The sequence below is a fragment of the Arachis ipaensis genome, chromosome B5 (assembly GCF_059453495.1).
Source record: "Arachis ipaensis isolate K30076 ecotype BB chromosome B5, ASM5945349v1, whole genome shotgun sequence".
Classification (NCBI taxonomy): Eukaryota; Viridiplantae; Streptophyta; class Magnoliopsida; order Fabales; family Fabaceae; genus Arachis; species Arachis ipaensis.
The window spans coordinates 49,475,188-49,547,276 of NC_142440.1; the positions used below are offsets into that span (position 1 = coordinate 49,475,188).

The window sequence follows — 72,089 nt, forward strand, 5'->3', positions numbered from 1 at the left end:
TGCATAAAACCAAATAAAAAATAAAGAAAAAGGCTAGTAAAACTAGGCTAAGATGACTTGTCATCAGTACACTTGCCGGTGAGTTTTAGGTATTGGAATTTCGGTTTCAACCCATCAAGTTTTTGGCGCCGTTGCCGGGAATTGATTTAGATCAACAATGATTAAGTGGGTGAGAAGTCTAGATCAAGCATTTTCTTTATTTTTGTTCTCTGTTTTAAGTTGATAGCAAGGTGTTTGAGCTATTGCCTCACTAAGAAATTCTTTCTCTGTGACATGAATTTCAATTTTCATTGATGTTGCGTTTTACAAAATACAAATGGAGTTCAACTCATCTTGTGGTCAAACAAAATTTTATGGGATATCACCCACCATCACCAATCTCTAATGATGGCTGGGAATATCACCAAGAAAATACAAATTCTGAGCACTACAATTCATGGAAATTTGCTTCAGAGACACAAGATGAGCAAGAAAACCATATGGGATACTTCCTTCCACCACAAAATGATGCAAGTCATGATTCTAATGGTGGCTGGGAAGGGAATTCTAATGCTCCATATGATATTCATCCAAAGATATCATCACTTGACCATGCTTCAACAAAAAGCCCCTTTCAAAACTCACCACCCACACAAACTTCCATGAACCACTCAAGGTTCTCAAAGCTTGAGTCCATGCTCAAAAGATATGAGGAGAAGACAACGAAAGTTTGAAAAGAACAAGAGAACTCCCTCAAAAACATGGAAGTGATGTTAGATCAATTGTTGAGTGCAATGAAGAAAGTGGAAAAACAAGATGAGGAAGACACTGTGTCAAGTAAAAGTTCAATGGAAAAGGAGGTTGTGGAGGTGTTTGAACCTGTGGCTTTATATTCACAAAAGCTACTTGAGGTGACCATGAAACATAAAGATTTCCTCCCAAAAGAATTAATGGAAAATCATGAAGAAGAAATGAAGGAAGATACTCAAGAGAATTCACACTCAAGTGAAGTAGAGAAGTGCACAGAGGAAGAGCTCATTGAACCACCATTGCAAGGAACTCTTGATGAAGACAAAACTCCAATAATCACACAGTAACCAAGTTTTGAATTCAAAGAAGTGAAGGCAACTAGCAAGAGCACCAATCCTGTCCCTGATCCAGCAAGCAAGATTAATCAAGCCATTTGCAAAAGGAAGCTTGCTGAGGAAAGGCCAAGACAAGGGACAGTAGCTGAATATTCTCCCCCCTTAAGGTCATTCCTCTTAACAAACTGGAAGAAGAGGAAGAAAGTGAACAACATGTCAACCGTAGGTATAATTTCTCTTCTCTGCTTTGTTTTCTCTCTTTGCTTTGTTTAAATTCAATAAATTGGCATATGGTTACATTCTAAGTTTGGTGTTGCCCTGCAACAATTTGTTTTCAATCCCTTTGAATGATTGCATCAATTCTACATGGAAGTGTCACACTAAGATTCTAAGTTTGGTGTGCCACTTATTTTTCTATGCAATTCATTCAGCAACACCACTTGTTTGGATAATCATAATGTTCTTTGCACTGTTATCTTTCTTTTAGTATGACAAATTCTTGGCTTGGTAATTGTATTTAACATATAACAGTTTTATTTGCTTAGTTTTTATTCAAATAAATTGACATAGGATTGCATTCTAAGTTTGGTGTTGCTATGCAACAAAAATTTGGTTCCCATATCTACTAAATACTTGCATCAATTCCAAGTGAAAGTGTCACACTAAGTTTGGTGTGCCACTTATCTTTTATGCAATGTATTGTGCTCACCTTCTTATGTTTGCAATCAAAATGTCTCTGTCTCTTGTGCCTTAATTGTTATCTTTAATTTTGCTTGCTTAAAACACATGTACTACTAACATTTCATTGTATAAGACATTCATGATTCATCTTAGCCCCATAGCCATTGTTCTAATTGTTTCTTGAGGATGAACAAGCATTCTGAGTTTGGCAAGAGAAAGGGAAGAATGGGAGGAAAATGACAACAATAGAGAAGATGAATTACAAGGTTGTAAAGTTCCTTTTCCTCTCCTTTGTTTCCGGCACTTTAAATTGCATGATTGTCTTTTCTCTGTATGCATGTGTGGTATGAATGAGCATAGCCTGAATTATGATCTGTAACATGTTGCCATGCCATTATGACTACCAACTTGAGTTTTGTAAAGTTCAAAGCAGTAAAGTATCATGATCATAAACAAACAAGGCATTAAAAAAGAGATTAGCATGTGCATATAAGTTTTGGAAATCTAGTATGATTAATTGTTACTCAATTGCATTAGATTTTATTTAATTGAAGTTTTCATCTAGGACATTTTATGAAATCTTTTGAAATCATGAAAACCTTGAAGGAAGTAAATGCAAATAAAGCAAGAAAGAAAAAGGGAAAGAATGAGAAAGCTGAAGGCTTTGAGTACCAATGACAATTAATTTTTTAAGTACTTGTGGTGTTTATGTATCAAGCCAAATGCTTGAAAACAAAACACTTAGAGTCAAGGTTAGGCTCAAAGTGCAAATGCACTCCCTCAAAGCTCAAGGCTCTGAGCATCAATGATTAGAGAGTCAAGAAAAGAAACAAATGAGCTTAATGAAGTCCTCTAATTAAATGCTTGTGGTGCTTATGTATCAAGTGGTAATACTTGAAAACAAAGCATTTAGAGTCGTAGATTTGTTATCAACTCATGGGGCAAAGCACCCAAAAGGAGAAGCTAATAAGAAAATAAAAAAAAAAGCTTGTTTCAAGGAAGAAATACAAGAAAAAGATTTCATAAAATGAGCTAGATAGAAGCATCAATCATTTACATTTCTTTTGTGATTGTAGCATGCATAGAAAACTAGCTGACCATGAACATTGAGTTGCTATTCTTCTTACCTTGGATTGTCAATCTTTATTGCATGATTCTTTTCTTGCTTGAGGACAAGCAAGGTTTAAGTTTGGTGTTGTGATGACATGTCACCATGTCATGTTTTTCTATGCTTTTTCATACAAGAAATTGATGATTTGTGCTTAAATATTGAATGCTTTTGTGCTTAAATGGTATATTTTCTTGATCTTTTAATTTTATAAATCTTGTAGGAAATAAGAAGAAAAAGAAGCAAAGAAGCACAAAATAAGCTAAAAAAGAGAAAAAAAGAGCTTTGGGACACACTTTGAAGTTGGAGCACACTTTGGAGGCTTAGACTGATGGGTTGGAAACAAATTCCAACACCTTAAAACTCACCGGCAAGTATACTGGGTCGCATCAAGTAGTAAAACTCACTTAGAGTGAGGTCGATCTCACAGGGATTGATGGATCAAGCAACTTTAGTGGGTGATTAGTTTAGTCAAGCTAACATTGGTGAGTGATAATTGATGCAGCAGAAAGTAAATGACAAGAAAATTTAAAGTGCAAAAAGTAAATTGGACAGAAACTTAAAGAGCAAGAAATATAAATTGCAGAAACTTAAATGACAAGAAATGTAAATTGCATCAAATCTAAAGGAGGGTTGGGTGCTGGAAATTAAAGAAAGCAATAGATCAAAGCTTAGAACTCTTGCAGAAAGCTTAAATTGTAGGAAAGTAAATTGAGAGCAATGTAAACAGAGAAGCAAAATTGCAGTGAATCAGGATTTTAGAGCAATTGCAGAGGAATTTAAAATTGTGCAGGAAATGTAAATGAGATTTGCAGCAAGCTTAATGTAAACTGAATTGAGGAACTAAATAGAAAGTAAAATGCAGCTTAATTGCAATAGTTAAAAGGAAGTTGAAGATCTCAGGGGTTGGATGAGACTAGAGAACAAGTCTAGATCTCAATTCCTTCCTTGATCCAACAAAGAATAATTGCAAAAGAAGCAGAAGAACAAATTGCAGAAGAAAATAGAGAAGAAAGCAGTAAAGAGAATTTGGATTCAAATCACAGTTTCTAGAATTATGCAGAAAAATAAACAAAGAGATCTCAAGGTGAGGTTGAGACAGAATTTCCTCAACTCTTCACTTTCAAGATCCAAGACAAGAAGTAAGAAATGCAAAAGCAAGAACAAGGAGAAGAGACTCAGCTCTCAATCCCAATTCCCCCTAGTGCTCTCTAGTAGAGCCAGCCTCTTAATACTCTCTATAAGAGCTGGTATGCGAAATTGTTATCCCTGGGGTTGTAAAATTTGTTGTTCGTTCTCTCCCTGGCAATGGCGCCAATAACTGGTGTACAATACCATGGTCCAAACATAACTTCACAACTTCGCACAACTAACTAGCAAGTGCACTGGGTCGTCCAAGTAATAAAACTTTACGTGAGTAAGGGTCGATCCCACGGAGATTGTTGGTAGGAAGCAAGCTATGGTCATCTTGTTAATCTCAGTCAGGCGGATATCAAATGGTTATGGAGTTTTCGAATAATAATAATAAATAAACAGAAAATAAAGATAAAAATACTTATGTAATTCATTGGTGATAATTTCAGACAAGCGTATAGAGATGCTTTTGTTCCTCTGAATCTCTGCTTTCCTGCTGTCTTCATCCAATTAGTCTTACTCCTTTCCAAGGCAAGCTTTCTGTAAGGGCATCACCATTGTCAATGGCTACATCCCATCCTCTCTGTGAAAATGGTCCAAATGCTCTGTCACGGCATGGATAATCATCTAGAGGTTCTCGATCATACTGGAATAGGATTTACTATCCTTTTGCGTCTATCACTACGCCTAGCACTCGCGAGTTTGAAGTTCGTCACAGCCATCCCTTCCCAGATCCTACTCGGAATACCACAGACAAGGTTTAGACTTTCTGGATCTCAGGAATGGCCATCCATGGGTTCTAACTTATACCACGAAGATACTGATAACTCGGACTCGGTCCCCTGTATTAGATATCTAAGAGATACTCATTCTAGCTTGGTTGCATGTAGAACGGAAGTGTTTGTCAGGCACGCGTTCATAAGTGAGAATGATGATGAGCGTCACATAATCATCACATTCATCATGTTCTTGGGTGCGAATGGATATCTTAGAAGCGGAATAAGTTGAATTGAATAGAAAATAGTAGTACTTTGCATTAAATCATTAGGAACACCAGAGCTCCACACCTTAATCTATGGAGTGCAAAAATTCTACCGTTGAAAATACATAAGTAATGAAGGTCCCGGCATGGCCGAATGGCCAGCCCCCAAACGTGATCAATAGATGAAACTAAAGATCATAAGATGATCCAAAGATGTCTAATACAATAGTAAAAAGTCCTATTTATACTAAACTAGTTACTAGGGTTTACAAAAGTAAGTAATTGATGCATAAATCCACTTCCGGGGCCCACTTGGTGTGTGCTTGGGATGAGCTTGAAGTTTACACGTGGAGAGGTCATTCTTGGAGTTGAACGGCAGTTTGTAACATGTTTCTGGCGTTCAATTCTGGTTCGTGACGTGTTTCTGGTGTTTAACTCCAGACTGCAGCGTAGAACTGGCGTTCAACGCCCTTTTGCGTCATCTAAACTCTGCCAAAGTATGAATCATTATATCTTGCTGAAAAGCCCTGGATGTCTACTTTCCAACGCAATTGGAAGCGCGCCATTTTGAGTTTTGTAGCTCCAGAAAATCCACTTTGAGTGCAGGGAGGTCAGAATCCAACAGCATCAGCAGTCCTTCTTCAACCTCTGAATATGATTTTTGCTCAAGTCCCTCAATTTCAGCCAGAAAATATCTGAAATCACAGAAAAACACACAAACTCATAGTAAAGTGCAGAAATGTGAATTTAACACAAAAACTAATAAAAACATCCTTAAAAGTAACTAGATCTTACTAAAAACATACTAAAAACAATGCCAAAAAGCGTATAAATTATCCGCTCATCACAACACCAAACTTAAATTGTTGCTTGTCCCCAAGCAACTGAAAATCAAATAGGATAAAAAGAAGAGAATATACTATAAATTCCAAACTATCAATGAAACATAGCTCCAATCAGATGAGCGGGACTTGTAGCTTTTTGCCTCTTGAATAGTTTTGGCATCTCACTTTATCCATTGAAGTTCAGAATGATTGGCATCTATAAGAACTCAGAGTTCAGATAGTGTTATTGATTCTCCTAGTTCAGTATGTTGATTCTTGAACACAGTTACTTTATGAGTCTTGGCCGTGGCCCTAAGCACTTTATTTTCCAGTATTACCACCGGATACATAAATGCCACAGACACATAATTGGGTGAACCTTTTCAGATTGTGACTCAGCTTTGCTAAAGTCCCCAATTAGAGGTGTCCAGGGTTCTTACGCACACTCTTCTTTTGCTTTGGACCTTGACTTTAACCGCTCAGCCTCAAGTTTTCACTTGACACCTTCACGCCACAAGCACATGGTTAGGGACAGCTTGGTTTAGCCGCTTAGGCCGGGATTTTATTCCTTTAGGCCCTCCTATCCACTGATTCTCAAAGCCTTGGGATCCTTTTTATTTACCCTTGCTTTTTGGTTTTAAGGGTTATTGGATTTTTGCTCTTGCCTTTTGGTTTTAAGAGCTTTTGGCTTTTTCTGCTTGCTTTTTCTTTTTCTATTTTTTTTTGCCATTTTTTTTCTTTCTTTTTTTTTCTGCAAGCTTTTGTATTTACTGCTTTTTCTTGCTTCAAGAATCATTTTTATGATTTTTCAGATTATCAAATAACATGTCTCCTATTCATCATATTTAACATTCTAAAACACCAACTTCAAAAGACATATGCATTGTTCAAGCATTCATTCAGAAAACAAAAAGTATTGTCTCCACATCAAAATAATTAAATTAAGTTCAAGGATAAATTCGAAACTCATGTACTTGTTCTTTTGTAATTAAAACATTTTTCCATTTAAGAGAGGAGATGGATTGATATTCACTACTTTAAGGCATAGACACTTAGACACAAATGATCATGTAATAAAGACACAAACATAGATAAACATTTAACATAAGAAAACGAAAAACAGAAAGTTTAAGAACAAGGAATGAGTCCACCTTAGTGATGGTGGCGTTTCCTTCTTGAGGAACCAATGATGTCCTTGAGCTCTTCTATGTCTCTTCCTTGTCTTTGTTGCTCCTCCCTTATTGCTCTTTGATCTTCTTTAATTTCATGAAGGATGATGGAGTGCTCTTGATGTTCCACCCTTAATTGTCCCATGTTGGAACTTAATTCTCCTAGGGAGGTGTTGATTTGCTCCCAAAAATTCTGTGGAGGAAAGTGCATCCCTTGAGGCATCTTAGGGATTTCTTGGTGATGAGCTTCTTCATGCGTCTCTTGAGATCCATGAATAGGCTCTCTTGTTTGCTCCATCCTTTTCTTAGTGATGGGCTTGTCCTCATCAATGAGGATGTCTCCCTCTATGTCAATCCCAGCCGAATTGCATAGATGGCAAATGAGGTGAGGAAAAGCTAACCTTGCCATAGTGGAGGACTTGTCAGCCACCTTGTAGAGTTCTTGAGATATAATCTCATGAACATCCACCTCTTCTCCAATCATGATGCTATGGATCATGATGGCCCGGTCTATAGTAACTTCAGACCGGTAGCTAGTGGGAATGATGGAGCGTTGGATGAACTCCAACCATCCTCTAGCCACAGGCTTGAGGTCCAGTCTTCTAAGTTGAACCGGTTTGCCTTTTGAGTCAATCTTTCATTGAGCTCCTTCCACACATACGTCCATGAGGACTTGGTCCAACCTTTGATCAAAGTTGACCCTTCTAGTGTAGGGGCGTGCATCTCCTTGCATCATAGGCAAGTTAAACGCCAACCTCACATTTTCCAGACTAAAATCTAAGTAATTCCCCCGAACCATGGTGAGATAATTCTTTGGGTTCGGGTTCTTACTTTGATCATGGTTCCTAGTGATCCATGCATTAGCATAGAACTCTTGAACCATTAGAATTCCGACTTGTTGGATGGGGTTTGTTAGAACTTCCCAACCTCTTTTATGGATCTCATGTCGGATCTCCGGATACTCATTTTTCTTGAGTTTGAAAGGGACCTCGGGGATCACCTTCTTCTTGGCCACAATATCATAGAAGTGGTCTTGATGGGCTTTGGAGATGAATCTTTCCATCTCCCATGACTCAGAGGTGGAAGCTTTTGTCTTTCCTTTTCCTTTTCTAGAGGATTCTCCGGTCTTAGGTGCCATCAATGGTAATGGAAAAACAAAAAGCTTATGCTTTTACCACACCAAACATAGAATATTGCTCGCCCTCGAGCAAGAGAAGAAAGAATAGATGATGAAGAAGAAGAAATAGAGGAGAGGGAGAGAGAGTTGTGTTTCGGCCAAGAAGGGGAAGAGAGGGTTGTGTTGTGTGAAAATAAAGAAGAATGGCGGATTTTATATAGTGGAGGGAGAGGGGTTAGGTTCGGCCATTTAGGGTGAGTTTGGGTGGGAAAGTGATTTTGAATTTTGAAGGTAGGTGGGGTTTATGAGGTAGGTTTATGGGGAAGAGTGGGTGGATGTGAGTGGTGAAGGGGTAGTAGGGAGGAGAGCTTGATGTGATTGGTGAAGGGTTTTGGGGAAAGGTGTTTATTGGGAAGAGAGGATGAACATTGAGAAGAGGGAAGAGTATGAGTGGAGGTAAGTGGGGATCCTGTGGGGTCCACAGATGCTGAGATGATCCTGTGGGGTTCACAGATCCTGAGGTGTCAAGGATTTACATCCTTGCACCAATTAGGCATGTAAAATGCCTTTGCATGCAATTCTGGCGTTTAAACGCCGAATCGATGCTTGTTCTGGGAGTTCAGCGCCCAGATGCAGCATGTTTCTGGCGTTGAACGCCAGCTCCATGCTTGTTTCTGGCGTTCAGCACCAGCTTTCCTCAGTGTGCATTCCTGGCGTCTGAACGCCAGGATGCTGCTTGTTTTGGGCGTTCAACGCCTGATCCATGCTCTGTTCTGGCGTTGAACGCTAGCCAGATGCTCCTTACTGGCGTTTAAACGCCAGTAAGCCCTTTCTCTAGGGTGTGATTTTTCTTCTGCTATTTTTGATTATGTTTTTGATTTTTCTATTTATTTTGTGACTCCACATGATCATGAACCTAATAAAACATGAAAGAACAACAAAAATAAAAATAAAATTAGATAAATAAAAATTGGGTTGCCTCCCAACAAGTGCTTCTTTAATGTCAATAGCTTGGCAGTGGGCTCTCATGGAGCCTCACAGATGTTCAGAGCATTGTTGAGACTCCCCAACACCAAACTTAGAGTTTCGATATGGGAGTTCAACACCAAACTTAGAGTTTGGTTGTGGCCTCCCAACACCAAACTTAGAGTTTGACTGTGGGGGCTCTGGTTGACTCTGTTTTGAGAGAAGCTTACTGTGCCTCTTTTCCATGTTTACAGAAGGATGTCCTTGAGTTTTAAACTCAAGGGAGTCCTCATTCAATTGAAAGACTAGTTCACCTCTATTAATATCAATCACAGCTCTTGCTGTGGCTAGGAAGGGTCTTCCAAGGATGATGGATTCATCCTCATCCTTCCCAGTATCTAGGATTATGAAATCAGCAGGGATGTAAAGGCCTTCAACCTTTACTAATATGTCCTCTACTTGTCTATAAGCCTCTTTTCTGGAATTATCTGCCATTTCTAACGAGATTCTGGCAGCTTGCACCTTAAAGATTCCCAGTTTCTCCATTACAGAGAGGGGCATGAGGTTTATTCCTGACCCAAGGTCACAGAGAGCCTTCTCAAAGGTCATGGTGCCTATGGTACAAGGTATTAGGAACTTTCCAGGATCCTGTTTCTTCTGAGGCAATCTCAGTTGATCCAATGCATTTAGTTCATTGGTGAACAGGGGAGGTTCATCTCCCCAAGTCTCATTACCAAATAAATTGGCATTCAGCTTCATGATTGCACCAAGGAACTTGACAACTTGCTCTTCAGTAACATCCTCATTCTCTTCAGAAGAGGAATACTCATCAGAGCTCATGAATGGCATAAGGAGGTTCAATGGAATCTCCATGGTCTCTAGATAAGTCTCAGATTCCTTTGGTTCCTCAGAGGGGAACTCCTTATTAATCACTAGACGTCCCAGGAGGTCTTCCTCCTTGGGATTCACGTCCTCCCCTTCCTTCTTGGATTCGGCCATGATGGTTATATCAATGGCCTTGCACTCTCCTTTTGGATTTTCTTCTGTGTTGCTTGGGAGAGCATTAGAAGGGGTTTCAGTGATCTTCTTACTCAGCTGGCCCACTTGTGCCTCCAAATTTCTAATGGAGGACCTTTTTTCATTCATGAAACTCAGAGTGGCCTTAGATAGATTAGAGACTAAGTTTGCTAAATTAGAGGTATTTTGTTCAGAGTTCTCTGTCTGTTGCTGAGTGGATGATGGAAAAGGCTTGCTATTGCTAAACCTGTTTCTTCCACCATTATTAAAGCCTTGTTGAGCCTTTTGTTGATCCTTCCATGAGAGATTTGGGTGATTTCTCCATGAGGGATTATAGGTGTTTCCATAGGGTTCACCCATGTAATTTACCTCTGCAATTGCAGGGTTCTCAGGATCATAAGCTTTTTCTTCAGAAGATGCCTCTTGAGTACTGTTGGATGCAGCTTGCATTCCATTCAGACTCTGAGAAATCATATTGACTTGCTGAGTCAATATTTTATTCTGAGCCAATATGGCATTCAGAGTATCAATTTCAAGAACTCCCTTCATCTGAGGTGTCCCATTACTCACATGATTCCTCTCAGAAGTGTACATGAACTGGTTATTAGCAACCATGTCAATGAGTTCTTGAGCTTCTGCAGGCGTTTTCTTTAGGTGAATGGATCTACCTGCAAAAGTATCCAATGACATCTTAGCTAATTCAGACAGACCATCATAGAATATATCCAGAATGGTCCATTCTGAAAGCATGTCAGAAGGACACTTTTTGGTTAGTTCCTTGTATCTCTCCCAAGCTTCATAGAGGGATTCACCTTCTTTTTGTCTGAAGGTTTGAACATCCACTCTAAGCTTACTCAGCTTTTGAGGAGGAAAGAACTTGGCTAAGAAAGCCTTGACCAGCTTATCCCAAGAGTTCAGGCTATCTTTAGGTTGAGAATCCAACCATATTCTAGCTCTATCTCTCACAGCAAAAAGGAAAAAGCATGAGCCTGTAGACTTCAGGATCTACTCCATTAGTCTTAACAGTATCACAGATTTGCAAGAATTCAGTTAAAAACTGAAAGAGATCTTCAGATGGAAGTCCATGAAACTTGCAGTTTTGTTGTATCAGAGAAACTAATTGAGGCTTAAGCTCAAAATTGTTTGCTCCAATGGTAGGGATGGAGATGCTTCTTCCATGTAAATTGGAATTAGGTGCAGTAAAGTCACCAAGCATCCTCCTTGCATTATTATTATTTTCGGATGCCATCTCCTCTTCCTGTTCGAAAATTCCTGTAAGGTTGTCTCTGGATTGTTGTATTTTAACTTCTCTTAGTTTCCTTTTCAGAGTCCTTTCAGGTTCAGGATCTACTTCAACAAGAATGTTTTTGTCCTTGCTCCTGCTCATATGACAAAGAAGGGAATAACAAAGAAAATATGGAATCCTCTATGTCACAGTATAGAGATTCCTTTGTGTGAGTAGAAGAAGAAAAGAATGTAATGTAAGGAAAGAGAAAGGAGGAGAATCCAAGCACAAGGGTGAGGAGTGCAGAGATATGAGATGAAGAGAAGTGTTACTAAATGAATAAATAAATAGAAGGAGATGAGAGGTGAGAGGATTTTCGAAAATAAAAAATTAAAATTTAAAGTTAAATTTCGAAAATAGTTTTTGAAAAGGGTTAGTAATTTTCGAAAATTAGGAATGAAATAAAATTAAAATAAAAAATTAAATTAATTAGTTAATTAAAAAGAAATTTTGAAAAAGAGGGAAGGGATTTTCAAAAATTAGAGAGGGATAGTTAGTTAGGTGGTTTTGAAAGAGATAAGAAACAAACAAAAAGTTAATTAGTTAGTTGAAACAAATTTTGAAAATCAAATTTTAGAAGATAAGAAGATAAGAAGTTAGAAAAGATATTTGAAAAAGATAAGATAAAAAGATATTTTTGAAAAGATATGATTGAAATTAGTTTTGAAAAAGATTTGATTTTTAAAATCACAATTAATGACTTGATTCACAAGAAATCACAAGATATGATTCTAGAATTTAAAGTTTGAATCTTTCTTAACAAGTAAGTAACAAACTTGAAATTTTTGAATCAAAACATTAATTGTTGATAATATCTTCGAAAATTATGAGATAGAATTAAGAAAAAGATTTTTGAAAAATATTTTTATAATTTTCGAAAATAAATAAGAAAAAATGAAAAAGATTTGATTTTTGAAAAAGATTTTGAAAAAGATAGGATATTTAAATTGAAAATTTGATTTGACTCATAAGAAACAATTGAATTTTAAAAATTTTTGAAAAAGTCAATCCAAATTTTCGAAATTTATGAGAAAAAAAAGGAAAGATATTTTTTTATTTTTGAATTTTTAATGATGAGAGAGAAAAACATGAAAAATGATGCAATGCATGAAAATTTTGGATCTAAAGATGTGATGCATGCAAGAACATTATGAATACCAAGATGAACACCAAGAACACTATAAATGTCAAGATGAACATCAAGAACTTATTTTTGAAAAATTTTCAAGAAAAGAAAACATGCAAGACACCAAACTTAGAAATTTTTCATGTATAGACACTATGAATGCAATAATGCATATGAAAAACAAGATAAGACACAAAACAAGAAAATATGAAGATCAAACAAGAAGACTGGCCAAGAACAACTTGAAGATCATGAAGAACACTATGAATGCATGAATTTTCGAAAAAAATGCATAAAGAATTTTTAGAAAAAAAATGCAATTGACACCAAACTTAAAAATTGACTCAAGACTCAAACAAGAAATACAAAATATTTTTGGTTTTTATGATTTTATGATTTTTTTTATATTTTCCTTTAATTAATTTTTTTTTTCGAAAAACATATGAAATTCAAAATTTTTAATAAGAATCCCAGGAATCTTTCAATGTTGGCCTAAAGCTCCAATCCAAGGGTTAGACATGGCTTAATAGCCAGCCAAGCTTTAGAAGATACAAATCAGTCATACAATAACAAATTTGATTAGCAACAACTAGCTTGCTCTTGTAATGATGACTTGGAAGCCTCAGTCTAAATGAATTTAGACATGGCTTTACAGCCAGCCAGGCTTCAACATGCTTCATGAAACTCAAGAATTCATTCTTAAAAATTCTGAAATAATTTTCGAAAACAGATGAGAAATTTTTGAAAGATTTTTGGAAATTTTTTGAAAATAAAACAAAAAGAAAATTACCTGATCTGAGCAACAAGATGGACCGTCAATTGTCCAAACTCGAACAATCCCCGGCAACGGCGACAAAAACTTGGTATGCGAAATTGTTATCCCTGGGGTTGTAAAATTTGTTGTTCGTTCTCTCCCTGGCAATGGCGCCAATAACTGGTGCACAATACCATGGTCCAAACATAACTTCATAACTTCGCACAACTAACCAGCAAGTGCACTGGGTCGTCCAAGTAATAAAACCTTACGTGAGTAAGGGTCGATCCCACGGAGATTGTTGGTATGAAGCAAGCTATGGTCATCTTGTTAATCTCAGTCAGGCGGATATCAAATGGTTATGGAGTTTTCGAATAATAATAATAAATAAATAGAAAATAAAGATAAAAATACTTATGTAATTCATTGGTGCGAATTTCAGACAAGCGTATAGAGATGCTTTCGGTCCTCTGAATCTCTGCTTTCCTGCTGTCTTCATCCAATCAGTCTTACTCCTTTCCATGGCAAGCTTTCTGTAAGGGCATCACCGTTGTCAATGGCTACATCCCATCCTCTCTGTGAAAATGGTCCAAATACTCTGTCACGGCATGGCTAATCATCTAGAGGTTCTCAATTATACTGGAATAGGATTTACTATACTTTTACGTCTGTCACTATGCCCAGCCCTCGCGAGTTTGAAGTTCGTCACAGCCATCCCTTCCCAGATCCTACTCGGAATACCACAGACAAGGTTTAGACTTTCTGGATCTCAGGAATGGCCATCCATGGGTTCTAACTTATACCACGAAGATACTAATAACTCGGACTCGGTCCCCTGTATTAGATATCTAAGAGATACTCATTCTAGCTTGGTTGCATGTAGAACGGAAGTGTTTGTCAGGCACGCGTTCATAAGTGAGAATGATGATGAGCGTCACATAATCATCACATTCATCATGTTCTTGGGTGCGAATGGATATCTTAGAAGCGGAATAAGTTGAATTGAATAGAAAATAGTAGTACTTTGCATTAAATCATGAGGAACAGCAGAGCTCCACACCTTAATCTATGGAGTGCAGAAACTCTACCATTGAAAATACATAAGTAATGAAGGTCCCGGCATGGCCGAATGGCCAGCCCCCAAACGTGATCAATAGATGAAACTAAAGATCATAAGATGATCCAAAGATGTCTAATACAATAGTAAAAAGTCCTATTTATACCAATCTAGTTACTAGGGTTTACAGAAGTAAGTAATTGATGCATAAATCCACTTCCGGGGCCCACTTGGTGTGTGCTTGGGCTGAGCTTGAAGTTTACACGTGGAGAGGTCATTCTTGGAGTTGAACGCCAGTTAGTAACGTGTTTCTGGCGTTCAACTCTGGTTCGTGACGTGTTTCTGGCGTTTAACTCCAGACTGCAGCGTAGAACTGGCGTCCAACGCCCTTTTGCATCATCTAAACTCGGCCAAAGTATGGACTATTATATGTTGCTGGAAAGCCCTGGATATCTACTTTCCAACGCAATTGGAAGCACTGCATTTTGAGTTCTGTAGCTCCATAAAATCCACTTTGAGTGCAGGGAGGTCAGAATCCAACAACATCAGCAGTCCTTCTTCAATCTCTGAATCTGATTTTTGCTCAAGTCCCTCAATTTCAGCCAGAAAAAACCTGAAATCACAAAAAAATACACAAACTCATAGTAAAGTCCAGAAATGTGAATTTAACATAAAAACTAATAAAAACATCCCTAAAAGTAACTAGATCCTACTAGAAACATACTAAAAACAATGCCAAAAAGCGTATAAATTATCCGCTCATCACAACACCAAACTTAAATTGTTGCTTGTCCCCAAGCAACTGAAAATCAAATAGGATAAAAAGAAGAGAATATACTATAAATTCCAAACTATCAATGAAACATAGCTCCAATCAGATGAGCGGGACTTGTAGCTTTTTGCCTCTTGAATAGTTTTGGCATCTCACTTTATCCATTGAAGTTCAGAATGATTGGCATCTATAGGAACTCAGAGTTCAGATAGTGTTATTGATTCTCCTAGTTCAGTATGTTGATTCTTGAACACAGTTACTTTATGAGTCTTGGCCGTGGCCCTAAGCACTTTGTTTTCCAGTATTACCACCGGATACATAAATGCCACAGACACATAATTGGGTGAACCTTTTCAGATTGTGACTCAGCTTTGCTAAAGTCCCCAATTAGAGGTGTCCAGGGTTCTTAAGCACACTCTTCTTTTGCTTTGGACCTTTACTTTAACCGCTCAGCCTCAAGTTTTCACTTGACACCTTCACGCCACAAGCACATGGTTAGGGACAGCTTGGTTTAGCCGCTTAGGCCGGGATTTTATTCCTTTAGGCCCTCCTATCCACTGATGCTCAAAGCCTTGGGATCCTTTTTATTTACCCTTGCCTTTTGGTTTTAAGGGTTATTGGCTTTTTGCTCTTGCCTTTTGGTTTTAAGAGCTTTTGGCTTTTTCTGCTTGCTTTTTCTTTTTCTATTTTTTTTTGCCATTTTTTTCTTTCTTTTTTTTTTCTGCAAGCTTTTGTATTTACTGCTTTTTCTTGCTTCAAGAATCATTTTTATGATTTTTCAGATTATCAAATAACATGTCTCCTATTCATCATTCTTTCAAGAGCCAACATATTTAACATTCTAAAACACCAACTTCAAAAGACATATGCATTGTTCAAGTATTCATTCAGAAAACAAAAAGTATTGTCTCCACATCAAAATAATTAAACTAAGTTCAAGGATAAATTCGAAACTCATGTACTTCTTGTTCTTTTGTAATTAAAACATTTTTCCATTTAAGAGAGGTGATGGATTCATATTCACTACTTTAAGGCATAGACACTTAGACACTAATGATCATGTAATAAAGACACAAACATAGATAAACATTTAACATAAGAAAACAAAAAATAGAAAGTTTAAGAACAAGGAATGAGTCCACCTTAGTGATGGTGGCGTTTCCTTCTTGAGGAACCAATGATGTCCTTGAGCTCTTCTATGTCTCTTCCTTGTCTTTGTTGCTCCTCCCTCATTGCTCTTTGATCTTCTCTAATTTCATGAAGGATGATGGAGTGCTCTTGATGTTCCACCCTTAATTGTCCCATGTTAGAACTTAATTCTCCTAGGGAGGTGTTGATTTGCTCCCAAAAATTCTGTGGAGGAAAGTGCATCCCTTGAGGCATCTCAGGGATTTCTTGGTGATGAGCTTCTTCATGTGTCTCTTGAGATCCATGAATAGGCTCTCTTGTTTGCTCCATCCTTTTCTTAGTGATGGGCTTGTCCTCATCAATGAGGATGTCTCCCTCTATGTCAATCCCAGCCGAATTGCATAGATGGCAAATGAGGTGAGGAAAAGCTAACCTTGCCATAGTGGAGGACTTGTCAGCCACCTTGTAGAGTTCTTGAGGTATAATCTCATGAACCTCCACCTCTTCTCCAATCATGATGCTATGGATCATGATGGCCCGGTCTATAGTAACTTCAGACCGGTTGCTAGTGGAAATGATGGAGTGTTGGATGAACTCCAACCATCCTCTAGCCACAGGCTTGAGGTCCAGTCTTCTAAGTTGAACCGATTTGCCTCTTGAGTCAATCTTTCATTGAGCTCCTTCCACACATATGTCCATGAGGACTTGGTCCAACCTTTGATCAAAGTTGACCCTTCTAGTGTAGGGGCGTGCATCTCCTTGCATCATAGGCAAGTTAAACGCCAACCTCACATTTTCCAGACTAAAATCTAAGTAATTCCCCCGAACCATGGTGAGATAATTCTTTGGGTTCGGGTTCTTACTTTGATCATGGTTCCTAGTGATCTATGCATTAGCATAGAACTCTTGAACCATTAGAATTCCGACTTGTTGGATGGGGTTTGTTAGAACTTCCCAACCTCTTCTATGGATCTCATGTCGGATCTCCGGATACTCATTTTTCTTGAGTTTGAAAGGGACCTCGGGGATCACCTTCTTCTTGGCCACAATATCAAAGAAGTGGTCTTGATGGGCTTTGGAGATGAATCTTTCCATCTCCCATGACTCGGAGGTGGAAGCTTTTGTCATCCCTTTTCCTTTTCTAGAGGATTCTCTGGTCTTAGGTGCCATCAATGGTAATGGAAAAACAAAAAGCTTATGCTTTTACCACACCAAACTTAGAATATTGCTCGCTTTCGAGCAAGAGAAGAAAGAATAGATGATGAAGAAGAAGAAATGGAGGAAAGGGAGAGAGAGTTGTGTTTCGGCCAAGAAGGGGAAGAGAGGGTTGTGTTGTGTGAAAATGAAAAAGAATGGAGGGGTTTATATAGTGGAGGGAGAGGGGTTAGGTTCGGCCATTTAGGGTGGGTTTGGGTGGGAAAGTGATTTTGAATTTTGAAGGTAGGTGGGGTTTATAAGGTAGGTTTATGGGGAAGAATGGGTGGATGTGAGTGGTGAAGGGGTAGTAGGGAAGAGAGCTTGATGTGATTGGTGAAGGGTTTTGGGGAAAGGTGTTTATTGGGAAGAGAGGATGAACATTGAGAAGAGGGAAGAGTATGAGTGGAGGTAGGTGGGGATCTTGTGGGTCCACAGATGCTGAGATGATCCTGTGGGGTCCACAGATCCTGAGGTGTCAAGGATTTACATCCCTGCACCAATTAGGCATGTAAAATGCCTTTGCATGCAATTCTGGCATTTAAACGCCGAATGGATGCTTGTTCTGGGCGTTCAGCGCCCATATGCAGCATGTTTCTGGCGTTGAACGCCAGCTCCATGCTTGTTTCTGGCGTTCAGCGCCAGCTTTCCTCAGTGTGCATTCCTGGCATCTGAACGCCAGGATGCTGCTTGTTTTGGGCGTTCAACGCCAGATCCATGCTCTGTTCTAGCATTGAACGCCAGCCAGATGCTCCTTACTGGCGTTTAAACGCCAGTAAGCCCTTTCTCCAGGGTGTGATTTTTCTTCTGCTGTTTTTGATTCTATTTTTGATTTTTTTATTTATTTTGTGACTCCACATGATCATGAACCTAATAAAACATGAAAGAACAACAAAAATAAAAATAAAATTAGATAAATAAAAATTGGGTTGCCTCCCAACAAGCGCTTCTTTAATGTCAATAGCTTGACAGTGGGCTCTCATGGAGCCTCACAAATGTTCAGAGCATTGTTGAGACTCCCCAATACCAAACTTAGAGTTTGGATATGGGAGTTCAATATCAAACTTAGAGTTTGGTTGTGGCCTCCCAACACCAAACTTAGAGTTTGACTGTGGGGGCTCTAGTTGACTCTGTTTTGAGAGAAGCTTACTGTGCCTCTTTTCCATGGTTACAAAAGGATGTCCTTGAGTTTTAAACTCCAGGGAGTCCTCATTCAATTGAAGGACTTGTTCACCTCTATTAACATCAATCACAGCTCTTGCTGTGGCTAGGAAGGGTCTTCCAAGGATGATGGATTCATCCTCATCCTTCCCAGTATCTAGGATTATGAAATCAGCAGGGATGTAAAGGCCTTCAACCTTTACTAATATGTCCTCTACTTGTCCATAAGCCTCTTTTCTGGAATTATCTGCCATTTCTAATGAGATTCTGGCAGCTTGCACCTTAAAGATTCCCAGTTTCTCCATTACAGAGAGGGGCATGAGGTTTATTCCTGACCCAAGGTCACATAGAGCCTTCTCAAAGGTCATGGTGCCTATGGTACAAGGTATTAGAAACTTTTCAGGATCCTGTTTCTTCTGAGGCAATCTCAGTTGATCCAATGCATTTAGTTCATTGGTGAACAGAGGAGGTTCATCTCTCCAAGTCTCATTACCAAATAAATTGGCATTGAGCTTCATGATTGCACCAAGGAACTTGGCAACTTGCTCTTCAGTAACATCCTCATTCTCTTCAGAAGAGGAATACTCATCAGAGCTCATGAATGGCATAAGGAGGTTCAATGGAATCTCCATGGTCTCTAGATAAGTCTCAGATTCCTTTGGTTCCTCAGAGGGGAACTCCTTATTAATCACTAGACGTCTCAGGAGGTATTCCTCCTTGGGATTCACGTCCTCCTCTTCCTTCTTGGATTTGGCCACGATGGTTATATCAATGGCCTTGCACTCTCCTTTTGGATTTTCTTCTGTATTGCTTGGGAGAGCATTAGGAGGGGTTTCAGTGATCTTCTTACTCAGCTGGCCCACTTGTGCCTCCAAATTTCTAATGGAGGACCTTGTTTCATTCATGAAACTCAGAGTGGCCTTAGATAGATCAGAGACTAAGTTTGCTAAATTAGAGGTATTTTGTTCAGAGTTCTCTGTCTGTTGCTGAGTGGATGATGGAAAAGGCTTGCTATTGCTAAACCTATTTCTTTCACCATTATTAAAGCCTTGTTGAGGCTTTTGTTGATCCTTCCATGAGAGATTTGGGTGATTTCTCCATGAGGGATTATAGGTGTTTCCATAGGGTTCACCCATGTAATTCACCTCTGCAATTGCAGGGTTCTCAGGATCATAAGCTTCTTCTTCAGAAGATGCCTCTTGAGTACTGTTGGATGCAGCTTGCATTCCATTCAGACTCTGAGAAGTCATATTGACTTGCTGAGTCAATATTTTATTCTGAGCCAATATGGCATTCAGAGTATCAATTTCAAGAAATCCCTTCTTCTGAGGCGTCCCATTACTCACAGGATTCCTCTCAGAAGTGTACATGAATTGGTTATTAGCAACCATGTCAATGAGTTCTTGAGCTTCTGCAGGCATTTTCTTTAGGTGAATGGATCCACCTGCAGAAGTATCCAATGACATCTTAGCTAATTCAGACAGACCATCAAAGAATATATCCAGGATGGTCCATTCTGAAAGCATGTCAGAAGGACACTTTTTGGTCAATTCCTTGTATCTCTCCCAAGCTTCATAGAGGGATTCACCTTCTTTTTGTCTGAAGGTTTGAACATCCACTCTAAGCTTACTCAGCTTTTGAGGAGGAAATAACTTGGCTAAGAAAGCCTTGACCAGCTTATCCCAAGAGTTCAGGCTATCTTTAGGTTGAGAATGTAACCATATTCTAGCTCTATCTCTCAGCAAAAAGGGAAAAGCATGAGCCTGTAGACTTCAGGATCTACTCCATTAGTCTTAACAGTATCACAGATTTGCAAGAATTCAGTTAAAAACTAAAAGGGATCTTCAGATGGAAGTCCATGAAACTTGCAGTTTTGTTGCATCAGAGAAACTAATTGAGGCTTAAGCTCAAAATTGTTTGCTCCAACGGTAGGGATGGAGATGCTTCTTCCATGTAAATTGGAATTAGGTGCAGTAAAGTCACCAAGCATCCTCCTTGCATTATTATTATTTTCGGCTGCCATCTCCTCTTCCTGTTCGAAAATTCCTGTAAGGTTATCTCTGGATTGTTGTATTTTAACTTCTCTTAGTTTTCTTTTCAGAGTTCTTTCAGGTTCAGGATCTGCTTCAACAAGAATGTTCTTGTTCTTGCTCCTACTCATATGACAAAGAAGGGAATAACAAATAAAATATAGAATCCTCTATGTCACAGTATAGAGATTCCTTTGTGTGAGTAAAAGAAGAAAAGAATGTAATGTAAGGAAAGAGAAGGGAGGAGAATCCAAGCACAAGGGTGAGGAGAGTAGATATGAGATGAAGAGAAGTGTTAGTAAATGAATAAATAAATAGAAGGAGATGAGAGGTGAGAGGATTTTCGAAAATTAAAAATTAAAATTTAAAGTTAAATTTCGAAAATAGTTTTTGAAAAGGGTTAGTAATTTTTGAAAATTAGGAATGAAATAAAATTAAAATAAAAAATTAAATTAATTAGTTAATTAAAAAGAAATTTTGAAAAAGAGGGAAGGGATTTTTGAAAATTAGAGAGGGATAGTTAGTTAGGTGGTTTTGAAAGAGATAAGAAACAAACAAAAAGTTAATTAGTTAGTTGAAACAAATTTTGAAAATCAAATTTTAGAAGATAAGAAGATAAGAAGTTAGAAAAGATATTTGAAAAAGATAAGATAAAAAGATTTTTTTGAAAAGATATGATTGAAATTAGTTTTGAAAAAGATTTGATTTTTAAAATCACAATTAATGACTTGATTCACAAAAAATCACAAGATATGATTCTAGAATTTAAAGTTTGAATCTTTCTTAACAAGTAAGTAACAAACTTGAAATTTTTGAATCAAAACATTAATTGTTGATAATATCTTCGAAAATTATGAGATAGAATTAATAAAAATATTTTTGAAAAATATTTTTACAATTTTGGAAAATAAATAAGAAAAAATGAAAAAGATTTTATTTTTGAAAAAGATTTTGAAAAAGATAGGATTTTTTAATTGAAAATTTGATTTAACTCATAAGAAACAATTGAATTTTAAAAATTTTTGAAATTTATGAGAAAAAAAGAAAAGATATTTTTTTTATTTTTGAATTTTTAATGATGAGAGAGAAAAACATGAAAAATGATGCAATGCATGAAAATTTTGGATCTAAAGATGTAATGCATGCAAGAACATTATGAATGTCAAGATGAACACCAAGAACACTATGAATGTCAAGATGAACATCAAGAACTTATTTTTGAAAAATTTTCAAGAAAAGAAAACATGCAAGACACCAAACTTAGAAATTTTTCATATATAGACACTATGAATGCAAGAATGCATATGAAAAACAAGATAAGACACAAAACAAGAAAATATGAAGATCAAACAAGAAGACTGGCCAAGAACAACTTGAAGATCATGAAGAACACTATGAATGCATGAATTTTCGAAAAAAATGCATAAAGAATTTTTAGAAAAAAAATGCAATTGACACCAAACTTAAAAATTGACTCAAGACTCAAATAAGAAATATAAAATATTTTTGGTTTTTATGATTTTATGATTTTTTTGTATTTTCTTTTAATTAATTTTTTTTTCGAAAAACATATAGGAAAAAGAAAATAAGAAATTCAAAATTTTTAATAAGAATCCCAGGAATCTTTCAATGTTGGCCTAAAGCTCCAATCCAAGGGTTAGACATGGCTTAATAGCCAGCCAAGCTTTAGAAGATACAAATCAGTCATACAATAACAAATTTGATTAGCAACAACTAGCTTGCTCTTGTAATGATGACTTGGAAGCCTCAGTCTAAATGAATTTAGACATGGCTTTACAGCCAGCCAGGCTTCAACATGCTTCATGATACTCTAGAATTCATTCTTAAAAATTCTGAAATAATTTTCGAAAACAGATGAGAAATTTTTGAAAGATTTTTGAAAAATTTTTGAAATTAAAACAAAAAGAAAATAACCTGATCTGAGCAACAAGATGGACCGTCAGTTGTCCAAACTCGAACAATCCCCGGCAACGGCGCCAAAAACTTGGTGCACGAAATTGTGATCCCCGGCAACGGCGCCAAAAACTTGGTATGCCAAATTGTTATCCCTGGGGTTGTAAAATTTGTTGTTCGTTTTCTCCCTGGCAATGGCGCCAATAACTGGTGCACAATACCATGGTCCAAACATAACTTCATAACTTCGCACAACTAACCAGCAAGTGCACTGGGTCGTCCAAGTAATAAAACCTTACGTGAGTAAGGGTTGATCCCACGGAGATTGTTGGTATGAAGCAAGCTATGGTCATCTTGTTAATCTCAGTCAGGCAGATATCAAATGGTTATGGAGTTTTCGAATAATAATAATAATAAATAAATAGAAAATAAAGATAAAAATACTTATGTAATTCATTGGTGCGAATTTCAGACAAGCGTATAGAGATGCTTTCGGTCCTCTGAATCTCTGCTTTCCTGCTGTCTTCATCCAATCAGTCTTACTCCTTTCCATGGCAAGCTTTCTGTAAGGGCATCACCGTTGTCAATGGCTACATCCCATCCTCTCTGTGAAAATGGTCCAAATACTCTGTCACGGCATGGCTAATCATCTAGAGGTTCTCAATTATACTGGAATAGGATTTACTATCCTTTTACGTCTGTCACTACGCCCAGCACTCGCGAGTTTGAAGTTCGTCACAGCCATCCCTTCCCAGATCCTACTCGGAATACCACAGACAAGGTTTAGACTTTCTGGATCTCAGGAATGGCCATCCATGGGTTCTAACTTATACCACGAAGATACTAATAACTCGGACTCGGTCCCCTGTATTAGATATCTAAGAGATACTCATTCTAGCTTGGTTGCATGTAGAACGGAAGTGTTTGTCAGGCACGCGTTCATAAGTGAGAATGATGATGAGCGTCACATAATCATCACATTCATCATGTTCTTGGGTGCGAATGGATATCTTAGAAGCGGAATAAGTTGAATTGAATAGAAAATAGTAGTACTTTGCATTAAATCATGAGGAACAGCAGAGCTCCACACCTTAATCTATGGAGTGCAGAAACTCTACCATTGAAAATACATAAGTAATGAAGGTCCCGGCATGGCCGAATGGCCAGCCCCCAAACGTGATCAATAGATGAAACTAAAGATCATAAGATGATCCAAAGATGTCTAATACAATAGTAAAAAGTCCTATTTATACCAATCTAGTTACTAGGGTTTACAGAAGTAAGTAATTGATGCATAAATCCACTTCCGGGGCCCACTTGGTGTGTGCTTGGGCTGAGCTTGAAGTTTACACGTGGAGAGGTCATTCTTGGAGTTGAACGCCAGTTAGTAACGTGTTTCTGGCGTTCAACTCTGGTTCGTGACGTGTTTCTGGCGTTTAACTCCAGACTGCAGCGTAGAACTGGCGTCCAACGCCCTTTTGCGTCATCTAAACTCGGCCAAAGTATGGACTATTATATGTTGCTGGAAAGCCCTGGATATCTACTTTCCAACGCAATTGGAAGCACTCCATTTTGAGTTCTGTAGCTCCAGAAAATCTACTTTGAGTGCAGGGAGGTCAGAATCCAACAGCATCAGCAGTCCTTCTTCAACCTCTGAATCTGATTTTTGCTCAAGTCCCTCAATTTCAGCCAGAAAATACCTGAAATCACAGAAAAACACACAAACTCATAGTAAAGTCCAGAAATGTGAATTTAACATAAAAACTAATAAAAACATCCCTAAAAGTAACTAGATCCTACTAAAAACATACTAAAAATAATGCCAAAAAGCGTATAAATTATCCGCTCATCAAGAGCCAACCTCCTCAAAGAAATGAAGCAGATGCCTTTTTATAGGCTTTTCACAAAATGAAAATGAAAATGAAAAATAAAATTCTAAACAAATTACAATTAAAAATAAATTCTTAATCTAACTTGTTCTTGTGCCTTGAAGTGATGTCCATGGGCTTTTAAATTTTGGTGCAGGATTGAATTAATTTGATTTTTGGACCATGGGTCACACTCCCAGGGCAAAGCTCTCCCCAAGAGCTCAAAGCTCTCCGTAAGAGCTCTATTAGAAGCACCCCTGTGTTTTGGAGAGAAACTCCAAGTTCGAACCATGATGGAAGCATTTTGTGAGCCCTTTTTCTTACATTTTCATGAGGAGACCCACGATAAAGCTCTCAAGGAGAGCGCTACTTCCTTGCTTCCCTTGGTCTCTCTCTTCGAATCCTGGTGAAGCCACTTTAATTCATTTTTGCTTGTTTTTGGTCCTTAGAGATGCCCTTCAATTGTGTCTCAATTTCATGCCAAAGATGGATTGCCATATATCGTTGGAAAGCTCTAAATGTCAGCTTTCCAACGCAACTGGAAGCACATCAATCGGACATCTGTAGCTCAAGTTATGGCCCTTTGAAAAAGGCATGGTCATGCTGTGAGCGCCCAAGTTTAACTTGGCGAAAATTTTTGCCTCCAAGCTCATTTTCCTTGAGGCAAGCCCGAAAAAGCTCTTGGCAAGAGCTTTAGGCAAGAGCTTTGATTTTTTTTTTTGAAGTAAAGCTCTCCACAAGAGCTCTAGGCTCTTGGCAAGAGCTTTGTGCTCTTGTTCCTTGAATTGAGCCACGCTTTTCTTCCCTTGGCCCACGCTTTCTTCCTTTGAGCATGCTTTCTTTATTTCCCTAGATCATGCTCCTTTTTAGCTTCATTGCTTCTTTTTTCTCCTTATTTCCTACAAGATTTATAAAATTAAAAGATCAAGGAAATATACCGTTTAAGCACAAAAGAATGTAATATTTAAGCACAAATAATCAATTTCTTATATGAAAAAGCATAGAAAAACATGACATGGTGACATGTCATCACAACACCAAACTTAAACCTTGCTTGTCCTCAAGCAAGAAAAGAATCATGCAATAAAGATTGACAATCCAAGGTAAGAAGAATAGCAACTCAATGTACATGGTTAGCTAGTTTTCTAAGCATGCTACAATCACAAAAGAGATGTAAATGATTGATGCTTCTATCTAGCTCAATTTATGAAATCTTTCTCTTATATTTCTTCCTTGAAACAAGCTTTTGATTTTCTTATTAGCTTCTCCTTTTGGGTGCTTTGCCCCATGAGTTGATAACAAAACTACGACTCTAAGTGCTTTGTTTTCAAGTTTTACCACTTGATATATAAGCACCACAAGCATTTGAATTAGAGGACTTCATTAAGCTCATTTTTCTTTTCTTTTCTTGACTCTCTAATAATTGATGCTCAGAACCTTGAGCTTTGAGGGAGTGCTTTTGCACTTGAGCCTAGCCTTGACTTCTAAGTGTTTTGTTTTCAAGCATTTGGCTTGATACATAAACACCACAAGTACTTAACACATAAATTGCCATTGGTACTCAGAGCCTTTAGCTTTCTCATTCTTTCCCTTTTTCTTTCTTGCTTTATTTGCATTTACTTCCTTCAAGGTTTTCATGATTTCAAAAGATTTCACAAAATGTGCTAGATGAAAACTTCAATTAAATAAAATCCAATGCAATTGAGTAACAATTAACCATACTAGCTTTCCAATACTTGTATGCACATGCTAAACTCTTCTTTAATTCCTTATTTGTTTATGATCATGATGCTTTATTGCTTTTAAACTCACAAAACTCAAGTTGGTAGTCATAATGCCACAGCAACATGTTACAAATCAAGATTCAAGCTATGCTTTATTGATACACACATGTAAACAGAGAAGATGAAGACAATCATGCAATTTAAGTGCTGAAACAAATGAGAAGAAAAGGAACTCTACAACCTTGTAGTTCATCTTTATTAGTGTTGTCCTTTTTCCTCTATTCTTCCTCTTTCCCTTGCCAAACTCAGAATGCTTGCTCATCCTCAAGCAACAATTAGATCAATGGCTATGGGGCTAAGATGGATCATGAATGTCTTATACAATAAAACATTAGTAGCACATGTGTTTTAAGCAAGAGAAATTAAGAGTAACCATTAAGACACAAGAGATAGAGACATTTTGATTGCAAACATAAAAAAAGTGAGCACAATACATTGCATAAAAGATAAGTGACACACCAAACTTAGTGTGACACTTTCACTTGAAATTGATGCAAGTATCTAGTAAGGATTGGGACCAAATTTTGTTGCATAGCAACACCAAACTTAGAATGCAATCATATGTCAATTTATTTGAATAACTAAGCAACTGAAACTGTTATATGTTAAATACAATCACCAAGCCAAGAATCTGTCATGAATAAAGCTCTCTTGGTAATGTATTAACAAACACAGTAAATAAAAGAAAGCATTTAAAACAAGAAAATGACTAAAAAAAAAGAGAAAACTAAAATTGTCTAACTAAAAGAAAGATAACAGTGCAAAGAACATTATGATTATGCAAACAAGTGGTGTTGCTGAATGAATTGCATAGAAAAATAAGTGGCACACCAAACTTAGAATCTTAGTGTGACACTTCCATGTAGAATTGATGCAATCATTCAAAGGGATTGAAAACAAATTGTTGCAGGACAACACCAAACTTAGAATGTAACCATATGCCAATTTATTGAATTTAAACAAAGCAAAGAAAGAAAATAAAGCAGAGAAGAGAAATTATACCTACGGTTGACATGTTGTTCACTTTCTTCCTCTTCTTCCAGTTTGTTAAGAGGAATGACCTCAAGGGAGGAGAAGATTCAGCTATTGCCCCCTGTCTTGGTCTCTCCTCAGCAAGCTTTCTTTTGTTAATGACTTGATTGAGCTTGCTTGCTGGATCAGGGGGAGGATTGCTTGTAGTTGACCTTCTCTTCTTCATGAATATTGTCCTTTATAGCTTGGTCACAATCCTCTTCTCGGTGCTTTTGTTAATTGCCTTCACTTCCTTGAGTCCAAGTCTTGGTGGTTGTGTGATTATTGGAGTGATTTCTTCATCAAGAGCTTTTTGCATTGGTGATTCCATGAGCTTTTCTTCTTTGCACTTCTCTGCTTCAGTTGAGTGTGAATTCTCTTGAGTATCTTCCTCCATTTCTTCTTCATGATTTTCCATTAATTCCTTTGAGAGAGAAGTTTCAGGTTCCTCTATCACCTCAATTAGCTTCTGTGAATATGAAGCCACAGGTTCAAACACCTCCACAACCCCCTTTTCCATTGAAATTTCACTTGACACAGACGCTTCCTCATCTTGCTTTTCCACTTCCTCACCCACAAATTGGTCTTCATCCTCTCTATTTGAGAGAGAAGTTTCAGGTTCCTCTATCACCTCAATTAGCTTCTGTGAATATGAAGCCACAGGTTCAAACACCTCCACAACCCCCTTTTTCATTGAAATTTCACTTGACACAGAGGCTTCCTCATCTTGCTTTTCCACTTCCTCACCTACAAATTGGTCTTCATCCTCTCTATTTGATGGTTCTAGGTTCCTCCTTATTTTCTCTGAGGGCTCATTCATCTTCTTGAGGATGATTTCTTTCCAGGATTGGGATTGTGTGTATCTTTCCACGAGTTTTCTATTTCAATGGCTTGGCATCGGCTTTCTATGGGTTCTTTGGACCATTGAAGGTAATCCTCATCTGCTGGTTCAAGAGATGAAGGTTGAGAGAAATTTTGGTGACATGAATGTGTTGTGGTGAAGTTGTGTTGAGGGGTGTGGAATGAGTAGTGTGATTGATGGGATGACTTGTATGAATTTTGGAGAAAACTTTGTGTTGAGGCATAATCAAGTGATGATGAACTATCAAATGAGAAACTGGGACGTGAGGGTGGATGCTCTTTCATTCCTTGGTGATACATCCATCCACCATGAGGATAATGATATGAATTATTTTGTGGTGGTGGTTGGTATCCCATATGATTTTCTTGCTCATCTTGTGTCTCTGAAGCAAATCTCCATGAATTGGAGTGCTCAGAATGTGTATTCTCTTGGTGATATTTGATGATAAGTCATCTTATGCTAGCTTTTCAAGTAATTTTCACTTGTTTCATTAGGTTTTATGCACTTTCTTGCATTGTAAGTAAGTAATTTGGAGTGGAATTGCATGGTTTTGTTGAATCAATCAACCACCCTTTAATTGACACAAAATCATGTGGTTTAAGCTAAAATTAATTGAATTATGAATGAACTTTAAACCTTGTGAATTTGGTGATACTTTGATTGGTTGTTTTGATTATTTGTAGGTGAAGAAAAGAAAAAAATAAGAAAAGCGTGGCCTAAGGAGCGTGCCCAAAGGAAACAAGAAGCGTAGCCAAATGAGAAGAAAAAAGTGTGGCATCATTGAGAAAGAAGGAAAGCTAGGTTGGGTGAGTGAACCGAGCTTCACAAAGAACAAAAGGAGGAAGCAAGGCACAAAGCTCAGTTAACTTAGTGAACTGAGCATTGATGACAAGTCATCTTAGCCTAGTTTATCTAGTCTTTTTCTTTGTTTTCATTTGGTTTTATGCACTTTCTTGCATTCTAAGTAAGTAATTTGGAATGGAAATGCATGGTTTCTTTGAATCAAATAACCACCATTTAATTGATGCTAAATCATGAGGTTTAAGCTAACTTTAATTGATTTTTAAAGATTTATAAACCTTGTGAATTTGGTGATACTTTGATTGGTTGTTTTGATTAATTGTAGGTGAAGAAAAGAAGAAAAGAAGAAAGCGTGGCTTAAGAAACGTGGCCCAAGGAAGAAAAGAGTGTGGCAAAGAAAAGTGAGAAGCGTGGCACATGGAAGGAGGGAAGCCACAATGCTCTCCCCAAGAGCTCAGTGCTCCCCTTGTGAGCTGAGCACAATTTGAGAAACAAGAAACAAGGAAAGCAAGAACAATGCTCAGCTCTCCAAAGGAGCATTATCGGGCTTCCACCAAAAATAAATCAAAGGAAATAAGTTGCCAATGCTTGCTCCAAGGTTTGAACCCATGACCCAAGGGAAGGAGGGGAGCGCTCCTTGCAAGGAAAATAAGCCAAAATTGGCCAAAATGCTCCCAGCAAGTCTCGAACACGGAGTCTTCACTAAAAAAGCAAGGAAGTTGCGCTCTTAGCACCACTTGAGCGCTACCCTGATGATGTCCAAGACTTGGCACGCAAAATATTTCAAGGGCGCAAGACAACCCCCACACCAAGCCAATGCTCAGCTCCCCTTGTGAGCAAAGCATTCCCCTGGTGCCTCTCCCAGCCTAGCACACTACAAGACTCCCCACACAAAGCTTCAATGCTCTGCTCACCACTTGAGCTGAGCATCCTCCTGGGAGCAATTTCTCCATGGGCTGAAAATTTAATCAAAATTCCAATTAAATTCAAATCTTCACCAAATTAAAAAGCCCACCCAAATTCTAAAATCCAAGAATAGAAAGTGTATAAATAGGAGTTAGTTTGATTTAATTAGCACTTTTGACCTCTAGACACTACTTTGAATTTTTTTCTTTTAAACTTTCAATTTCATTTTTGAGTTTTTACTTGGGAATTTAGATCTTAGAGAATTGGGAAGGAGAATTGATCTCTCTTCTTCCTTGTTCTTGCTTGAGCACTCTTTACTTTTCTTGCTTTGGATCTTGGGTGAAGAATTGAAGAACTTCTGTTTCAATTTCACCTTGAGATCTCTTGTTTACTTTCTCTGCATAATTGAATTTCAATTTCTGTTTACTTTACTGCTTCATCTTCTACTCTCTCTGCAATTTGCTTTTCTTTACTTCTTTTGCAATTGTTCTTGTTGGATCAAGGAAAGATTTGAGATCTAGACTTGTTATCTAGTCCCTTCCACCCCTGAGATCTTCAACCATCTTTTACATTGCTGCAAATTAAGCACCAGTCACTTTCTGTTTTTAAACTCTTCAAGCATTTTTACTTTTCTGTTTGAGACCTACTTCAATTCAATTCAACCTCTACTTTCCTGTTTAATGCAATTTACTTGTTCTTGTTTAAATTCTGCAATCCCAGCTACCAATTCCTTTTATAATTCAAGCAATTTACATTTCTTGCACTTTAAGATTCAACCATTTATATTTCTTGCAATCTAAGTTTCTGCAATTTACATTACTTGCACTTTAAGATTCTGCTTCTTTACTTTCTTGCTCTTTAATTTACTGCATTTTACCCCTCTCCCTTTACATTTTAAGCAATTTAGTTTCTGCCAATTGCAAATAACTCAACCAATACTTGATTCGCTTGACTAAATCAACCACTAAACTAAAATTGCTCAATCCTTCAATCCCTGTGGGATCGACCTCACTCATGTGAGTTATTATTACTTGATGCGACCCGGTACACTTGCCGGTGAGTTTCGTGTTGGATTGTTTTCCACACATCAAGCATCAAAGAAAGCAAGGCAAGGACATAAGCTCAGTTCACTAAGCGAGCTTTATCGGGCTCCTTCAAGAATAAATTCAAAGCAAAATTCCAAGGAATGAAGCCACCAAGTCGAACTCATGACCCAAGGGAAGCAAGGAACGCTCCTTGCAAGGAAAACAAGGAAAAATGGGCCAAAAAGCCTTCCCCAAGGTTCGAACAAGGAACCTCACGCTACCAAACTTGCAAGGAAAATAAGCCAAAATTTGCTAAAATGCATCCCCCAAGACTTGAACCTTGCACCTGAAGAATAACAAGAAGGCACTACTCCAAGGGGGCAAGGGCGCTCAATTGTTTTACTTAACTGAGCGCTCCTTTATATTGATGGGCATAAGGAAAATTGGCTCCTCAAAATGATTTGGCAAGGATTCGAACCCGGGAGCTCCATGAAAGGCAAGGAAGGAGCGCTCCACTCTTCCAAGAAAATCAGCATCAAATTGCTTCCACCAAGGATCGAACTTGGGAGAATGAAGCCCAAAGCAAGGCGCTACAAAGGGAAGCTCAGTTCACTTTCCCAACTGAGCACTATCTCCCCCCACTCTCCACACATTGGCACGCTAGGAAGCACACCAAGGAGCTTGTCATGCACAACAAAATTGCAAGCCAAGGGGGCTAGAACGCGCGCTGGACACACCCAAGGCAAGACATAGAGCTCAGTTCAATTTTCCAACTGAGCTCTATTGAAGTGCAACATAAACAAGGCTGGGACGCGCACCAAATTGGGCAAGGAAAGCAAGTTTGGGAGCTCAGTTTGGTTTTCCAACTGAGCCGTGCCCTGGGAGTGCACCATGACACAATTTTGAGTCCAAAAATAAAATAAAATCCAATTCTTCACAAAATTAAAAAGCCCACTCTAAATTCTAAAATCCAAAAATAGGAAGTGTATAAATAGAAGCTAGTTTGAGTTAGAGAGGACCTTCTTTTCACTTTTGAACTTTTTTTTGCTTACTTTTGAATTTTCAATTTTATTTTCTAGCTTTGGGAGTTTGAGAATTGGGAAGGAGAATTGATCTCTCTTCTTCTTTGTTCTTGCTTCTGCATTTTCTACTCTTTGTTTTGAGTCTTAGGTGGAGAATTGAAGAAATTCTGTTTCAATCTCACCTTGAACTCTCCCTCTGTTTATTTTACTGCATAAGTAAGGGAATTGTGATTTGGATCTAAGTTTCTCTACTGTTTTCAACTTTACTTCTTCTGCAAGCTGTCTTTAAATTTTCTACAATCATTCTCTTGTTGGATCAAGGAAGGACTTGAGATCTAGACTTGTTTTCTAGTCTCCTCCACCCTGAGATCTTCAACTTCCATTTTGCTATTACAATTTAACTGCATTTTGTTTTCTGTTTAGTTTCTTAAGAAATTTTTCTTTTCTTGTTTAGATCTGCTGCATCTAAATTCACTTTCTACTGCTTTATTAATTGCTTGTTTAAACTTCTGCAATTCCAGTGCCCAAGTCCTTTTATAATTCAAGCCATTTACGTTTCTTGCACTTTAAGTTTCAGTTATTTACATTTCTTGCAATCTAAGTTTCTGCAATTTACATTACTTGCACCTTAAGATTCAGCTCTTTTAATTCTTCTGCACTTTAAATTCTTGTCAATTATCCCTCTCTCTTTAAATTACATGCAATTTAGCTTCTGTTAGATACAAATCACTCAAATCAACCCTTGTTCACTTGACTAAATCAATCACCTAACTAAAATTGCTCAATCCTTCAATCCCTGTGGGATCGACCTCACTCATGTGAGTTATTATTACTTGATGCAACCTGGTACACTTGCCGGTGAGTTTTGTGTTGGATCATTTTTCACACATCAATATTTCCAGCCACCATTAGAGATTGGTGATGGTGGGTAATATCCCATAAAATTTTTTTGATCATAAGATGAGTTGAACTCCATTTGAATTTTGAAAACACAACACCAAGGAAAATTGAAATTACTCATATCAGAGATGAGAATTTCTTAGTGAGGAAAAAACTCAAACACCTTGGTTTCAATCTAAAACAGAAAACAAAAATAAAGAAAATGCTTGATCTAGACTTCTCACCCACTTAATCATTATTGATCTAAATCAATCCCCGGCAACGGTGCCAAAAACTTGATGGGTTGGAAACGAATTCCAACACCTTAAAACTCACCGGCAAGTATACCGGGTCGCATCAAGTAGTAAAACTCACTTAGAGTGAGGTCGATCCCACAGGGATTGATGGATCAAGCAACTTTAGTGGGTGATTAGTTTAGTCAAGCTAACATTGGTGAGTGATAATTGATGCAGCAGAAAGTAAATGACAAGAAAATTTAAAGTGCAAAAGTAAATTGGACAGAAACTTAAAGAGCAAGAAATGTAAATTGCAGAAACTTAAATGACAAGAAATGTAAATTGCATCAAATGTAAAGGGGGGTTGGGTGCTGGAAATTAAAGAAAGCAATAGATCAAAGCTTAGAACTCTTGCAGAAAGCTTAAATTGCAGGAAAGTAAATTGAGAGCAATGTAAACAGAGAAGCAAAATTGCAGTGAATCAGGATTTTAGAGCAATTGCAGAGGAATTTAAAATTGTGCAGGAAATGTAAATGAGATTCACAGCAAGCTTAATGTAAACTGAATTGAGAAACCAAATAGAAAGTAAAATACAGCTTAATTGCAATAGTTAAAGGGAAGTTGAAGATCTCAGGGGTTGGATGAGACTAGAGAACAAGTCTAGATCTCAATTCCTTCCTTGATCCAACAAAGAACAATTGCAAAAGAAGCAGAAGAATAAATTGCAGAAGAAAATAGAGAAGAAAGCAGTAAAGAGAATTTGGATTCAAATCACAGTTTCTAGAATTATGCAGAAAAATAAACAAAGAGATCTCAAGGTGAGGTTGAGACAGAATTTCCTCAACTCTTCACTTTCAAGATCCAAGACAAGAAGTAAGAAATGCAAAAGCAAGAACAAGGAGAAGAGACTCAGCTCTCAATCCCAATTCCCCCTAGTGCTCTCTAGTAGAGCCAGCCTCTTAGTGTTCTCTATAAGAGCCAACCTCCTCAAAGAAATGAAGCAGATGCCTTTTTATAGGCTTTTCACAAAATGAAAATGAAAATGAAAAATGAAATTCTAAACAAATTACAATTAAAAATAAATTCTTAAGCTAACTTGTTCTTGTGCCTTGAAGTGATGTCCATGCGCTTTTAAATTTTGGTGCAGGATTGAATTAATTTGATTTTTGGACCATGGGTCACACTCCCAGGGCAAAGCTCTCCCCAAGAGCTCAAAGCTCTCCGTAAGAGCTCTATTAGAAGCACCCCTGTGTTTTGGAGAGAAACTCCAAGTTCGAACCATGATGGAAGCATTTTGTGAGCCCTTTTTCTTACATTTTCATGAGGAGACCCACGATAAAGCTCTCAAGGAGAGCGCTACTTCCTTGCTTCCCTTGGTCTCCCTCTTCGAATCCTGGTGAAGCCACTTTGATTCATTTTTGCTTGTTTTTGATCCTTAAAGATGCCTTTCAATCGTGCCTCAATTTCATGCCAAATATGGATTGCCATATATTGTTGGAAAGCTCTGAATGTCAGATTTCCAACGCAACTGGAAGCACATCAATCGGACATCTATAGCTCAAGTTATGGCCCTTTGAAGGAGGCATAATCATGCTGTGAGCGCCCAAGTTTAACTTAGCGAAAATTTTTGCCTCCTGATGAGCGGATAATTTATACGCTTTTTGGCATTTTTTTTACATAGTTTTTAGTATGATTTAGTTCGTTTTTAGTATATTTTTATTAGTTTTTAATTAAAAATCACATTTCTGGACTTTACTATGAGTTTGAGTATTTTTTTGTAATTTCAGGTATTTTCTGGCTAAAATTGAGGGATCTGAGCAAAAATCAGATTCACAGGTTGAAGAAGGACTGCAGATGCTGTTGGATTCTGACCTCCCTACATTCAAAGTGGATTTTCTGGAGCTACAAAACTCTAAATGGCGCGCTTCTAATTGCGTTAGAAAGTAGACATCCAGGGCTTTCCAGAAATATATAATAGTTCATACTTTGCCCGAGTTTAGATGATGCAAACTGGCATTGAACGCCAGTTCCATGTTGTAGTCTGGCGTTCAGTGCCAGAAACAAGATGCAAAGTGGAGTTCAACGCCAGAAACACGTTTCAAACTGGCGTTCAACTCCAAAATTGACCTCTCCACGTGAAAGCTTCATGCTCAACCCAAGCACACACCAAGTGGGCCCCGGAAGTAGATTTCTGCATCAATTACTTACTTCTGTAAATCCTAGTAGCTAGTCTAGTATAAATAGGACTTTTTACTATTGTATTTGACATCTTCGGATCTTTGGATTATCTTTAGTTTCATCTTTAGATCACGTTTGGGGGCTGGCCATTCGGCCATGCCTGAACCTCATCACTTATGTATTTTTAAACGGTAGAGTTTGTACACACCATAGATTAAGGTATGGAGCTCTGCTGTTCCTCACAAATTAATACAAAGTACTACTGTTTTTCTATTCAATTCAACTTATTCTGCTTCTAAGATATTTATTCGCACTTCAACATGAATGTGATGATCGTGACACTTATCATCATTCCCTATGAACGTGTGCCTGACAACCACTTTCGTTCTACCTTTGATTGAATGAGTATCTCTTGGATTTCTTAATCAGAATCTTCGTGGTATAAGTTAGAACCCATGGATGGCCATTCTTGAGATCCAGAAAGTCTAAACCTTGTCTGTGGTATTCCGAGTAGGATCTGGGAAGGGATTACTGTGACGAGTTTCAAACTCGCGAGTGCTGGGCGTAGGTACAAACGCAAAAGGATGGTGAATCCTATTCCAGTATGATCGAGAACCTCCAGATGATTAGCCATGCAGTGACAGTACATCGGACCATTTTCACAGAGAGGATGGGAAGTAGCCATTGACAACGGTGATAACCTACACAAAGCTTGTATGGAAAGGAGTAGGATTGATTGGATGAAGACAACAGGAAAGCAGAGGTTCAGAGGAACGAAAGCATCTCTATACGCTTATCTGAAATTCTCACCAATGAATTACATAAGTACCACTATCCTATTTTATGTTTTATTTATCTTTTACTTATCAATTCATAAAATCAGTTGAATCCGCCTGACTGAGATTTACAAACGTGACCATAGCTTGCTTCATACCGACAATCTCCGTGGGATCGACCCTTACTCACGTAAGGTTTATTACTTGGACGACCCAGTGCACTTGCTGGTTAGTTGTACGAAGTTGTGAAACAAAATTAAGAATATGAACGTGCGTATGAAGTTTTTAGCGCCGTTACCAAGGAAGTAAAGATCACGATTTCGCACACCAAGTTTTTGGCGCCGTTGCCGGGGATTGTTCGAGTTTGGACAACTGACGGTTCATCTTGTTGCTCAGATTAGGTAACTTTATTTTAATTTTAACCTTTTTGATTTTATTATTCTTATTTTCGAAAAAAATCAAAAAAAATATTTTCTTCTTTTTCATTTTTCCAATTAATTCTCAAAAAATACAAAAAAAAAATTTACAAAATCATAAAATCAAAAATATTTTTTGTGTTTCTTGTTTGAGTCTTGAGTCAAGTTTTAAGTTTGGTGTCAATTGCATCTTTTTAATTTTCTAAAAAATTATTTTTCGAAAATTCATGCATTCATAGTGTTCTTCATAATCTTCAAGTTGTTCTTGGTAAGTCTTCTTGTTTGATCTTGATGTTTTCTTGTTTTGTGTCTTTTCTTGTTTTTCATGTGCTTTTTTGCATTCATAGTGCATTAGAGATTTCTAAGTTTGGTGTCTTGCATGTTTTCCTTGCATCAAAAATTTTTCAAAAATATGTTCTTGATGTTCATCATGATCTTCAAAGTGTTCTTGGTGTTCATCTTGACATTCATAGTGTTTTTGCATGCATCATTGGTTTTGATCCAAAATTTTCATGTTTTGGGTCATAATTGTGTTTTTCTCTCTCATCATTAAAAATTCAAAAATAAAAAAAAATATCTTTTCTTTTTTTATCTCAAAATTTCAAAAATTTGGATTGACTTTTTCAAAAATTTTTAAAATCTAGTTGTTTCTTATGAGTCAAATCAAAATTTCAATTTTAAAAATCTTATCTTTTTCAAAACTTTTTCAAAAATCAAATCTTCTTCATTTTTTTATAATTTTCGAAAATTTCAAAAAAATTATTTTCAAAATCTTTTTCTTAATTTTATTTCAAAATTTTGGAAACTTAACTAACAAGTAATGTGATTGGTTCAAAAATTTGAAGTTTGTTACTTTCTTGTTAAGAAAGGTTCAATCTTTAAATTCTAGAATCTTATCTTTTAGTTTTTTGTTAGTCAAGTAATCAATTTTAATCTTAAAAATTAAATCTTTTTAATTATATCTTTTTATCATATCCTTTATATCATATCTTTTTCAAAATTTTATCTTCTTCAAAAATTTGATTTTAAAATATCTTTTCTAACTTCTTATCTTCTTATCTTTTCAAAATTGATTTTCAAATCTTTTTCAACTAACTAATTGACTTTTTGTTTGTTTCTTATCTTTTTCAAAACCACCTAACTACTCTTCCCTATCTAATTTTCGAAAATACTTCCCTCTTTTTCAAAAATCCTTTTTAATTAATTAATTATTTTAAATTTTAATTTTAATTTTATTTCTCCTTTAATTTTTGAAAATCATCAATTCCTTTTCAAAAATTATTTTCAAAAACTTCTCTCTCTCATCTCCTTCTATTTATTTAATTACTTACTAACACTTCTCTTCATCTCATATCTCTGCTCCTATCCTCACCCTTATGTTTGGATTATCCATTCTTCTTCACTCTAATTCCCTTTCTTCTTCTACTAACAATAAGGAACCTCTTTACTGTAACATAGAGGATTCCTCTTCTTTTCTTGTTCTCTTCTCTTTCATATGAGCAGGAACAAGGAAAAGGGCATTCTTGTTGAAGCTGATCCAGAACCTGAAAGGACTCTGAAGAGAAAACTAAGAGAAGCTAAATTACAACAATCCAGAGACAATCTTACTGAAATTTTCGAACAAGAAAAGGAGATGGCAGACGCACCTAACAACAATAATGCAAGGAGGATGCTTGGTGATTATACTACACCTACTTCCAAGTTTGATGGAAGAAGCATCTCAATCCCCACCATTGGAGCAAACAATTTTGAGCTGAAACCTCAATTAGTTGCTCTAATGCAACAGAACTACAAATTCCATGGACTTTAATCAGAAGATCCCTATCAGTTTTTAACTGAGTTCCTGCAGATCTGTGAGATTGTTAAGACTAATGGAGTAGATCCTGAAGTCTACAGGTTCATGCTTTTCCCTTTTGCTGTAAGAGACAGAGCTAGAACATGGTTGGACTCACAACCTAAAGATAGTCTGAACTCTTGGGATAAGCTGGTCACGGCCTTCTTGGCTAAGTTCTTTCCTCCTCAAAAGTTGAGCAAGCTTAGAGTGGATGTTTAGACCTTCAAGCAAAAAGATGGTAAATCCCTTTATGAAGTTTGGAAAAGATACAAGCAGATGAGCAAAAGGTGTCCTCCTGACATGCTTTCAGAATGGACCATTCTGGATATATTCTATGATGGTCTATCTGAGTTATCAAAGATGTCACTGGACCATTCTACAGGTGGATCCATTCACCTAAAGAAAACGCCTGCAGAAGCTCAGGAACTCATTGACATGGTTGCAAATAACCAGTTCATGTACACTTCTGAGAGGAATCCTGTAAGTAATGGGACGCCTCAGAGGAAGGGAGTTCTTAAAATTGATACTCTGAATACCATATTGGCTCAGAATAAAATATTGACTCAGCAAGTCAATATGATCTCTCAGAGTTTGAATGGATTGAAGGAATCATCCAACAGTACTAAAGAGGCATCTTCTGAAGAAGAAGCTTATGATCCTGAGAACCCTGCAATAGCAGAGGCGAATTACATGGGTGAACCTTATGGAAACACCTATAACCCCTCATGGAGAAATCATCCAAATTTCTCATGGAAAGATCAAAAAAAGCCTCAACAAGGCTTTAATAATGGTGGAAGAAACAGGTTTAACAATAGTAAACCTTTTCCATCATCCACTCAACAACAGACAGAGAATTCTGAGCAGAATACATCTAGCTTAGCAAATTTAGTCTCTGATCTATCTAAGGCCACTGTGAGTTTCATGAATGAAACAAGGTCTTCCATTAGAAATTTGGAAGCACAAGTAGGCCAGCTGAGTAAAGGAATCACTGAAACCCCTCCTAGTACTCTCCCAAGCAATACAGAAGAGAATCCAAAGATAGAGTGCAAGGCCATTGATATAACAATCATGGCCGAACCTACAAGGGAGGAAGAGGATGTGAATCCCAGTGAGGAAGACCTCCTGGGACGTCCAGTGATCAACAAGGAGTTTCTCTTTGAGGAACCAAAGGACTCTAAGGCTCATCTAGAGACCATAGAGATTCCAATGAACCTCCTTATGCCATTCATGAGCTCTGATGAGTATTCTTCTTCTGAAGAGAATGAGGATGTTGATGTGTGGAAAACGATCCAACATGAAACTCACCGGCAAGTGTACCGGGTCGCATCAAGTAATAATAACTCACATGAGTGAGGTCGATCCCACAGGAATTGAAGGATTGAGCAATTTTAGTTTAGTGGTTGATTTAGTCAAGCGAATCAAGTATTGGTTGAGTTGTTTGCAATTGGCAGAAACTAAATTGCTTGAAATGTAAAGGGAGAGGGGTAAAATGTAGTAAATTAAAGAGCAGGAAAGTAAATCAGCAGAATCTTAAAGTACAAGTAATGTAAATTACAGAAACTTAGATTGCAAGAAATGTAAATGGCTGAAACTTAAAGTGCAAGAAATGTAAATTTCTTGAATTATAAGAGGAATTGTGAGTTGGGATTGCAGAATTTAAACAAGAACAAGTAAATTGCATTAAACAGGAAAGTAGAGGATGACTTGAATTGAAGTAGATCTCAAGAAGAAGAATAAAATGCTTTGAGAAGTAAAAAAAAAATGACTGGTGCTTAATTTGCAGCAATGTAAAAGATGGTTGAAGATCTCAGGAGTGGGAGAGACTAGATAACAAGTCTAGATCTCAAATCCTTCCTTGATCCAACAAGAACAATTGCAAAAGAAGTAGAGAAAAGTAAATTGCAGAAGTAAATTGCAGAAGAGTAGAAGATGAAGCAGTAAAGTAAACAGAAATTGAAATTCAATTATGCAGAGAAAGTAAACAAGAGATCTCAAGGTGAGATTGAAACAGAAGTTCTTCAATTCTTCACCCAAGATCCAAAGCAAGAAAAGTAAAGAGTCCTCAAGCAAGAACAAGGAAGAAGAGAGATCAATTCTCCTTCCCAATTCTCTAAGATCTAAATTCAAAAGTAAAAGCTCAAAATGAAAAAATGAAAGTTCAAAAGAAAAATTCAAAGTAAAGTCTAGAGGTTTAAAAGTCCTAATTAAATCAAACTAACTCCTATTTATACACTTTCTATTCTTGGATTTTAGAATTTGGGTGGGCTTTTAATTTGGTGAAGATTTGAATTTAATTGGATTTTTGATTGATTTTTCAGCCCATGAAGAAATTGCTCCCAGGAGGATGCTCAGCTCAAGTGGTGAGCTGAGCATTGAAGCTTTGTGTGGGGATCCTTTGTAGCGTGCAATGTTGGGAGAAGCATCAGGGGAATGCTCAGCTCACAAGGGGAGCTGAGCATTGGTGCCTTGGTGCATGTCTTGTGCGCGCCTTGTGCTCCTTGCCTTGTCATGATGCGTGCTCCATTTCCCTGGTCCGTGTCACGCTCGCTCATTACTCCAAGGAGTAGCGCTCTGCTCTCCTTGTGAGCTAAGCATTGGTGCTCACAAGGGGAGATCCTTGGTTCGAACCCTTGGTGAAGGCACGCTGCTTTCTTTTCTTTGTGAAGGAAGTAGCACTTCTCTCTCCTCTCTTCCTTGAGGTGCTTGGTTCGAACCTTGGAGGATGCTTTTGGCCAATTCTTGGCTTATTTTCCTTGTGAGTAGTGCTCCCCCACAACCCCTTGGTTCTTGGTTCGACCCTTGGAGCAGGCATTTGGCAAACAATTTCCTTGAATTTCTTTTGATGAATGCCCGATAATGCTCCCTTGGTGAGCTGAGCATTGTTTTTCCTTTCATTGTTCCTTGGCTTCAAATTGTGCTCAGCTCTCAAGGTGAGCAGAGTATTGAGCCTTGGTCTATTGTTGCTTCCTTGAGAGAAAATGTTGCGCTCCCTTGGAGAGCACTGTGCTCTTGGGGAGAGCTTCATGGTTTTCCTTCATTGTTGTGCCACACTTCTTCTTTCCTTTGCCACACTTTTTCTTCCTTAGGCCACACTTCTTAAGCAACGCTTTCTTATTTTCTTCTTTTCTTCACCTACAATTAATCAAAACAACCAATCAAAGTATCACCATATTCACAAGGTTTATAAATCATTAAAAATCAATTAAATTTAGCCTAAACCTCATGATTTAGCATCAATTAAATGGTGGTTGTTTGATTCAAAGAAGTCATGCATTTCCATTCCAAATTACTTACTTAGAATGCAAGAAAGTGCATAAAACTTAATAAAAACAAAGAGAAAGACTAGTGAAACTAGGCTAAGATGACTTGTCATCACAACACGAAACTTAAAACTTGCTTGTCCCCAAGCAAGCACTAAACATAAGAGAAGATAGAATGAAATAGAGAAGTATGCATGTCCTTATTAGGCATATAGTTGAATTTGGTTTATGGGGTTTTATGCAGATCAAAAGTAGCTCATTTATTACTTGCTGTCAAAACAAACCATGTTTCCTTAAGGGTTCACCAAGGTTGCTGCTGTAATGCCTTACTTTTTACTTATTTCCCTTGTTAGCTTTTTCTTCTTTCTTTTGTATTACAGAGCTTATTATTTATTGAAGGCTTGGTGGCAAATGTTGCAGTGGCCTTTGGCTTAATTTCACTCAACATTTCTTCACCACAGACACATGGCTCACCTTTTTCCTCCTAGCATCATTGATGCCCAGCATCTCTTTGGACAACTAAATGTTTTGTAGCTAGGTTGCTCTTTATTGTGGACTTTCAGTTGGCAATCCCAAATAAGTTGATCTAAGTTGCCAAGTTTTAAAATACTCCTTAGAACTTACTTGTCCAAGCATATCCCAGTACACAAACACCACAGGCATATGTCCTAGGGTCCAAGCTATTGGTGTCTAACCTTATTGTTTGTTTCTTTGCCAACTTTTGGCTTTTCTTCTTTCTTTTTCTTTTTTTTTTTTGGTTTACTTTCAAGGGACTTTCATTGATTGAAGGATTATAGCAGCAAACTAGCTTAAGCTTCAAGTAACAAGTCATTTTGCAGCATTTATTTCTATGAGCTATCAATTAAATCAAACACACACCACCAACAACTTTCATTCTAACTTTTGCAACATTGAACAATTACTTTTCTTAATCAAACATCTCTCTTTTATTCGAACAGCAAGGGAAAACAAACAAAGTACTCAAGTTGATGAATGATGACAATTATTATGCAGATAACTTTCAAGCAAAAATTATGTAGATAGCTTTCCTCAACATGTACTTCCACTTGCAACTAAATAATCATTCCAGCCAGACATAAAGGGCTCTCTGAATTAAATCATTTCACAACAACAAGGATCAAGTATAAATACAACCTGTTGGGTTGCAGCTTTTCATTCTTTCTTCTTTTTGTTCCTTGTAAGTTATAATGTAGATGTTCCCTAATTTGTTGGCTATTTTCCTGCATACTCCTCAAATGTTGCTTGCTTTTCAACTCCTTTAGGTATTCAGCTAATCTGCAAGACTTATTTGTGGGCTCTTGAACTTACTTTGATGTGCGAACACCAAACTTAGTTCCTTGCTAATGCTTCTTATGCAACAAATTAGCTATATGCAAAATCTTTTTCTTTTTCGAAAGCAATAAAACGAATGACTAGAAAACAGCAGAATAGTTAACTAGTTTATCCGAATGCATGAAGCTAGCTTTGTGCAGGGGGGTGAGAATGTGTTTTATAATGGGATTTTGGTGGAACACCAAACTTAGAATTTTTCATTCTCCCTTATATTATTTTGGTGTGTAACACCAAACTTAGCATCTTGCAATACAGATAAAGCTAATTGACCTTTTTATTAAAATTGCTATGAAACAAAAACTACCTCAGGTTGGGTGATGACAAGTCATCTTAGCCTAGTTTCACTAGCCTTTTTCTTTTGTTTTCAATTGAATTATGCACTTTCTTGAGCCATAAGCAAGCCAATTGGGTAGATTTTCATGCTTCCTTTGATTTAATCAACCATGTATGAATTAATGCAATTTCATGAGGTTTTATGCTATAATTGTCACATATTATGAAAGAATGAATATCTCATGATTTTGAGCATAGCTTTGATGTGTTTGGTTGATTAATGATAGGTGAAGAAAGCTTGGAGAAAGGTTGAAGCAAGGAGGAATGGCTAGGAGGAAGAGAGGACAAAAAGTTTGAGCAAAAGTTTGCCTCAAACTTTAGCTCAAACTTTTGGAATAAGTGAAAATAAACCAGGGAGCAAAAAGCTGGACCAAAAGTTTGCCTCAAACTTTTGTGCAAACTTTTGTGCAAAAAGCTGGACCAAAAGTTTGCCTCAAACTTTTGTGCAAACTTTTGGGCAAAAAGCTAGAGCAAAAGTTTGCCTCAAACTTTTTGGCAAACTTTTGGCATCACAAATCAACACCCTGGAGAGCAAAAGTTTGCGCCAATGTTAGCCCCTAACTTTTTGGCAAACGTTGGCGCATGAACAACACACCCTGGAGAGCAAAAGTTTGCGCCAATGTTAGCCTCTAACTTTTTGGCTAACGTTGGCGCCATGAGTGTGCAAGGGGAGGCCAACGTTGGAGCAAAAGTTTGACCTCAAACTTTTGCCCCAACGTTGGTATCAGCAAAAGAGGGTGGCTGATGTGAAAAGTTGGAGTAAAAGTTTGCCTCAAACTTTTACTCAAACTTTTACTCAAGCTTTCATGATTCCAAACCCGGTTCAATTTGGTTCTTCTCCAAACTCCAAGAGCAATCAACCAAGGCCTCTATCAACCCAATTCCATCAAGAGCAAAGGCCAAATTGAAGGATTGAAGACCATTTGAAGAAAGTGTATAAATAGCATAGGATTTAAGTTTTTCGAGGAGCTTCCCTTTTAGTTTTCATAGAGCTTTCTTTTCGGTTTTGATTGGGTAGTTTTGTAGAGAGCTCACTTTTACATTCTAGCATTGTTGTTTTAATTCAAGAGAATTGGGGAGGAGAATTGATCTCTCTTCTTCCTTGTTCTTGCCCAGCACTCTTTACTTTCCTTGTCTCGGATCTTGGGTGGAGAATTGAAGAACTTCTGTTTCAATCTCACCTTGGGATCTTGTTTAATTTTCTGCTTAATTGAATTTCAGTTTCTGTCACTTGCTCTCTCATCTACTTTCTCTGCAATTTACATTTCCTTTGCAATTACTCTTGTTGGATCTAGGAAGGCATTGAGATCTAGACTTGGTTATCTAGTCTCTTGGGTCCTGAGATCTAAATTCCAATTTTACATCCTCTGTTTAATGCTTTTCATGCTCATTTACAATTCTGTTTTTGGATCCGGTTCAATCCAAGTTATCTTCTACTCCTCTGCTTGTTGAATTTTACTTTTCCTTGTTTAATTTCTGCAAATCCAATTCCCAATTCCCTTTACAATTCAAGCCATTTACATTTCTTGCACTTTAAGATTCTGCAATTTACATTTCTTGCGTTCTAAGTTTCTGCCATTTAATTTCTTGTTCTTTAAGATTCAGCACTTTAAATTTCAGTTCTCTTTAAATTCAATACAATTTACCCATTCCCTTTACTTTCCATGCAATCTAAATTCTGCAAATCCCAAATCACTCAACCAAATCTTGATTTGCTTGACTAAATCAACCACTAAACTAAAATTGCTCAATCCTTCAATCCCTGTGGGATCGACCTCACTCCCGTGAGTTATTATTACTTGATGCGACCCGGTGCACTTGCCGGTTAGATTTGTGTGTTTGGAATTCGTTTTCCAAAAATACACCATCATTGGGTTGCCTCCCAACAAGCGCTCTTTTATTGTCACTAGCTTGACATCCTTTGTGCTTGCTTAGTTCAGATTCTGGACTTCTTTCTCCTTGTCCCATTGTCCTCCTAAGTAAGGCTTTGCTCTGTGCCCATTTACTGTGAAGTGGCTCTGTGTAGCTTCATCTAGCAGCTCAAGGCTTCCATAAGGAAAGACCTTTGTCACCAAATATGGGCTAGTACATTTAGACTTAAGTTTGCCAGGAAAGACCTTAAGTCTTACATTGTACAGGAGCACTTGCTGTCCTGGCTTGAATTCCTTCTTTATGATTTTCTTATCATGCCACCTCTTAGCTCTTTCCTTGTATATCTTAGCACTTTCATAAGCTTCTAGCCTAAATTCGTCCAACTCATTTAGTTGTAACAGCCTTTTCTCTCCTGCAGCTTGGGAATCAAGGTTGAGAAGTTTAGTGGCCCAAAAAGCTCTATGTTCAAGCTCTACAGGGAGGTGACAAGATTTGCCATACAATAGCTGAAAGGGGGACTTCCCAATAGCTGTCTTGAATGCTGTCCTGTATGCCCAAAGTGCATCTTCCAGTTTTTTAGCCCAATCCTTTCTAGTAGCTCCCACTGTCTTCTCCAAAATTCTCTTCAACTCCCTATTGGTAAGTTCTGCCTGACCATTGGTCTGTGGGTGGTAAGGTGTAGCCACTTTATGTATCACTCCATACTTATGAAGTAGCTTCTCCATCTGTCTGTTGCAGAAGTGACCACCGCCATCACTCACCAATCCTTTAGGCACTCCATACCTGGTGAATATATGTTTCTTTAAGAATTGTAGAACAAATGGTGCATCACACGTGGTTGTGGCTATGGCTTCCACCCATTTTGAAACGTATTCCACTGCTACCAAGATGTACTTGAAATAGTAAGAGGGGGAAATGGGCCCATGAAATCAATGCCCCAGAAGTCAAACAACTCCACCTCTAGGATATAGTTCTGAGGCATCTCATTCCTTCTTGTCAAACCTCCAGCCTTTTGGCATTCACTGCATTGATGGGTAAACTCTCTAGCATCTTTAAAGATGGTTGGCCAATAAAATCCACTTTGAAGTACCTTGGCTGCTGTTCTTTTGGGCCCAAAATGCCCTCCATAAGCTAAACCGTGACAGTGCCACAGAATGTTGCTCATTTCACCTTCAGGGACACATTTCCTTATCACTCCATCTGAACACCGTCTGAATAAAAATGGTTCATCCCATAAAAATTTCTTTGCCTCATTGAGTAGCTTCTTGGTTTGTTGCTTGGTGAATTCTTTGGGAATCTTCCTTCCAACTTTGTAATTTGCTATGTCAGCAAACCAAGGTGCTTGTTGAACTTGGAAAATGTGTTCATCAGGGAAATTCTCATTTACTTGCTGTGGTTTGTCTTGATTGGCTTCTTGTGGCACTCTTGATAAATGATCTGCTACTTGATTCTCACTTCCCTTCCTATCTCTTATTTCAATATCAAATTCTTGTAGCAGCAGCACCCACCTAATAAGCCTTGGTTTTGAATCCTGTTTAGACATTAAATACTTGAGAGCAGCATGGTCAGTGTATACTATAACTTTTGAACCAATCAAGTATTGTCTAAACTTATCAAATGCATATACAATTGCTAAAAGCTCATTCTCAGTGGTGGTATAATTTTTCTGTGTTTCATTTAACACTTTGCTGGCATAATATATGACATGGTGCAACTTATCTTTCTTTTGTCCCAGCACAGCACCAATAGCAAGGTCACTTGCATCACACATAAGTTCAAAAGGCAAGTTCCAATCAGGGGGTGTGATGATTGGTGCTGTGATGAGTTTTCTCTTTAAGGTTTCAAAGGCATGCTTATAGTTGCCATCAAAGATGAAAGGGTTGTCAATCACTAGCAAATTGCTCAATGGCGTTGCTATTTTTGAGAAATCTTTGATGATCCTTCTGTAGAAACCAGCATGCCCAAGAAAACTCCTTACTGCTTTCACATTAACGGGTATAGGAAGTTTTTCAATAATTTCTATTTTGGCTTTATCAACTTCTATACCTTTGCATGATACTTTATGTCCAAGAGCTATCCCTTCAGGAACCATGAAATGGCATTTTTCCCAGTTCAAGACCAAGTTAGTTTCTTGGCATCTTTTCAAAACAAGAGTTAAATGATGCAAACAAGTATTAAATGAATTGCCAAAGACAGAAAAATCATCCATGAAGACTTCTAAAAATTTTTCAACCATATCAGAAAAAATGGAAAGCATACACCTCTGAAATGTGGCTGGGGCGTTGCATAGCCCAAAGGGCATCCTCCTGTATGCAAAAACTCTAAATGGACATGTGAAGGCAGTCTTTTCTTGGTCTTTGGGGTCCACCACGATTTGATTGTACCCAGAATACCCATCCAAAAAGCAATAATAGGCATGGCCGCCATTTTGACGGTTGATGGAGAAAGAGAGAGGGGTTGCCGGTGATTGTCGCCGGCGGTGATGGGCGGGATCGGCGGTGAGCACAGAGGCGGAGAAGAACGGAGACAAAGAGGAGTAAGAGAAGTAAGAGAGAAGGGGAAGGAGAAGAGGGGAAGGCAGTGATGGCGGCGGCGGCGATGGTGGTCGGAGCGCTCGCCGGAGGTCGGTCGGTCAGGAGAGGAGGAAGGTGAAGAATGGTGGGAGGGGAAAATGGAACGTTAGAGAGAAAGGGGGTTGGGGTGCGCGACTGCGCAGTGTGCTTCGCGAGCTAGGGTTATCCCTATTTTTGAATCGGCGCGCGCGCGCACCTTGCGCGTCCGCGTCTATGGAGAGAACGTGGGCCCTACGCGTGCGCGTACAACGCGCTTAAGCGGGGATGAGCAAAATAGGGAAGGACGCGTGTGCGTACCGTGCGCGCACGCGTGCATGGAGTTGGGCTGGGGGCTTAAAGTTGGCCTAACTCAGGCCTAACTCTCTCGAGAATGGCCTGGGAGTCGCGCCACTAGATTTGCGCGCACGCGGCAAGTACGCGTCCGCGTGCATTGAGGGGAATGGAGAAACACGCATGAGCGTACAGTGCGCGCTAACGTGGGGTGGCATATGAGGCAGGGGCGCGTGCGAATACCTTGCGCACACGCGTACATGAGATTGGGCCTGAGGCTTAGAATGGGCTTGAGGCACGCCCAACTCTCTGGTCCATGGCCTAGTTTGGTGGTACCACGCAAGGACGCGCGCGCGGCAAGTGCGCGTCCGTGTACATTGACGAATTGTGAAATGGCGCGCTGGCGCGATGCATGCGCTCGCGCAGATCGGGTTGGGCCTGGGGCCTAGAGCTAGCCCAGAAATGGCTTAACTCTCTGGGGTTTGGCTCAATCAATTGCAGCAAAAAAATCGGCGCGGATGCGGCAGGTGCGCGTCCGCGCGAACTCCCATGTTCTAAATAGTCGGCGCGCCCGCACGTAGTGCACGTCCGCGTGGGTCAATGTTGGGCTCAAGGCACAATGTTTACCCAAGGGAGGCCCAACTCTCTGGAGTGTGGCTCGTGGTGCATGCGCGTCGGGACGCGTACGCGTACGTTGTGCGCGCGCGTCCACGCCCCCTTTTTTTTTTTTTTCAGAAGAAGAAAAAAAACTTGCTGGGTGCTCCCCTTAGTGTTCACAACTCTTATTCACTCAACCATCATACAATTCACAAAAATGCAATTTTGATATTATTCATCTACTACTAAACACAACATGCATGTGACTAAGCTAACAATTAAGTTGTACAAACAAATTATGTGAAATATCTACCTACAATGGTAACTCAAATCACTTATTAGGCAAATTCAAAAGAGAATGGAAAGAGTTTACCATGGTGGGGTGTCTCCCACCTAGCACTTTTAGTTTAAGTCCTTAAGTTGGACATTTTGAGATGCTTATTGTCATGGTGGCTTATGTTTGTACTCATCCTTGAATCTCCAAGGATCTTTGCTCCTCAATTGGTTGACAGAATTTCCAACCCTTTTCATCAAGTTTGGGCAAAGTTCTACCCAAGATATGAGTCCCCATAGTTGGTCTTCACATAGCGAACCGGGATCCCATATCTTGTCTTCACACCCATCTTCGATTTGATCTTCATACTTTTTCTTTCCGGGTGGTTGACATGAGGGCGGTCGGCACGTAGAATTCTCGTTAGTCCACCAATTCTTCCTTCTAGACCCATACAAAGTAATTCTTATCCCGTCATAATTCCTATACCTTAAAGTTTTGACCTTAATGAGCCTAATTCCTAACTTGCAACCACTACACAACTCATTCTTGCTTTTAATTCCACAAAGAGCTCTAAGTTGTCCATCCGTTTCAATCAAACCATATTCAAGCGAGAAAGTGAAGCTTATGGATAAGAATTTTACCCACTTGAATGTTGCGTTGGATGATGACTCGGGAAGGGAGGCTTCCCCACACTTAGACCATGCAAGGTCTATTTCCTTGTGCTCTTCTTTGTGTATTTCCACCTCTTTGCGAGCCTCCTTGATTTCAACCTTTCCCTTTTTATCACATAGCTTGGTGTTGTCTTCAAGAACTTTGATTTCTTGCCTAATGGGAGGTGGTTCAATTTTGGATAGAAATTCATTGATGAATAAATCCATTTTTTGGTCAACCTCTTCATATTCTTCAATTTCGATATACATCATGCCAACGTTTTCCTCTTGGTAGCTCTCTTTCTCATTGCTCACCAAGGGTATGGGAGGTTGTGCACACTCTTTTATACTTTCAACTCCATGTCCAATGGGAGGGGATTCCATTGTAGAGAGAAATTCATCCATGATTGAATCCATTTCTTGATAAACCGCTTCCAAGTTTCCAACGATGATATGTCTTGGAGATTGCGCGCCCTTCTCAACATCAATATCAAGCTTCTTGGAAGAGTTCTCCATGATGCTACATTCCCATGGACTTTCAACATCTCCGAGATCTTCAACCACTTCTCCCCTTTCTTCAATGATCATAGGCTTCTCCAATTGTTCCAACACAAAATTTGACTCCTCCTTTTCCACCGAATTTTCCAATTTCTCCTTCATGCTTTGCTCTTCTTTTGACTTTTCACGTGTGGTTACGGAAGTACCTTGAGTATTCAAGCATTGGTGGGCTAAAGTGTGCACCACCTTGGTCAAATTGGTCACAAACTCAAGTGTATCCCGTTTCATGGCCTCTTGTCCTTGGAGTAACAAAGTGAGAGGATCGTCTATTGGGGCTTGGGGTGAATAGGAAGGTTCATTATTTTGGAAGGAGGGTTCATGGTAGGAAGGTGGTTCTTCTTGGTAAAGGTATAGAGATGATGAGTATTGAGGTGGTTCTTGGGAGTAATCTTGATATGGTTGTGGTGATTCTAGAGGTTCTTGCTCATAATGGCCATAAAAATATGGTATGGATGATTAGTTATATGATGGATATGGATCATAGGGTGGTGCTTGGTGATGAAAGGCTTGTGAGAATGGTTGAGGTTCATGTTGAGGGTGAGAGTCATAGGCATATGGTGGCGGTGCTTGGAAGTCACAAGGTGATTCACTATAGCCATTGGATTGGTATGCATCATAGAATGGCTCTTCTTCATAGTGCCTTGGTGGGGGTTGTTGCCATAAAGATTGATCATATGCATATGGCTCCTCCCACCTTTGGTCATCCCATTCTTGATACACATCTTCATTATAGTCTTCATTTCCTACAACATGTTGATAACCAAACTCATAGCCAAGGTGAGAATTCATGATAGCAAGAAGAAAATGAAAACAAAATCAAATAAGAAACAAGAAAATTAAATCCTAAAATTAGCAAGAGCTAACAAAAGCAAACATATTCACACTATTCACATATATACAATAACCAATAACATAACACCATTGCAATTCCCCGGCAACGGCGCCATTTTGACGAACGGATTTTTGACGGTTTAGAAATTCACTAATAAAATCTCGTTGTAAAGTATAGTTTCTAAACCAAGCAATAATCCTTTCATACAAAAAGTTGTTTGTCACTAGTACAAACCCCTAAAATTTATAAACCGAAGTATTGGACCTCGGGTCGTTCTCCCTAGGAATTACAATGAAGTGTCTTGTTATTGGTTATGAGTTATTTTGGGGTTTTGGATAAGGAGCATGAAAAGTAAATGGCAATGAAAATAAACTAAAAACTCTAAAAGGCTCTTGGAAAGGTGTGAGAACTAGAAGTCCTATCCTAGTTATCCTTTTCAATTGTCATGAGAATTGTTCATTGCTACCACTTAGTTAACCCTTACTAATTAAAGGAAAGTCAAGTGGATGAATTGACTTGAGCCACAAGTCCTAGCCAACTCCCAAGGAAAGACTAGCTTTAGTGCACTCCAAACCAATTAGCAATCTCTCTAATTGCCAATCAACAAAGGAATTAGATAACTCAAGCGTCACTAATTGCTCTACCATAGCCAAGAGGAACAAAATCTATACTAAAATCCAACCAAGCATTTCATCAAACACTTAGAAGGCATAAAAGAAAAGCAAAGTAATTTGATAACAAAAATAGAATCTAACAACAATTATGGCAATGAATTAACAACAACAATCAAAAGGAACACAATTATTATGAATTACCTCTAATTGAGTTGAAAGAAAATAGAAGGAGTAAAAGTAGATCTACAACAAAACATAAGAACAACATAAAGGAAATTACAACAAAAGAATAGAAGAAGAATGAATGTAACAACAAGGAATTGAAAGGTAGAAGGAGATGAAAGCATGAATTAAAATCTAGATCTAAGGTTATTAAACTAAACCTAATCCTAATTCTAGAGAGAAGTGAGAGCTTCTCTCTCTAGAAACTAACTCTCAAAACTAAACTAAACTAAAAGTGATTAGTGGTTGGGAATGATGATGATCATTCCTTGTGTCTTCCCCTTAATCCTTCATCCTTTTATTCCTTTCCCTCAGCAATTTGGCGCCAAAAATGGGTTCAGAAACCCTCTCAAATCGCCAGGCACGTGTTGCATTAATGAGGTCATGTGCCATCATCGGCGCGTGCGCGCATGGTACGCGTGCGCGTCCCTGGTCGATTCTGCAATGTGCACGCGAGCGCCTTGTGCGCGTGCGCATGCATGGCTGACTTTGCTTCTTTGACTTTTTATGCTTCTCTCCACTTGTATGCTTCCTTCCTTGCTTCCTTTGATCCATGCCTGGCCTATTTCAATCCTGGAATTACTAGCAAACACCTCAAGGCATCTTATGGAATCAAAGAAGAACTAGAATTCATCAAAATAAGGTTTAAAAAGCATGTTTTTACACTTAAGCACAAATATGGGAGAGACAACAAAATCATGCTAATTCCTAGGTTAAATGTGACAAAAGGTTATCAAAATACTCTAAATTCAATGCAAAACAAACCGTCAAATTGGGGTTTGTCAGCCGGCCAATCTTTCCAGCATCTGATCAATGAATGGGAGAGGAAAATGATCTTTCCTTGTGGCATCGTTCAATCGTCTATAATCTATGCACATCCTCCACCCAGTCATCGTTCTAGTAGGGATCAACTCATTCTTCTCATTGGTGATGACCGTCATTCCTCCTTTTTTTGGTACAACTTGAACCGAGCTCACCCATGAACTGTCAGAGATCGGAAAAATTATTTCAGAATTCCATAACTTCATAACTTCTTTTTGAACTACCTCCTTCATGGCTGGGTTGAGTCTTCTTTGGGGTTGAACCACAGGCTTTGATTCTTCTTCCAGCAAAATTTTATGCATACAAATGGCTGGGCTAATGCCTTTGATATTGTCAATTGTCCAACCCAAGGCTGCTTTATGAGCTTTCAACACTTCAATCAACCTTATTTCTTCTTCCCTGTTCAAGGATGAGTTAATGATCACTGGCAGTGTCTCTTCTTCTCCCAGGAACACATACTTGAGGTGAGGGGGGAGAGGTTTCAACTCCTGTTTTGGCTTTTCTTTTTCCTTGTCTTCACTGGAGATTTCTACTACTTCTTCTTCCTGTTGCTCATGACAAGTGGCTTCTAGCATTTCCTCCACCAAACTTTCTATCATATCCATCTTCATGTACTTCTCTTGTTCAGGGGGATGTTGCATTGATTTGAAGACATTGATGACCATTTGCTCATTATGTACCTTGAAAATCATCTCTCCCTTTTCTACATCAATAACGGCTCGGGCTGTGGCTAAAAATGGCCTTCCCAGGATAATTGAATTGTTTCCTTCCTCTTCTGTGTCCGGAATTACAAAATCTGCAGGGAAGATAAACTCCCCAACCTTCACTAACAAATTTTCCACAATGCCATTGGGTGTCTTGATTGATCTGTCAGCCATCACCAAAGACATCCTGGTAGGTTTGAGTTCTTCTATGGCAAGCTTTCTCATCATTGATAATGGCATCAAATTGATGCTAGCACCAAGGTCACAGAGAGCTTTGTCTAGGGTCATTTTGCCTATGGTACACGAAACTACAAAGCTCCCTGGGTCTTTGAGCTTTGGTGGGATACCTCCTTGAATCACAGCACTACATTCTTCAGTGAGAAGTATAGTTTCATTGACTTGCCAACTCCTCTTCTTGTTGATAAGCTCTTTCAAAAACTTTGCATATAAGGGCATTTGCTCAAGTGCTTCAGCTAAGGGAATATTGATCTCCAACTTCTTGAAGACTTCAAGAAATTTGAGGATATGGCAATGGAGGTGTGAAGTTCACTCCCTGCCTTTGTTCCTTGGTTAGCTCTCCCATTACTTCCTTCTCTTTCCTTGATTTTTGTGGCTGATCTTCCCTTTCTTTGAGCTTCTCTGAGGTCTGCTTGCTTGTTGTTACCTCTTTATCATTGGTTGCCTCTTCTTCAGCTTGTTTCTTGTCATTTTCATTTGGCTTCTTGGTTGCTTCTTCGTTTTTCACTAGGATCTTTGCACTCCTCAGCTGTATTGCCTTGCACTCCTCTTTTGGATTAGGAATGGTGTCACTTGGTAGTGAGCTTGATGGTCTTTCAATGATGATCTGCTTGGAGAGTTGTCCAACTTGCCTTTCCATATTTTTCATGGAGGCTTCCTAGTTCCTTAATGTCATCTCTTGGTGCTTCATCATTTTTTCCATTAAGAGCTCCAAGTTATTAATCCTCTGAGAGTCTTGTGAGATTGGTTGATTGTGGGGTGTTGAGGGTTGAGGGTAAGTGTTTTGGTTGGAGGCTTGGTTATTGGATGGATGATGGTTAGAGTTGGGGTAGGTGTTTTGTGGTTTTCTGTATGTGTTTTGGTTATTATTCTGCTGATTGTTTTGGTTTGTGTTTTTCCAATTGTTTTGGTTTGAGTTTCTTTGCCATTGTTGTTGAGGTTGATTGTGATTGTCTCCCCATTTGAGGTTGGGGTGGTTCTTTCATGAGGGGTTGTAAGTATCTCCATAGACTTCATTTGGCCCATAATTTTGGTTATGCATGTACTGGACTTGTTCTTGCTATTGCTCCTCTTGAGTTTCTTCATTTTGCCCCCATGTGGTTAATGGTTGGCTTGTGTTGACTGCTGCAACTTGAAGGTTGTCAATCCTCTTGGCCATTTGCTCAAATTGTTGTTGAATTTACTGCTGCATCATTTTGTTTTGAGCTAGGATTGAGTCCACTCCTTCCAACTCCATCACTCCTTTCCTTTGTGATGGTTGGCGTTGCCTTTGGTGAGCAAAGAAATACTGGTTGTTGGCTACCATATCAATGAGATTTTGGGCTTCCTCTGTAGTTTTCATGAGTTGCAAAGAGCCTCCTGCTGAATAATCCAAAGCCTCTTGAGATTTCAATGTCAAGCCTTCATAGAAATTCTGCAATCTGTCCCACTCACTGAATATTCCAGGTGGGCACTTCCTGATTAGAGCTTTGTATCGTTCCCATGCCTCATACAAGGGTTCAGCATCCATTTGTGTGAATGTTTGTACTTCAGTTTTTAATCCAATAACTCTTTGAGGTGGGTAAAACTTGGCAAGGAACTTGGTTACTAGATCATCCCAATTGTTGATGCTGTCTCTTAGGAAGGATTCTAACCATTGAGTGGCTTTGTCTCTGAGAAAAAATGGAAATAGAAGTAGCCTGTAACTGTCAGGGTGCACACCATTGGTTTTGACAGTGTCACAAATCCTTAAGAAGGTAGACAAGTGTTGGTTTGGATCTTCAAGTGGTCCTCCACCATAAGAACAATTATTTTGAACCAAGGTGATGAGTTGTGGCTTTAGTTCAAAGTTATTTGCATTAACATTTGGGGTGAGAATGCTACTCCCACAATGTCTAGGATTTGCAAATGTGTAGGAGGCCAAAACTCTTCTCTGTGGTGGATTATTGTTGTTATTGGCTACTCCTTCTGGTGGATTTGGTGGATTTGTTAGGTGTTCCTCCATATCTTGGAATTCTTCTTCTGATTCCGCTTCCCCAACAATGTTCTTCCCTCTTTCAGCTCTTCTTAACCTCCTAAGAGTTCTTTCGTCTTGTTCACAAAAAGTGGGTATAACTCTCTTTGTACCTGACATACAATCAAAACAAGAAGAATCACACAAAATCCATTGCTGGAGTGAAATTTTAGTTAGCTTAAGCAAAAATTCAAACAGTTAGTTTGTTAGTTAAAAGTCAAAGAAACAGAAAAATAAAAAGTGCTTGATCTAGATCTCCACTTCACTTAATCATTGTCAATCTAATTAATCCCCAACAACAGTGCCAAAAACTTTATGTGTGGAAAACGATCCAACACGAAACTCACCGGCAAGTGTACCGGGTCGCATCAAGTAATAATAACTCACATGAGTGAGGTCGATCCCACAGGGATTGAAGGATTGAGCAATTTTAGTTTAGTGGTTGATTTAGTCAAGCAAATCAAGTATTGGTTGAGTTGTTTGCAATTGGCAGAAACTAAATTGCTTGAAATGTAAAGGGAAAGGGGTAAAATGCAGTAAATTAAAGAGTAGGAAAGTAAAGCAGCAGAATCTTAAAGTGCAAGTAATGTAAATTGCAGAAACTTAGATTGCAAGAAATGTAAATGGCTGAAACTTAAAGTACAAGAAATGTAAATTGCTTGAATTATAAGAGAAATTGGGAGTTGGGATTGCAGAATTTAAACAAGAACAAGTAAATTGCATTAAACAGGAAAGTAGAGGATGACTTGAATTGAAGTAGATCTCAAGCAGAAGAATAAAATGCTTTGAGAAGTAAACAGAAAATGACTGGTGCTTAATTTGCAGCAATGTAAAAGATGGTTGAAGATCTCAGGAGTGGCAGAGACTAGATAACAAGTCTAGATCTCAAATCCTTCCTTGATCCAACAAGAACAATTGCAAAAGAAGTAGAGAAAAGTAAATTGCAGAAGTAAATTGCAGAAGAGTAGAAGATGAAGCAGTAAAGTAAACAGAAATTGAAATTCAATTATGCAGAGAAAGTAAACAAGAGATTTCAAGGTGAGATTGAAACAGAAGTTCTTCAATTCTTCACCCAAGATCCAAAGCAAGAAAAGTAAAGAGTCCTCAAGCAAGAACAAGGAAGAAGAGAGATCAATTCTCCTTCCCAATTCTCTAAGATCTAAATTCAAAAGTAAAAGCTCAAAATGAAAAAAATGAAAGTTCAAAAGAAAAATTCAAAGTAAAGTCTAGAGGTTCAAAAGTCCTAATTAAATCAAACTAACTCCTATTTATACACTTTCTATTCTTGGATTTTAGAATTTGGGTGGGCTTTTAATTTGGTGAAGATTTGAATTTAATTGGATTTTTGATTGATTTTTCAGCCTATGAAGAAATTGCTCCCAGGAGGATGCTCAGCTCAAGTGGTGAGCTGAGCATTGAAGCTTTGTGTGGGGATCCTTTGTAGCGTGCAATGTTGGGAGAAGCATCAGGGGAATGCTCAGCTCACAAGGGGAGCTGAGCATTGGTGCCTTGGTGCATGTCTTGTGCGCGCCTTGTGCTCCTTGCCTTGTCATGATGCGCGCTCCATTTCCCTGGTCCGTGTCACGCTCACTCATTGCTCCAAGGAGTAGCGCTCTACTCTCCTTGTGAGCTAAGCATTGGTGCTCACAAGGGGAGGTCCTTGGTTCGAACCCTTGGTGAAGGCACGCTGCTTTCTTTTCTTTGTGAAGGAAGTAGCGCTTCTCTCTCCTCTCTTCCTTGAGGTGCTTGGTTCGAACCTTGGAGGATGCTTTTGGCTAATTCTTGGCTTATTTTCCTTGTGAGTAGCGCTCCCCCACTCCCCCTTGGTTCTTGGTTCGACCCTTGTAGAAGGCATTTGGCAAACAATTTCCTTGAATTTCTTTTGATGAATGCCCAATAATGCTCCCTTGGTGAGCTGACCATTGTTTTTCCTTTCATTGTTCCTTGGCTTCAAATTGTGCTCAGCTCTCAAGGTGAGCAGAGCATTGAGCCTTGGTCCATTGTTGCTTCCTTGAGAGAAAATGTTGCGCTCCCTTGGAGAGCACTGTGCTCTTGGAGAGAGCTTCATGGTTTTCCTTCATTGTTGCGCCACACTTCTTCTTTCCTTTGCCACACTTTTTCTTCCTTAGGCCACACTTTTTAAGCAACGCTTTCTTATTTTCTTCTTTTCTTCACCTACAATTAATCAAAACAACCAATCAAAGTATCACCAAATTCACAAGGTTTATAAATCATTAAAAATCAATTAAATTTAGCCTAAACCTCATGATTTAGCATCAATTAAATGGTGGTTGTTTGATTCAAAGAAGTCATGCATTTCCATTCCAAATTACTTACTTAGAATGCAAGAAAGTGCATAAAACTTAATAAAAACAAAGAGAAAGACTAGTGAAACTAGGCTAAGATGACTTGTCATCAGATGTTACTGAAGAGCAAGTTGTTAAGTACCTTGGTGCAATCATGAAGCTAAATGCCGAATTATTTGGTAATGAGACTTGGGAAGATGAACCTCCCTTGCTCATCAATGAACTGAGTGATCTGGATCAACTGACATTACCTCAGAAGAAACAAGATCTTGGAAAGTTCTTAATACCTTGTACCATAGGCACCATTACCTTTGAGAAGGCTCTATGTGACCTTGGGTCAGGGATAAACCTCATGCCACTCTCTGTAATGGAGAAACTAGGAATCCTTGAGGTACAGGCTGCCAATTTCTCATTAGAGATGGCAGACAAATCTATGAAAATGGCTTATGGACTAGTAGAGGACGTGTTAGTAAAGGTTAAAGGCCTTTACATCCCTGCTGATTTCATAATTCTAGACACTGGGAAGGATGAGGATGAATCCATCATCCTTGGAAGACCCTTCCTAGCCACAGCAAGAGCTGTGATTGATGTAGACAGAGGAGAATTGATCCTTCAACTGAATGAGGACAACCTTGTGTTTAAAACTCAAGAATCTCCTTCTGTAACAATGGAGAGGAAGCATAGAAAGCTTCTCTCAGTACAGAGTCAACTAAAGGCCCCACAGTCAAACTATAAGTTTGGTGTTGGGAGGCCTCAGCCAAACTCTAAGTTTGGTGTTGAACTTCCATATCCAAACTCTAAGTTTGGTGTTGGGAATCTATAAAATTGACCTGATCACCTGTGTGGCTCCATGAGAGCCCACTGTCAAGCTATTGACATTAAAGAAGCGCTTGTTGGGAGACAACCCAATTTTTATTTATCTAATTTTACTTTTATTTTTATTGTTCTTTCATGTTTTATTAGGTTCATGATCATGTGGAGTCACAAAATAAATACAAAAATTAAAAATAGAATCAAAAACAGCAGAAGAAAAATCACACCCTGGAGGAAGGACTTACTGGCATTTAAATGCCAGTAAGGAGCATCTGGCTGGCATTCAACGCCAGAACAGAGCATGGATTTGGCGTTGAACGCCAGAAACAAGCAACATCCTGGCGTTCAAACGCCAGGAATGCACCCTGAGAAGAGCTGGCGCTGAACGCCAGAAACAAGCATAGAACTGGCGTTCAACGCCAGAAACATGCTGCATCTGGGCATTGAACGCCCAGAACAAGCATCAACTCAGCGTTTAAACGCCAGAATTGCATGCAAAGGCATTTTACATGCCTAATTGGTGCAGGGATGTAAATCCTTGACACCTCAGGATCTGTGGACCCCACAAGATCATCTCAGCATCTGTGGACCCCATAGGATCCCCACCTACCTCCACTCATATTCTTCCCTCTTCTCAATATTCATCCTCTCTTCCCAATAAACACCCTTCCCCAAAACCCTTCACCAATCACCTCAATCTCTCTTCCCTATTACCACCTACCACCACTCACATCTATCCACTCTTCCCCATAAACCCCACCTACCTTCAAAATTCAAAATCACTTTCCCACCCAAACCCACCCAATATGGCCGAACCTACCCCCTCTCCCCTCACTATATAAACCCCTCCATCCCTCCTTCATTTCCACACAACACAACCCTCTCTTCTATACCTTGGCCGAGTACACCCCCCTCACTCTCCTCCATATTTTCTCTTCTTCTACTTCTTTTCTTTCTTCTCTTGCTCGAGGGCGAGAAATATTCTAAGTCTGGTGTGGTAAAAGCATAAGCTTTTTATTTTTCCATTACCATTGATGGCACCTAAGACCGGAGAAACCTCTAGAAAAGGAAAAGGGAAGACAAAAGCTTCCACTTCCGAGTCATGGGAGATGGAGAGATTCATCTCCAAAGTCCATCAAGACCACTTCTATGATGTTGTGGCCAAGAAGAAGGTGATCCCCGAGGTCCCTTTCAAACTCAAGAAAAATGAGTATCCAGAGATCCGACATGAGATCCAAAGAAGAGGTTGGGAAATCCTAACCAACCCCATTCAACAAGTCGGAATCCTAATGGTTCAAGAGTTCTATACAAACTCATGGATCACTAGGAACCATGATCAAAGTGTGAACCCGAATCCAAAGCCTTGGCTCACCATGGTTTGTGGGAACTACTTAGATTTCAGTCCAAAAAATGTAAGGCTGGCGTTCAACTTGCCAATCATGGAAGAGAACGCACGCCCCTACACAAGAAGAGTCAACTTTGATCAAAGGTTGGACCAAGTCCTCATGGACATATGTGTGGAAGGAGCTCAATGGAAGATTGACTCAAAAGGCAAACCAGTTCAACTGAGAAGACTGGACCTTAAGCCTGTAGCTAGAGGATGGTTGGAGTTCATTCAACGCTCAATCATTCCCACTAGCAACCGGTCTGAAGTTACTATAGACCGGGCCATCATGATCCACAGTATCATGATTGGGGAGGAAGTGGAGGTTCATGAGATTATACCTCAAGAACTCTACAAGGTGGCTGACAAGTCCTCCACTATGGCAAGGTTAGCCTTTCCTCACCTCATTTGCCATCTATGCAATTCGGCTGGGATTGACATAGAGGGAGATATCCTCATTGATGAGGACAAGCCCATCACTAAGAAAAGGATGGAGCCAACAAGAGAGCCTATTCATGGATCTCAAGGGACGCATGAAGAAGCTCATCACCAAGAAATCCCTGAGATGCCTCAAGGGATGCACCTTCCTCCACAGAATTTTTGGTAGCAAATCAACACCTCCCTAGGAGAATTAAGTTCCAACATAGGACAACTAAGGGTGGAACATCAAGAGCACTCCATCATCCTTCATGAAATTAGAGAAGATCAGAGAGCAATGAGGGAGGAGCAACAAAGACAAGGAAGAGACATAGAAGAGCTCAAGGACATCATTGGTTCCTCAAGAAGGAAACGCCACCATCACTAAGGTGGACTCATTCCTTGTTCTTAAATTTTATGTTTTTCGTTTTTTATGTTAAATGTTTATTTATGTTTGTGTCTTATTACATGATCATTAGTATCTAAGTGTCTATGCCTTAAAGTAGTGAATATGAATCCATCACCTCTCTTAAATGAAAAATGTTTTAAAAACAAAAGAACAAGAAGTACATGGTTTCGAATTCATCCTTGAAAGTAGTTTAATTATTTTGATGTGGTGACAATACTTTTTGTTTTCTGAATGAATGCTTGAATAGTGCATATGTCTTTTGAATTTGATGTTTAAGAATGTTAAATATGTTGGCTCTTGAAAGAATGATGACAAGGAGACATGTTATTTGATAATCTGAAAAATCATAAAAATGATTCTTGAAGCAAGAAAAAGCAGTGAATACAAAGCTTGCGAAAAAAAAGAGAGAGAAAAAGAATAAGCAAGCAGAAAAAGCCAAAAGCTCTTAAAACCAAAAGGCAAGGGTAAATAAAAAGGATCCAAGGCTTTGAGCATCAGTGGATAGGAGGGCCTAAAGGAATAAAATCCTGGCCTAAGCGGCTAAACTAAGCTGTCCTTAACCATGTGCTTGTGGCGTGAAGGTGTCAAGTGAAAACTTGAGACTGAGCGGTTAAAGTCAAGGTCCAAAGAAAAAGCAGAGTGTGCTTAAGAACCCTGGACACCTCTAATTGGGGACTTTAGCAAAGCTGAGTCACAATCTGAAAAGGTTCACCCAGTTATGTGTCTGTGGCATTTATGTATCCGGTGGTAATACTGGAAAACAAAGTGCTTAGGGCCACGGCCAAGACTCATAAAGTAGCTGTGTTCAAGAATCAACATACTGAACTAGGAGAATCAATAACACTATCTGAACTCTGAGTTCCTATAGATACCAATCATTCTGAACTTCAATGGATAAAGTGAGATGCCAAAACTATTCAAGAGGCAAAAAGCTACAAGTCCCGCTCATCTGATTGGAGCTATATTTCATTGATATTTTGGAATTTATAGTATATTCTCTTCTTTTTATCCTATTTGATTTTCAGTTGCTTGGGGACAAGCAACAATTTAAGTTTGGTGTTGTGATGAGCGGATAATTTATACGCTTTTTGGCATTGTTTTTACATAGTTTTTAGTATGATTTGGTTAGTTTTTAGTATATTTTTATTAGTTTTTAATTAAAAATCACATTTCTGGACTTTACTATGAGTTTGTGCGTTTTTCTGTGATTTCAGGTATTTTCTGGCTGAAATTGAGGGACCTGAGCAAAAATCAGATTCAGAGGTTGAAGAAGGACTGCAGATGCTGTTGGATTCTGACCTCCCTGCACTCATAGTGGATTTTCTGGAGCTACAAAACTCCAAATGGTGCGCTTTCAATTGCGTTGGAAATTAGACATCCAGGGCTTTCCATCAATATATAATAGTTTATACTTTTCCCGAGTTTAGACGACGCAAACTGGCATTGAACGCCAGTTCCATGTTGCAGTCTAGCGTTCAACGCCAGAAACAAGTTGCAAAGTAGAGTTCAACGCCAGAAACACGTTACAAACTGGCGTTCAACTCCAAAATTGACCTCTCCATGTGAAAGCTTCATGCTCAGCCCAAGCACACACCAAGTGGGCCCCAGAAGTGGATTTCTGCATCAATTACTTACTTCTGTAAACCCTAGTAGCTAGTCTAGTATAAATAGGACTTTTTACTATTGTATTTGACATCTTCGGATCTTTGGATTATCTTTAGTTTCATCTTTAGATCACGTTTGGTGGCTGGCCATTCGGCCATTCCTGAACCTCATCACTTATGTATTTTCAAACGGTAGAGTTTCTACACACCATAGATTAAGGTGTGGAGCTCTGCTATTCCTCACGACTTAATACAAAGTACTACTGTTTTTCTATTCAATTCAACTTTTTTCGCTTCTAAGATATTCATTCGCACTTTGATGAGAGAATTTTTGCGTGGTCTAGAAATTTGCGGATAAATACTCGTTGCAAGTATAGTTTCTAAACCTTCAAAAGTCCTTTCATACAAACATTTTTGGTTGTCACAAGTAACAAACCCCTTTAAAAATTGTTAACCGAGTATTCAAACCTCGGGTCGTCTTCTCAAGGTACTGCAAGGAAGTATGTTCTTATTATTGGCTATTAAGGTTGTAATCGGGGTTTAGAAGGTGAGAAGCAAGTGATTTAAATGAAAGTTGAATCTAGATTCCACTTAGTTAACCTTTGCTAAAACAAAGAAAAGTCAAGGGACTAATTAGTTTGACCTTCGAATCCTATTTATTTCCTAAGAAAAAGTTGGGATTATTGAAGTTCAGTTCAATTAGCAAGATAGCGATTATCAGTTATATTGAGTTTGATAATATTGAGTTACTGATTTCTTAACCAAGACCAAAAAGGGAAAAAGTAAATTGCTGGAATAAAATATCTTCAGATTGGAAACAATGGTAACACAAATTAAAGAGAAAGCAATCAATAACAAAAATACCTCAAATATCATTAATTCAAATAACAATCTGTAATATGGAATAATTCATAAATTAAATTATAAAAGTAAATAATCAACTCAAGTGCTGGAATAAATAAATAAAAGTGAAAAGGGTAGCTTAAAACAAGAAACATAAAACCTGGATCGATAGAGAGAGAGGAGAGAACCCTAAACCCTAAGAGAGAGAGAGGAGAGAACCTCTCTCAAACTAAATCTAAATCATGGAAAGTAGTAAAAATGCGAGCTCCCTCTTGAATGGATGCATTCTCCCACTTTATAGCCTCTAGTCTGTGTGTTCTGCTCCTGGATCTGGGCCAAAAGGGCTTCAGAAATCGCTGGGGACGTATTCTGTAAATTCTAATACGTGGCCTCTGTCACGCGTCTGCGTGGGTCACGCGGTCGCGTCATCTGGAGTTTTCCTTGTGGCGCGGTCACGTCGGTCACGCGTCCGCATCGAATGCGCTATGCTCAAGTCGCGCGGCCGCGTCAGTCATGCGGCCGCGTCGCTGCTTTTTCGCTCCTGGCACGCGATCGCGTCATCCATGCGATCGTGTGGATGCCAGTTTCTTCAAAACTCCATTTCGCACTTTTCTTCCATTTTTGTACGTTTCCTTTTCCATCCTTTAAGTCATTCTGCCTTTAGAAAATCTGAAACTACTCAACACACTAATCACGGCATCGAATGGAAGTAAAGGTAATTAAAATAATTAATTTTAAAGCTTAGGAAACATGTTTTTCACATACATCACATAATAAGGAAGGAAAAGTAAAACCATGCAATTAATATGAATAAGTGAGTGAAGGATTGAATAAATCACTCAAACTAAGCACAAAATAACTCATGAAATATAGGTTTATCAACCTCCCCACACTTAAACAATAGCATGTCCTCATGCTAAATCCAAGGTAAAGAATAAGGTAAGGTTAAAGTGGTGAAATGTTATGCAATGCAACCTATTCTAAATGCATCTACCTAAATGAGTCATTGATGACAAGTCATCCTAGCCTAGTTTTGCTAGTCTTTTTCTTTGATTTTCAATAGGTTTTATGCACTTTCTTGAGCCATAAGTAAGCCAATTGGGTAAATTTCATGTTTCCTTTGATTCAATCAACCATGGATAAATTGATGCATTTTCATGAGATTTTGTGCTATAATTGTCATATATTATGAAAGAGAAACAATCTCATGATTTGGAGCATAGCTTTGATACGTTTGATTGATTGATGATAGGTGAAAAAAACTTTGAAGAAGGTTGAAGAAAAGGGGACAGCAAGAGGCAAGAGGAAGGACTCACGTTTGAGCCAAAGTTTACCTCAAACTTGGACTCAAACGTGAGGAAGAGTGCAACCACACCCTGGAGGCACACCAAGTTTGCGCCAACGTTTGCCTCAAACGTGGGGTCAAACGTTGGCGCCACAAGAACAAGTAAAGGCACCCCTGGAGCTTGGCAACGTTTGCGCCAACGTTTGCCTCAAACTTGAGGTCAAACATTGGCGCCATAAAAGCAAAGAAGAGTACCTCTATTTGATCCATTGAATGAGCCACGTTTACGCCAACGTTTGTCTCAAACGTTAGGCCAAACGTTGGCCAAAGGAGTAGCATGGGAGAAGCCACGTTTGAGCTCACATTTGACCTCAAACGTTGGCTCAAACATGGATGACAGCAAGTGGCCGAGTTGCATAATTGGTTTTACGAAGACGTTTAAGTCAACGTTTGCCTCAAACGTTGACTCAAACGTGAATGGTTCATGGTCCGGTTCACAAGTGGATTTCTTCCCAACACCAAGAGCAATCAACAGAGGCTATTATCAACCCAATTCCATCAAGGCCAAGGCCTAACTCAAGGCTTGAAGATCATTAGAAGAAAGTGTATAAATAGAAGTTAGTTTGATTTAGGAAAGGACGTCGACTTTTACTTTTGAATTTGCATCTCTTAGAGGAATTTACTTACTGTAACTTGGATCTGGGAAGGGAATTCAATTCTCTTCCTCTTTGATTTTCTTGTTTTCTTCACTGCAAATCTTTCTTGAGCCTTGGGTGTTGAGAATTGAGGAAATTCTGTCTCAATCTCACCTTGAGATCTCTTTTTTTTTTTCTTTCACTAAACCATTGGAGGATTGAGATTTGAATTCAAGTTTTCCTACTGTTTTGATCTTTAATTTGTTGAAATTGATTTCTGAATTGGATCTAGAAAGGCATTGAGATCTAGACTTGGTTATCTAGTCTCTTGAGTCCTGAGATCTGAAATTTCCTTTTGATTTCTCTATTGAACGCTTCTTCAAGCAATTTACATTTTCTGTTTGAGATCTACTGCAATTAAATTCATCTTTTACTTCCCTGCTTGTTGCAATTTACTTTTCCTTGTTTAATTTCTGCAATCCCAATTCCCAACTCTTTTTATAATTCAAGCAATTTACATTTCTTGCACTTTAAGATTTAGCCATTTACATTTCTTGCAATCTAAGTTTCTGCAATTTACATTACTTGTTCTTTAAGATTCAGCTTATTTACTTTAAGATTCAGCTTATTTACTTTCTTTGCTCTTTAATTTTCTGCAATCTACCCCTCTCCCTTTACATTTCAAGCAATTTAGTTTCTGCAATCACAAATCACTCAACTCAACACTTGATTCGCTTGACTAAATCAGCCACTAAACTAAAATTGCTCAATCCTTCAATCCCTGTGGGATCGACCTCACTCATGTGAGTTATTATTACTCATGTAAGTTATTATTACTTGGGTACACTTGCCGGTGAGTTTTGTGTTGGATCGTTTTCCATACATCAAGTTTTTGGCGCCGTTGCCGGGGATTGAATTAGATTGACAATGATTAAGTGAAGTGGAGATCTAGATCAAGCACTTTTTCTTTTCTGTTTCTTTAACTTTTAATTAACCCACTAACTGTTTGAATTTTTGCTCAAATTAACTAAAACGTCACTTTAGCAATAGAGTGAAGTTTTCCTAGTTTCTCTGGCTTGTGTGATCCTTATGCTTTTGCTTGTTGAATATACGAGAGAAGCAATTTTCTTCTATTAATCTTTCAAGTCTATCAACTGTTTGACACATTGTGTCAACTAATCTTCTAACCATATTTTGGACATGAATGTATTCAATCTTCATTTGGACTGTCCGTGACTGTGTAGATCATGGAGAAGAACCCAACGAATCCCAGTCAATATGGGAGCAGTGCCCTCACCCCAAATAACAATGCAACACAAGAATTGAAGCATCCACTCATCACCATGAATGATGTTGCTCAATGGCTTGAAGCCTTCCCACAAGGAAACATAATCAGATGGGAGGATCTAATGAGTGACTTCCTGGCCAAGTTGAAACAACCCCAGAGAATTGATATGCTAAAGGTAGAAGTGCAATCATTCACACAAGAGAAGGGAGTGGTGGAAATTGAAGGTGTCAGTGCAATCATGGCCCAAAGCAAGCAGATACATCAACAACTTCAGCAACAACTAGAACTGATGGACAGAAAAATCGATGAGCTGCGAACTGCTATGGCAAATGCACATAACCTATCTCAAAATCCCCATGGTTGGAATCAATCTGAAAAAGGTTTTGGAGCAATTAACTGTGAGCAACAAAATCATGAGCAATTACACTCTCCAAATAGTACCTCAAGCATGTTCCAACACAAGTTTCAAGGTGATGTGTACAACCCACCCTGGAGGACTCATTCCAATTGGAGGAGGAGTGAGCACCAAAATCAAGGACCAAGGGACCTCAATTACAACAATCCCAACTTCACAAACCAGCAAAAACATCACCATACCAACAACAACTATTACATACCACCACACCACCCATCATTCCAACCCCATCACACCTCACAATTTTCCCGAAACAACTTTCAACAACCATCTCATTTTATACAACCACAACCAAATCTAGGCTCTCAAAGAATCTCTAGTCTAGAGGTAATGATGGAAAATTTCATGAAAATTCAAGAGATGGCAAGACAAGATCAGGAAGCAACAAGTAGAGAGCAAGAAGCCTCAATCAGAAAACTTGAGAGGCAAATGGTATAACTGGCTAAGTACCTTGCAGAAATGGGTGAGGAGAAGGTAAATACTTCCCCCAGAGCCACTGAAGACAACCTGAAAGACAATGAGAAAGTTGCCAGGTGTGAGAAAGGGAAAGCAATCATAGAGGCAAGTGAGAAGAGGGCCACTGGAAAAGAAACAGTCATCAAAGAAAAACACCACTGAGAAGTTTCTCAAGAAGAAATAGAGAAAAGAAAGCCCACAGTAAGAGGAGGAAACCAAAGGCAACAGAAGCCTCAGCTTCCATGATCAGAGGATGAAGGATGTCAAGCTAATGACAATAAAAGAGCGCTTGTTGGGAGGCAACCCAACCTGAGGTAGTTTTCTTTTCATAGCTATTTTAATAAAAAGGTTAATTAGCTTTATCTATATTGCAAGAAGCTAAGTTTGGTATTGCACACCAAAACAAGATAAGGGAGAATGAAGGATTCTAAGTTTGGTATTCCACCAAAATCCCATCATAAAACGTATTCTCACATTCTGCATAATGCGAGCTTCAAGCATTTAGATAAACTAGTTAACTATTCTGCTGTTTCCTAAGTTTTCAGTTTTATTGCTTTTGAAAAAGAAAAAAAAAAGAGTTTCACACATGGTTAATCTGATGCATGAGAACCATTGGCAAGGTACTAAGTTTGGTGTTCCCACACCAAAGTAAGTTCAAAGGCCCACAAATAAATAATGCATGCTAACCATTTTTTTTAAGTGCTTGGGGAACAAGAAACTTTCAATATCACTGCAGAGCACCATGCAAACTTTTGGAAAGATTAAGCATTATCAATCAAAGAGATGAAAGAGGGATGTGAAGACCAGCAATGATGATGATGAGGAAGAGGACAACAAGTAAATTCCAAAAGGTTGTATTGTTCAGTGATTATTTTATATCAGATACTACTATGATTGAAAGTGATATAATACCCCTGCCTATCTGCATAGTATAGTTTTTCTGTAATTCAATAATTAAGATGCTTGATTATTCACAACACCACACTTTTCAAACTTGCGTGCACTCAAGATTTCAAAAAAAAAAACAAAAAAATGGGGCACCACATGATAGTTCTTCGAAAAGAAGGATTGAGGAATTAAACAATTTTGAGGCAAGCAAAAGATTAGGAGAAGTGGTGGTTCTGGTTGTGTGATTATGCATTGAGGTTGCATGCTTATGAAAACTTTTATGGGAGCTCATAGGCAGAACATAGAGTTCAAAGAAGTATTGTGGAGATTTTTGAACATTTATTGATCCAAGAAGCAGCAAACAAAAGAAAATAAAGAAGATATAAAAACAAGGAGAACAAGGTCCAAGGCTCTGAGCATCAATTACTAGGCAGAAAAGAAGAAAGAAACAAAAACTCAAAGAGTTATTATCATAGTAAATGCTTGTGGTCGAACTGTGTCAAAGAGAGAGGCTTGAGCAAGTAAATCCTAAGGGGTGCTTCAACACCTAATACCTTAAAACCAACTGGTTTAGGAGTATTGATTGAAAGCTTATCTAAAGAGCCACTTTGAGACATGACACTTAGAGTCAAGGCCAAAGCACAGAAACTATAAGCTGCTTCAAGGTGATTACCTATAGAGAGATCTCCATGATATTATTTGGATGAAAGTTCTAAGACTTAAGACTCCCAAGATGTAGGGACTAGTAAGCACTGAAACCCTTGCATGAGCATATAATTTAGAGTTTACCCCACTGTCACTTAATCACTTCACTCACAGGATAGTACATGTAATTCTTCAAATCCATTCTAATTGAAAGAACCTTTGAGCATAATTCTTATTTTGCTTGGGGACAAGCAAGCTTTAAGTTTGGTGTTGTGATGACAAGTCATCCTAGCCTAGTTTTGCTAATCTTTTTCTTTGATATTCAATAGGTTTTATGCACTTTCTTGAGCCATAAGTAAGCCAATTGGGTAGAATTTCATGTTTCCTTTGATTCAATCAACCATGGATAAATTGATGCATTTTCATGAGATTTTGTGCTATAATTGTCATATATTATGAAAGAGAAACAATCTCATGATTTGGAGCATAGCTTTGATACGTTTGATTGATTGATGATAGGTGAAAAAAACTTTGAAGAAGGTTGAAGAAAAGGGGACAGCAAGAGGCAAGAGGAAGGACTCATGTTTGAGCCAAAGTTTACCTCAAACTTGGACTCAAACGTGAGGAAGAGTGTAACCACACCCTGGAGGCACACCAAGTTTGCGCCAACGTTTGCCTCAAACGTGGGGTCAAACGTTGGTGCCACAAGAATAAGCAAAAGCACCTCTGGAGCTTGGCAATGTTTGCGCCAACGTTTGCCTCAAACTTGAGGTCAAACGTTGGCGCCATAAAAGCAAAGAAGAGCACCTCTGTTTGATCCATTGAGTGAGCCACGTTTGCGCCAACGTTTGCCTCAAACGTTAGGCCAAACGTTGGCCAAAGGAGTAGCATGGGAGAAGCCACGTTTGAGCTCAGGTTTGACCTCAAACATTGGCTCAAACGTGGATGACAGCAAGTGGCCGAGCTGCATAATTGGTTTCACGAAGACGTTTGAGTCAACGTTTGCCTCAAACGTTGACTCAAACGTGAATGGTTCATGGTCCGGTTCACAAGTGGATTTCTTCCCAACACCAAGAGCAATCAACAGAGGCTATTATCAACCCAATTCCATCAAGGGCAAGGCCCAATTCAAGGCTTGAAGATCATTAGAAGAAAGTGTATAAATAGAAGTTAGTTTGATTTAGGAAAGGACGTCAACTTTTACTTTTGAATTTGCACCTCTTAGAGGAATTTACTTACTGTAACTTGGATCTGGGAAGGGAATTCAATTCTCTTCCTCTTTGATTTTCTTGTTTTCTTCACTGCAAATCTTTCTTGAGCCTTGGGTGTTGAGAATTGAGGAAATTCTGTCTCAATCTCACCTTGAGATCTCTTTTTTTTTTCTTTCACTGCACCATTGGAGGATTGAGATTTGAATTCAAGTTTTCCTACTGTTTTGATCTTTAATTTGTTGCAATTGATTTCTGAATTGAATCTAGGAAGGCATTGAGATCTAGACTTGGTTATCTAGTCTCTTGAGTCCTGAGATCTGAAATTTCCTTTTGATTTCTCTGTTGAACGCTTCTTCAAGCAATTTACATTTTCTGTTTGAGATCTACTGCAATTAAATTCATCTTTTACTTCCCTGCTTGTTGCAATTTACTTTTTCTTGTTTAATTTCTGCAATCCCAATTCCCAACTCCTTTTATAATTCAAGCAATTTACATTTCTTGCACTTTAAGATTCAGCCATTTACATTTCTTGCAATCTAAGTTTCTGCAATTTACATTACTTTTTCTTTAAGATTCAGCTTATTTACTTTCTTTGCTCTTTAATTTCCTGCAATCTACCCCTCTCCCTTTACATTTCAAGCAATTTAGTTTCTGCAATCACAAATCACTCAACTCAACACTTGATTCACTTGACTAAATCAACCACTAAACTAAAATTGCTCAATCCTTCAATCCCTGTGGGATCGACATCACTCATGTGAGTTATTATTACTTGATGCAACCCGGTACACTTGCCGGTGAGTTTTGTGTTGGATCATTTTCCACACATCAGTCATGCAATTCCAATTTATCTACTCATATATAAAGCTTACATGTAGTCAAATTAATTCACATTCTCAAGGAGTCATATATATATATATAGCCAACCCTTAAATAATAAAGCATTTTAGCAAATGAGATGGGGAATAAAAATATTGTACAAACTTACAAAATAATTAGTAAATTAAGCACAGATATATGTTGATGAGTTATTGAACCCTCACTGGATTTTGTGTTTACCCTCTAGTCACTCAGTGTTTATTGAGTTTATCCACTCTACTTTTCTTTTTATTCTTACTTTCTATAACTTTATTCTTCATCTAACCAATCAACAATTATAGAGTACAGTCATACCAAAAGTCATGAGGTCTTTAATTAAGGTTGTAATGGGGCCAAGGTAAAGGTAAGGATATTTGTATAAGGCTAAGTGAGCTAATAAGTGAATCCTTAATTAGACTAAGATCTCACCTAACATACATATTTAGTAGAACAAGCTTCTTTACCAATTTTCCCATATTATCCCACTTGTTGTTACATGCTCATGTTTTAATTTTATTTTTATCCCATGTGCATTGCTTTTATTTTGCATTGGGGAATTCTTTTGTATCCCCTTTTATTAAATGCTGAAAAATAACTTTTTTTTAATGCACATGGTAATTGAATCACTTTGATTTCTCATGAGCATGCTTCCCAAATTTTTTGAGTTATTTTATTTCTTTCAACTTTTCTACCTTTTGTTTCTATCATTCATGTTTCCAATAGGTTTCCCACATTTTAATTTATTCATAATTTTCTATCTTAAGCTAACCAAGGATTCAACTTGGGATTTTATTTTGTTTTTCTGCTTAAGGCTAGTAGTGTGGCTAAATAGAATAAAAGAGATTTTAATGGCTCAAGGGGGCTAACAAGGGTGATGTGAAAGGTAGGTTATTTTTGGGTAAGTAAGCTAAAATCAAATGATGGCCTCAATCATTCTTTTGGTATGTATCTATATCCTATATTCTATAATTGGACATATAGATTAAAGCAAAATAAATAACATCAGAATAAAAAGAAGCGAAACACACAGGAATGAAATTATGGTTTGAATGCAACCATACAATTAAGCTCAAGACTCACAGGCTGTGTGTTCTCTAACTCAAGCATCACATATCATTCATATATGTTATGCAGGTTTAGTTAAAAATTCCCATTATTCTCATAAAAAAAATTATTTAGGGTGGCCTTTAAAGTTTTAATGTTCCTCCTTGATGAAATGTTGTCAACTTAACTATATGATGTAATGCTATATATACAAGGTTTATGGATTTAAATCTGTTATGTTCAATTTCCTAGCTTACTTCCTTTTTATTTTTCAATTTAAACTATGCTATCTTATGCTAAAAAGGGTAAACTATACTAATTAATCCACTAATAAGTCAGAATT

The 72,089-nt window shown here is 38.3% G+C and overlaps 2 non-coding genes across 2 annotated transcripts; both read left to right on the plus strand.

Moving 5' to 3' along the window:
• Positions 1-10,806: 10,806 nt before the first annotated feature.
• On the plus strand, positions 10,807-10,914 carry LOC148564123 (small nucleolar RNA R71). Its single transcript, XR_015885382.1, has one exon. It is a non-coding gene; the product is annotated as a small nucleolar RNA R71 (small nucleolar RNA).
• A 9,145-nt stretch (positions 10,915-20,059) lies between these two features.
• LOC148564124 (small nucleolar RNA R71) lies at positions 20,060-20,167 on the plus strand. Its single transcript, XR_015884458.1, has one exon. It is a non-coding gene; the product is annotated as a small nucleolar RNA R71 (small nucleolar RNA).
• Positions 20,168-72,089: the final 51,922 nt, after the last annotated feature.